Genomic DNA, 60,948 nt, shown 5'->3' on the forward strand with positions numbered 1-60,948 from the left:
GGATATCCGGTAACTATCCGGTATCCGGCCTATCCGGCCGCCATAATACTATCCGGCCGAATACCGGATAGACATCCGGCCGAATAAAAAAAAATGGATAAAAGAAACATATTTTTGAGTAATTCTTTACTTAGTCTTAGTATCACTTAACTTAAATTTATAGTTTTAGTTATAAATTTTTAATCACGCAATAGTATATTAATGTAATACAAAGAAAATGAATGAATTAGTACTCATACTGCGCTAAGGGCAAATTATGGTGAATAAATACTAATTTCTCTGCATTGAGAGGTAGCAGGTGGTTGCGTTTCTCTTCATAAATAAGGCCAGCTACAGAAAAGTCTTTCGCTATACACCTTCCTGCAAGGTGCAGAAATGTAGATTTTGGCAAACTTTGTTAAATTTGGATATTCATTGACATTAGCTGCCCACAAAGAATAAGGGTCCCATTGGCGATCGGCTACGTTTCGCCTGATATCCGGCGGCCGGATACCCGGCTATCCGGCCACATGGTCGGCCGAATATCCGGCCAAGCTACTATCCGTTTCATCTCTAGTTATTATTAACAGTGTTCATAGTATGATTAGGTACTTTCCAATGAAGTTGGAGACTTTTAGGCTTACTATACAGAAATAATAATTTGAGAAGCTTTTTATTTAAATTAACCGCACTATCAATACCATATTCGATAAGAAAACTTATTTTTCCTAAAACTATTGTTTTTATAAGAAAATTATAGATATAGAATATTCGTAACGATTGATAAAGACTTTTTAAAAAGACATCAACGATCGCTATGGCTCCTCCAACATAATTAGAATTGTGTCTATTGTACGCAGCTGAAATGGACAAATTTAATTACGGTAGAAATTATTATAATGCCGAGTTATGTCATATTTATGTTTATATTCCAAACAATTTAACTGCATAAGTTATACCAAATTTTATTGTGTAACGCTATATGCAAAGCCAAGCCGAGCCATGCCAAGCCAAGCCTTGGAATTGAATAGCCGACCCACTCTTTTCTGAACGTTCCTCATTAGTTATGCAAGAGAGACTGTCGCCCATGGCAATCGATATAACATAGGAAAAGACGGGGTCGCGATAGTTACAAGGCGATGGAATATAACGGAGTTAAAAAAAATATAAAAGATTAATAATAAAAAAATATATATAACATAGTGTTGTTATTGCCTTTCGTTTCAATTGTAAAAACAAATTTTCTCAATCAAAACTCGATTTCTCGATCAATTAAAACTCGAAATAGATTACATCACCGCAGTTCTAATGGTAGATACTGAGATTAGTCCGAACAGGTCATTATATCAGTGCAAGTACATTGACGTGTAGTGCCTTTGTCATCTTCTATAGGGGATCATGTGACTCAATATCAAACACGGTTGATAAAGTTAGACAACTTCAAACACATGGAGCTGTTCTAGTAACTGATAACGGTTATGAAACGTTCCTGATTCTATTCCAATCGAAGTTCGACAATTTCTCAAAAAAATAAACCTGTATAATCGTAGCTGAGGGCCAATTTCTCATTATTTATATCGGTTACTATACGACCCCAATTATATTTTGATCCGTCTTTGATCGAACCGTCTATGGACGGTTGTGTTAGTAGATAGTTAAGACTTGTTAGTAGATTTGGCGCCCTGGATAGCATTAATGGCTTGTGATCATATGGGGAATAAAAACATAAGATATTTTTCAAATCATTGTAATATAATTATAGGTGGAACAAATTACATTTTTTTTAAATATTTTCTTAGTATAAATGTTGTTTTGTTAATGTTTTTTCTTAAATAGTATCGTTCAATTCGTTAACACAGTTTCAATGGTTTGATACGAATATCTCGTCGGTCATAATTAATGTTTACTGAATTACTATCACTTGTAAAAATTTAAGGCATTTTGAATGTGCAAATATTTATATTTACACGCGGAACACTTTTCGGGATCAATTGACACAACATTTATAAACTTATCTGAATGCATTTAGAATCTATGGAGTGACGGACACACAAACATACAAAATCAAAAGAATAAACTCAATTATTATTATAAAATTTAGCGCTCGTTTTGATTGGTCTTTAATAGGATTTCGGCGGAGTCGTGGTAGTGACTACTAAAATTGTCGAAGTCTCTGTTACCGGTTGCGAGAACTCTCCGGTAGCATGCGACGTTCCAATAACGACAACAAATACATTAATATGTAAAATGCACGCTCCCCGAATGCGTTTCTAACGACTAAAGAAAAGAGACATTTAAGCGTAAAGTTACATACAGCTACATTGTCGACTATTTAAATTAAACTGAGCCTTAATATAACATTTCTGGTATATTAATCGATATAATATGATTTACTTTTAAGCTAACAGATGTTTTATAGACATCTGTTATTTATATATAATCTTTTATTTATAGATCATATTATTTAAATATATTACATACCAATAGATGTATCAACATTCAAAGATAATAAATAAATACAGATTGATACTTTTTAATATAAACTTTTCTTAATTAAATATTTTTACTTAAAAATTTATGACAAATATTTCTACTTAATAATTTATGACATCATGAGTATTCATTAGTCATTTGACGTCTTCAATATATAATGTTATATATGATACAAATCCATGTAGACTGCATATACATAAAAAATCGTGGCTGAGTCGTTGTACAAGGCACGAAATCTCCTCAACGGTATACCTTACATAATATGTACAATTTTATACAATAAACTTTGTCAATTTATATACAAAACATCCTTGTACAGAGCCCTCGGGTCGGGTCAGATATCACCAAATTTATTTGTATTGGGAGGAGTCGTGTATACGTCGACAGTTTCGCTGCTACGTTCGTCTTCGTCGCAGCCGTTCGTGCAAACCTTATGGCTACGAACTTCTTCGTTCACAAATTTATTATCTTTGGATACTAACAAATCCTTCGGTTCCTCACTACAAGATTTTTGCGACGTTGCTTCGTTTGACAATGATAGTTCGAATTGGGCGACAATTTGGCTAAGTACTTTCTTGAGATGGTCGAACGATTCCTTGTCGCTTGGTACAGCATCGGTAACTGGTTCACAGTTTCCATTGTCACAACCAACCTCGAACTGCTGTTTAAGAGACCTCAGCTCACCTACAGTAACGACAAGCTCAGGGTTCTGCTGCATGGAAGATGTTAAGTACAAGCCTTCTCGCGAAAAAAGGAAAATGGCGGGAATTTCGATGTCGTCTTTGCCGTCACCGGACATGGCGAAAAGAGCTGTCGTCTCATGAGAGGAACTTTTAACGTTGTCCAATATAATAGCAAGCGTAGCGCCAGCTTCTTGAATGTATCGAACTTTCTGGGCGAATGTGCAGTCACCTCGCGTTGCTATAACGAACTTTCCTACCACATCCTTACTATTCTCGATGGCGGTGCAAGCGTCTATCGGTATTGCGAAAGCTGGATTTCCTGAATACATAGTAGATCCCGTTAGATCTTTGCCAAAGTGTCCCGGTCCAGCTGGGAATATTTTATTGTTGATCTTAATACCGGCGGCTACTACGCCATTTTCGGTATCGCTTAGTGAATTAAACTTTGACATCTCTCGCATGAAATTCAGGCCCTCTGCTGCGTCTTTAGCTGATTTCGCCTAAAATATTAAACAAGTACACTTAAACTATTGCAAAAGTACGCTGATTACAAACATGTGCTACGTAGTAGCATTTAACAAATGTGGAAAGATGTTTAAAATACTACTAGGTTTGTAATGTGTATAGGTATGTATGGTTAAACACAACCTGTGTTTGATCATACATACCTCCTCACAACACCCATTCAATCATAATTGACATGATATACGCGACATCTTAATGTATATAAACAAATTTGTTGTGACGTCAATTATAGTTTGCATTAACAGCCTGTAAATTTCAAACTGCTGAGCTAAGGCATCCTCTCCTTTTTTTGAGGAGACTGTTTGAGCATATTCCACCACGCTACTCCAATGCGGGTTGGTGAATACACATGGGGTTAGAATTTCGTTGAAATTAGATACATGCAGATTTACTCGCGATGTTTTCCTTCACCGCCGAGCACGAGATGAATTATAAACACAAATTAAGCACATAAAAATTTAGTGGTGCTTGCCTGGGTTTGAACCCGCAATCATCGGTTAAGATGCACCCGATCTAACCACTGGGTCATCTCGGCTCATATATATCTGTATATCATCTCAATTATAGTTGAGTTATTGTTTATCGTCATTATTTAAAATTAACTGACCGTGTTAACTGTATAGAGCAACTGCACCCTGCCATCTGGCAATGTAAGTACGGATATGCCCATGTCGGATAGTGCGTGTATCTGCCGCGGGTCGTTTAGGGGTCGGAGTCTGGCGGGCGGTCTCGCAGCTTTAGACCCAAGCATCTGTCTCATAGGCTGACGAACCTTCTCAGCCACAAGAGATGCTGTGTTCGGACATGTTCTGAAATCAGTTCGTTTTATTGAATTACTATATTGCGATTTCCATTTCAAACGGATATGTTTTATTAGCGTTTCTATCCAACCTTACTCAGTTATGAAAAACAGAATGAGAGGTTAATTGTATATATTCATACGTATTTCTATGAATGCTTTAATTTTGATAAATAGTTTGGCTAATGTTATGCTCTATTAAACCGAATTTTTAAAATAGTAACTATGGAAATTTACTCATTTTCCATATAAATTTTGTGAATCTAATAAAGTTTTATCAGTTTTCAATTAGAAAGTTTATCGGACCTGAGTTCTACGACTTAATAAGCTAGCCAGGCGATAGTAATACTTTTTTGATACCAAAAACCTAGCACGAGCACTATTTAAAAGCGAAAAAAAAAAAATTCAGCAATGACTTTCGACACCAATCTGAAATAATGTATACCGTTTATATTTGTCATCGTCTTCGTCGTCAATCTTTATAGTCATATAGGATCCATTCTTCCCGTCTGTGGCTAGAGATAGCGGCAAGAAATGGGCCTCGGTGGTGAGAACGTAGTCTTCTAACTTCACTGGCAAGTCTTTGTCCTCTCCGAACAGCATGTATAAGTACTTGAACGTCTCGGCGATTACGAACGAATCCATTCTATCTTCGTGCACTCTAGTTCTTACGTCGTTGACCGCGGCGTAACCGCAGGGCACCTTCGTATGAACTTGAAGTGCTCTGAGGACCGTTTTACCGACTTGTAGGTAATGATCGTCTCCGGTTGCGCGGTGAAGAAAATAAGTTGATTCTAGGAACTCTGGACGGAGTGGGTGTTGACCCCAGTGGACCTAAATATAATATGATATTATAGAGGTATGTTTTAAAGTATTACTTTTCATTTATTAAGAATTTTACTAATGAACATATTTCCTCATAGTCTAACATTATATCAGCATAGATTACAATATTGCTGTCCATAGTCTTATTCTGTAAGAAGAAACTCGGAACAGAACACGAGCGCGCAATGAAAGTGATATTATGACATGGACAATAATAATTTAAAAAAATTATAAGATACAGGTATCAAAATGGAGTATCAGCGTATCAAATCGGGTTTACGAGTGCATGGACCGCAGGCTGTTATACTTGTAACACATGTATGTCGTCACAATATTTGTAATAAATTATGTTTTAAACGTGCGTAGCTGCTCAATTCTTATTTCTTATATATTTCTGTTGTATATGAGAACAGGTTAATTATTTTTTTAATTAAAAGCGTGTAACATAAATATATCTTTGTGCAATTATTTGTAATATAATCACTATGACAGTTCCGCAAAATACACGACGGTTTATAGTTTATATTTGCCCTGGAGAACATTAAAAACCATTTGTAAATATCATAAATATTGGCTGGTACATATAACATAGGAACACAAATTGATAAGAAGAATCAATTAACACTAAAGTTTCTTGGTGGTACCTAACCAGGTACCACCCACTCATCAGATATTCTACCGCCAAACAGGAGTACTCAGTATTGTTGTGTTCCGGTTTGAAGTGCGAGTGAGCCAGTGTAACTACAGGCACAAGGGACGTAACATCAACAAGGGTTCCCAATGTTGATGATGTAAAGAATGGTGAATATTTCTTACAACGCCATTGTCTATGGTGACCACTTCACGTGACCATCAGGTGATGTGTATAGGTTATATTTGCTCGTCCGCCTACCGACATGATAAAAAAAAACTCATAGTGATATCAAATATAAATTAGAAATCTTATAATCTTAGTACCTGGAAGTCAGAAGTAAATGCCTCTGGTATGAAGGTATGCCTTTGCATCACTTGATACAACATTTCATGTGTTTCAACAGCTGGACGTACGTCACCAAGTAAAACCTGCAGCCCCGGCCAGAAGGCGAGTAAGGCGTCCATGAAATTACGCGATTGAAGATGTGGCCTGGAAGCAGTAAGCACATTTTAAATAGTAACTTTGCTATAAGCAACTACATTTTAATTGAATTGGCTTTTCAGCGTTTTCTGCGTACAAGTGTTACGTACAGTTTTTGAAATGCTGCCCTTAGCCATATTTACTAATCAGATTAAAAGACACTCATTTCTCGTCTACAAATATTTTTACGAACTCTTAGTGGTTGGTCATTCATAGCAGATTGTAAATAGTTTTGAAAAAAGTTTTTGCAACTATATATTCAATCAACAATATTTATTAATATAGTTGCTTTAGAGAGTTCACAATAAAATGAAATATAATTGATTTTAAATTACTATTACAAATTCCAATTTCTAAAATACAACTCTCGTATTCAGGTGTATGTTATAATTTAATGTTATTCTATGTGCTATATTAATCTTACCTATGCATATGAACAGCCAACATAATGGGACCCCTACTTATGTATTTCATGACAGCATTGTAGTGTCTGATAAATCTGGCCAGGTATTTTTCGTCTCCGAGAAGGATGTAGGCTTTGAGGCAGTATTCATAGTAAGAATCGATGCCTGCTCCTACACCTGAATCCTTCCTTACCCAGTCTCCGTTGTGAATATTTATAACTGTGCCCATCAGATCCGAAGTCCTAAAAATTTGTATAGGAGTATAAAGTAAAAATATAAATTGTATAGAGTATGTATATAAATCAATTTTATTTTTAATTTTGAAATCATTTTTGATGCTGATTTGATGAATAATGTTTTTATACTTTAAAAGCTTTTATACTTTTTAAATAATATTCATATTCTCATATAGACTCACGAAGGCGCGCGCCAATATCTTAAATTATCAGCGTGCATTAGTGCTGCCAAGATGCCTTCATTGTGAGAGATGCTTTGAGTAAACAAATCTATTCTATATTAGGACTCAAGTGATACTACTTCATGAGTTTGTAAATACAATATTACTAATACCTATGCCGAATTTTCCATAGTCGATCCATAGCCTTGTGAGCCTTCTGTTCGAATACAGGATTACCACTTAGACGAGATAAGGCCGCCATTTCTAGGATCATCGTACCGGCGCAAGCGGTACATGTCTCTCGCGACTCCGACAAACCGCGAATATCGTGTCGTAGGTTTATCTACAAATAGTCAATATCTATGAAACATGTTCAAATAACACTTAGTACACAGATTTTGATACTGGATGCTCTTCCTTCTCCTTGTAGAACAGATTTTTGTATATTATAACCATGCAATTTCGTAAGATATACAAAAAGTTTGTATGTAGTGACAGTTTGTATTGCATAGGACGATGTTTGTAAAAGTGTTTATGTATTATGAGCGTGAGTGTTATGTTATGTATTTTTTTCACTTAAAACTTTACGTATATGTTGTTCATAAATATCAAATAAAATAAAACTAGCGACCCGCCCCAGCTTCGCTCAGTTGAAATTTACTAATACAGATAGTTATATGATATAAATCATTATAATTTAAATCGCTCAGGAATAATGTAGATTTGAATTGGATCATAGGTCCGAAGATTACGCCTTCATATTATTAGTTAATAAGGGCGACCCGTTTCACTTATAACTGTACTTTACATAGTCGAATAAGATATTACTAATATATAAATAAGAATAAGATTACTAATAATTAAATGGTATAAGTTATTATATTTAATAATATATTTAATATGAAATAATAATAAGGATAAAATGTAGATTAATTGAACAGCGCCATCCAACAACTGTTATTAATAATAATTATTTTTCAGTAGTATCGCGATGAAACATTATTTTATGAAATCAACAGAGAATGAAATTGTGTACCGAAATTAATTTATAAGATTAAATTGACTTATAAAACATTACTTTCACTTTGTATTTATATTTGGGTTCTGGTAAATAAAACAGTCATCCCAACTCAACGTACGGTTAAGAAATGTTATAAGAACTAGGCATGTGTATATCTATATATCGAAACTAATCTAAAATCGGATGTCGGAATATCAGAAGTTGATTTGATGTTGACGAGTAACCGTTTTCACCGCATCTAAAAAGCTATGAATATCGTTTTTGTATAGTCACGTTACAGTATTGAATTAAGTTTAAAGCTACCACCGGTTCCGAACGTTATGAGTTATAGGTAGATTCTCTGCCGAGAATAACCGGCAAGATACTCAGGAGCTACTCTTTTCCACCATTTTAATTTACGTCAAACAAATGGAGGTTCAATTTATCCTGCCCGGTAATCAACTTCACGCTTTTTATCGTTTATTAAGTGATATGCCTTATTTGTCAATGACTTTTTGACATGAGACTTAAATTTAGGGCTTGTTAAAAATTACTGGTAATCTGTTCCGACTTCGTATGGATGTTGTATCGTCGTATGCATTATATAAGGTAAAATATTTTAATTTAATAGGGATTAGTGAGCACATTACAATATAATTAAGGAAATCAAATGATAATTTTGTTCCATCGTTAACAATTGTTCCAATAATAAGTTTAAATGAAAATAAATTGTCCAATTACAGAAGAATTAAATTATTTTTCCTCAGAATGTACCAATCCATAGAGATTCAAAATTGCATTCGAATGTAATTCTTGTGTACTCACTCTTCCATGCGGAATTCCAGTGGAAGTATTGAACGCTGGTAGCAGTCTCCGACCTAGATCTTCGGCCATCGCTAACAATTCACCGCCGTACCATTCCAAAACGGGAACATCTCCTTTCAGTGCTTCAGCTAACACATGAGCTGACAATAACCCTCTGAAAATGAAACAAATTAAGAAAAGTAAATGCCCCATCTTTTGACAGGAAGATTTGATCTTTTTCCGCCACGTGATCCAATACGTGAATACAGATTTGGGGAAAGTTTCATACTACACATGCCGGTTTCACTCAGATATTTTCCTTCACGGCGGAGAACGAGATGAATTATACAGCTTCATATAAGTTAAAAATCAAATCAATACACATTTAAATCAGTTATGTAATACGCCAATTTGATAAAAACGATTTTAAAAGGACATCTAAAGAACGGGAACTGGTATAACTGGATGCTCAAAGTGTAACCGTTATGGGACCTACCCAAGCATCCGAATGTTTGTTTCAAATACGGACACGACAATGTCATGGTCGAATGTAACGTCGTTGATCACCAGCTTGATTGCTCGACTGAATTCGGCAAAGTCACCCATCACGACCAATGTGTCTAAGCTGTCGACGAGCGTCAATGAAAAGCTGGAAAAGATACATTCATTATATTAACGAATACAAAAACTTAGATCTAATGAATAATCACAATTTCGTCATAACAGAAACGTATTAATGTAATACTTATTTATCATTTATTACCTTTGAATAATATACATATAAATTCAATTTCGTTTCGACGAGGAAATGCCAATGCCAATGCCAGCAATTGGCCACCATTTGAGTAGTAGTTATTTTTTATTTTAATTCATTTTGTTTAATACTTTTCTCTATTATTGTTATATAAATACGTTCTACGATACATGGGGTTATCAAAAAAACAATTAATTTCATATCTACATTTTTCTTGAACCATGAACATAAATCGTTATCGCAACTTTCACATAACGAACATATTTTTTTAAAACATTTATAACATAATAAAAGTTGAATATAAACAATGTTTTGAAAAAACAATATAAATATAATAATAATGAATAAATGTATAAATAATAACCTATATGCAAGTTTTTTTTTTAAAATTGTTACGCGAAAATGCATTTTGTCTGTGAAAAAAGGCGAACTGGCAAATTTCCTCATCTCACCAATGTGCCACAAACATTGGTAACCAAGACGTTTGTCCCTTGTGCTTGCAGCTATACTGGCTCACTCGTCCTTCCTATCCAAACAGAGCAATACTAAGTATTGGTGCTTGGTGGTTGAAGATATGAATGGGTGGTACCTACCCAGACAGGCTTGCACAAACTCCTACCTGTGACTATAAGTAGTTGCGCGTTTGATTGAATTTTAATAATTAAATGAATAAGTCGGTTGGTCACAGAGAAAAATTAAAATTAAATAGGATAGGAGTCTCAGTATCCAGAAGCAATAATCAATTTACGATTAAGTCTTTAAAAAAGAGAAGTATTTAAAGTGGATAAAGAATTATGGTACCTTAAGCGTATTCAGTTTTTCCTGGTTGTCTAAACGGGAAAAGGTATCAAGGTGTTTATTAAGAGAATTCAAATCTAAATACTTATCTTACCTTCCAATATATTTTAAAATCTCCACACAAGTGAGACTAATATGCAATAGAGGAGTGAATATAGGTCCGCTGAGACTCCACAGGTTTCGTTACATCGATTTCGTAGATTTATTTAAGGAGACTTTTTTGCCGATGGATTGTTTGAATTTGGTTTTGACTCTATTTCGCTACAACTTTGCCACTCGAATTTATTGGGTCAATCAGGGAGGAGGAAGATATTTTAATTAGATACATCGAAGATGTTCATTACTATCAAACAAATTAGTGAGAAATAAATTGCATAGTGCTAATTTATCCTCGACAGTATTATGATGATGGAATCCCAGTCAATATCAATGAGCTCAATTAAAAAAAACGCTATTTAAAGTACGTCTTATAACAACATTAGGCATATATGGGCAAATTTTATATGATAAATATATCAGGTCGTGGAGGTTACCACTAAGAAATAAGCCCATAGAATAAATGGATAAAATTATAAGTATATATTTTAATATATACGTTGTATTATTATATGAGTCTTAATAGTCGGAAAAGCCTACACGGTTATACCGTATGTACATATATTTACGTCACCTGCATTTATTATTCCGACTAATTTATTGGAGTAAACATTTGAATAGTACTATTGACATTATAATTAATGGTATCCGATAAAAAATCTATCGGTCACGACATTATTATAGACCGGTAGTTCTGTAGGCAAATAAGGCGGCGATGCACCCAAGGTGCATAAAAAATGGGCGTTGTTAAATTTTGAACCAATAAAATCTGTTTTCTACATATAACGTAGTGTTTTGTAGGAACAAAGGACACTTTTTTTATATTGCCAGGGAGGCAATATCTGTCTGGTTGATTTTTCTTTCACCTGCTATCAATTAAGGTAGAAGCACGATATATAACGTCCTACAATATACCTGTCAGTCCGACCTAACGTAAAACAGCTCTAAATATAGAGACTGTAAGAAGTTTTATCTAATTTTGATTTACTCATCTATTGGTGGCAAGAACGATTCGTATGTCGAGACGGCAAAAGGCATTATCTGTCTTATACCGTCATGTTCCCCCCGCCAATGTTTATTCCCTTGTTTGTGCAAACCCACCATATACATACTTCATTGTTTAACATAATAATAAGAAAATGTATTTATTTTACTAAATAAACTTTGTTTTTATTATATTATTTATTGGTTTTCTGTAATTATAAACCGTTTCCTCAAATCCATCAATTATTATATTTCACCAGTGACGGGCACATTTTTTAGTTAATTCGGGTATTTTTTTGTTAATTCGATATAAATTCATGAAAACTTATCAACAGACAATACGCATTTACAATTTAAAATCTTTCAAATAATCTGATTCAAGGTCTTAACCGAGTAAAGTTTTTAATTTCATCATTCAATTGCAGTTCTGTTGACCTACATTGTGTTTTTATAGTTACCCGAACGTTGCATTTGCACAGTTATGTCTGTTGTTGCCTTTTTTATTTTATTATTGGTTTTAATTACATAATTATGAGAAAGTAAGCTAATTTCTTATTATATATTTTTGTGATAAAGTTATTTTAAAATAAAAATAATTATTTTTTAAAAATTCCTGGATGTTTCTCTTTATATTAATTGCAACTTTAACGACAAAATGTTTAATGACAAAAATACAGAACATTATTACTAAAATATTAAAACAATGTTTTGACATGCTTACAGCCAGTGTTATCATGTCAATATTACAAATAAATATAAATATTATATATATTGTCTATATTTATTTATGATGAAAAACATTAAAACAATATGATGTAATAAAGATAACATGAAAATGTAAGAAAAGCGTAAAACTGGGCCTCTTATTCATATGAGTCACACATGTCCAAGAAATGCTCGACAGGCGAACACCTAGAAATGATGATAATTATTTGGATCGGATATCGGCGTGAGATACGAAACAATATATTAAAAATAATTTGAATTCTGCACTCATAAGAGACATTTAGCTGTGGTCAAAGGGATTTAAAAAACAGTAATTCATACAAAAGAAGTACGTATGAAATTGGTCTTCAGCCGTTAGGTGCCTACAATATTAACCGAGCTATAGAGCAAGACATTTGTTGTGACATTTCAAGGGCAATATCGAAATCCAACAATCTGGCCAAAATTTACGTAGTTTCGATTTTTGTCGAAAAGTGGGTTTTTTGATAACTGTCTGTTTACCAAAAAGTTTTCAGCCAACCTCAGAACCGTAGAAATTCAATGTTGGTGCATACAAAGCTAAAATCTGTTTTCCAAAAATCAGACTGAACTGTTTGAGCACCTGCGTGTCTGATTTCTATCTCTTTCCTCGAGTTTGAAAACTAGACATAAGTGTAGCCATTGTGGTATTATTTTGAGGAACAAGATAACAATTTATTGAAAGGTTTTCAAAATGAAGAAGGAGATAGTCTATAAGCAAATATCTCAACATCGTTTCACTACATGTGCCTGATAGGTAATTATTATTTTTAAAACAAATCGTAATGTTTTACTTTTGTGGGAAATTACAAAATCCTTTTATTCATTTTATTCTAATAATATTTCGATCACACATATAATTGCTTTGTAATCGAGAATTTACAATTAGAATTATCTTATCTTTTATCTTTTTTAACTTTTCCATTTTTGGGGTCATGGATTGAATTGTTTTAGAAAATATTTTGTTTAATTAATTAAAAATAAATCATTTTGGCTAAATATAGATAAAATGGCATAGTAACATTATTCATTCAAAATTTAGTATAATTATAATAAGATTAAAAATGTATGTAAATGTATGTCGCATCATAGTGACATCTAAAGAGATGATTTTTTATTTATTAAGCACTAACTTTCATTTCAAATTAATAACAAGACAATATTTTCATTACAACTTTTCCCATTTAAAATTTGTTCCAATTTATAATTAATTGAATTGGTCACTCAAATCTTGGAGCCCGGTTTTCCATCAACTGTCTAATTATATACAAAATACATATTGCAAATTACATATAATGAGAATGAGTGCATAAAATACAGCAGAATTCCTTTTTGTTAAAATTATAAATTCAAACTTTTTTTAAACAACTCATAACCGCAATTTGCAACTTGGTCCCTTGATACCTATCTTTTCTATCAATTATGTTTCATTATATGTATATCACTTTTTTAATATAAAATTAGCCTAAAGAATCACCAACTTTGAGATACATTGTATAATGATCTAACATAACTGAATATCTTCCTGTCAACGTCCAGACAACCATTGTATAATCGGTCTGGGACCAGATTCTATTGATTTAAATTTTCTAAATCAATTACTACAATACTGAATACAGTTTTCCTTTAGCTATAGCATAGGAAAGCTATACCTTAATACCGTCAAAGAAGTAGAGATAAACAAACCTTAGATTTACATATTCCATATGATTTGCTTACAAAACATAGTTAACAAATTTGATGACCTTTAAAACACCATCTTTGGGTTTTCGAGCATCAACCAATGATAACATTTTGATGTCAGAGTTGTTTATGTGTGATTCTTGTGATGGCGATAGTAGAAAACTTGACCAAAAAAGCAAATCAGTATGTTTTGTAACTTACTTTCCAAGTACATCGTCCATATCCCCACGGCTCGGAGTAACACCTCTCCATCTTCCTTTGCAGCTTAGGGGCATTAATTCATCAGCTGGGTATGCATTATCCATATATGCATCATATGCATGATAGAACATCTGACGTGATTCCTCTCTATATAAAATTAAAAAAACAGTGAGAACATGAATAATAATATTAATTTAGTAAAATCATACAACATAATAAGTAGGGCACTTGAAACAAACATAAAAGCATAACTAAGTATGAAACAACATAAATAATATGTAGCATTTGTATGTGCGTGTGAATATTAAGAAAGATAAAGAATTAGATTAGATTAATAATGTACGATTTATTAAGTATTAGTACTTAGCATGTCAAAAATAGGTAACAAATTAATTTAATGAAACCAATTTTCATTTATATTTTAACTAAACAGCATAAGAGTATAGATAGCTCTACAATCCACCCACTGTTATAAAATTCATATATGTAACACATTTTTTCTTTCTTTTAAAAATAAGAAAAAGTATTTAAAAACAAAGGAATTATTGACTTATATAATTTTATTTCTTGAATAATCTATTTCAATTGGATATATGGTAAAGGATCATACTTTTTTAACTCTAATCCAACAATTTCAGAGGAAAATTAATACAACAAATGCTTAGACATAATTGTATGTCATTTAGGGCAAAAGTTTTCCTATATTACGTGTGCATCACGTCAGATTGCATTATTGTATAAAAAAAAAACAATCGAAAAGGCTATATATAAAATTATATTTAAGAAGTTATAGATTTTACCATGAGCACGAGATGAATTGTCCAGGAATAAGCAAGTAAACTTTGGCACAAAATGGCAAAGGAAATATCGTAATATTTATTAAAATAAAATGACATAAAAAATCTACCTCAAGCTTATTCTCTCTGTCTTCGACATATGCGACGAAGCCTCTTCATCAGTCTTAACGTATATAATCGCAAATATAAAAACTAATAAAATACTATAACATGGCATTTTCTCCATATCACTTTATTTTCAAATGACTAGTTTCCTAACTTAAATTCACACAATATAAAAAGATTTCAATATTGACGTGAAATAAACATAGGTATAACAAATTCGTCTTTAAAAAAAAATAAGTTTCACATCGCAAAACGATAAGAATAAAATATAAAACAAAACAGTATTATTCGTTTCAACACAATATTTTATACTATCTATACTCTCATATTTGTTGTACAGATAACAAAAATAAAACGTCATCAGGTCAATAATAATTTCGAATGAATGTTACCATGTCTTACTTTCACTTTACCCTATATTTATGTATTGTATAAAATATAACGATAATTTATACCATCATTATAATACGATAATGAAAAATCATAAATATAGGCTATCGAAAAAATATTTGTCTTTAATAATTTGTTAAAGTTATTGTCGTATTTATAATCATAATATACTTAAACATGTATTTTAAATCCTTTAAATAAAACATATGTTCAATTTTTAATATACAAAATAGAACAAAAAGATCAAAGTAGAATATTATTTTTTATTCTAATGTGAAGCATTAATTTTGGAATTACTGGATATTTTGCCTATGGATTAAATTGGATATAGTATCGCTCATTTACACGTGATGTCTATATTATGTCAAAATAACTTTTAATAATTATATTAATAAAACAATTATGATGTAATTTGAAGAACAAAAGTGCAAATACGGTTGTTATTCGATAATCAATATGTTGATAATATTGTAAAGGATGAATAAAGACTTAAAAGACAACCAAATTAGTGCTATTTGCTGTTTTTGGACTTTGGAATTGGAACGTTATTGGTCCTGTAACAGATTAAATACAATACGGACAGAATATGAATTATATGCATTTTAAGAGCTTTAAATACCTATTAATATGAAATGACGTGTTTCAAATTGATTTGCGAAGGAATTTTTCCTGTGATTATTTGCGACTAATTATTGTAGTAGTATTACTTAGAATATGGCTGAAACTCGATTCTATCCCTTGCCATAAAAAAAACATTATTCCACAAGTTATACAAATTTATTTTTAAATATAAATAAAAAATAAAATCATTAAAATCAAAATATACTTTGATTCAAAAAGGCTTTTAAAAGCTCTCTTTAATCGTCATTTTACAGAACTATATTAAGTAAAGCTACCACCGTGCACTGGTTCGAAATGTAGATTCTACCGAGAAGATCCGACAAGAAATTCAGTAGTTACTCTTTTCTAACTTTTGAGATACATTATGTTAGTTAATTATAACTAATTATGTGAAATCATATTTTTATAATAATATAATCAGTAAGTATTAGCACCACGCTTTTTATCATCTATATACTCTTGTGTTGAATAGTAGGTATGCTTAATTTAATAGTGATTTTTTTAACAAATGATATGAATGTATGCATCGGCAAAATTAAAAATATCTGAAGGTTTTTATTATAAAAACGAACACCTTGCTCTAAGAAGGCTTTATTGACTATGTGGAGTCGGAAACATGGCGTAATAAGTCTATCCTTACGTCTCGTATTCATACAATGATTATCACTGATTCTATCGAAGTGATCAATGTTACTGTGAACATACATAACGTTGTCAATATTCTTATTTTGTTTATAACATCTCGAAGGGAATTTATAGTCCGATATTATAAATAGACCGAACAACTCTTATTTGTCAAATAAAAACAGATTGAATATTAGTAGCGTTAACCCAAAGTGGTATGACATAATACTATGAAAATAATCAAAATACACTACATGAACGATACCATAATTGTTAGGCGTCTAACTTTTCTAAGCGGTTATGCTGCGGAGCTGTCTTGATGTTAGGGGCGATAAATGAGGATTCCACTGAAGTTAAGAATCTAATGTTATTAATAAAATCATCGTAATTTCGGTTATATCAAGATAGTTACTATTTACGATATATATTATAATTTTGTGATTTTTTCCTTTCATCGTAAAGTCTTTGAGAAGTGCTATTTCCGCATCAGTTTTCGTCATACTGTAATGGACAAGAAGTTGAATTAAAATATTGTTTTCCAATATTTTGCTTAAAGATGGAAGTATAGAAATAGGCCTGTAATTACTGGGATCGTCTTAAGAAGTGTTTAAACATTTTACATATTTTACAAGTTAGGAATTAAAACCGTATCCTAACTCTTTTTAAAAATTTCTGCTATATACGGAGCAATTATATATATGATTTTATTTATGAATTTTACTGAAATAACCCATATGTCGTTAGTTTTTTATTAATCATTATATTGTGTGTTTTGAATACTTTTAGGATATTTATTGCAGACACTAAGTATTTCAATAGAAAAATCAATAACGCATTTAAAACATTTTTATTAGATAAATAATCTAGCTGCGTCTAAAATATTTAGAATTATAAGTAAATTATTTTTACTCAATCTTTAAAAACCCCTTCTTTAGATTAAAATAACAATTAATTAAAATTCATCAAATTTTAAAAATATGATAGGTACATTCAATTCGCTTGTCCAATCCGCTTGCGCAACAAACACTGACAATATTAGGTAAACCAAACATTGACCATTAACAAAATTACGATTGTAAGTGTTTTAGATCTAATGTTTCTAGATCTCCTTCCTCAATAGCATGGTGATCAAAGATCATAGAAGTAACTACCGCAACAATTATCGTTGCGTTAACGTATCTTATTTCCGTTTCTGTCGTCCACAATGGTATTTTAAGGATGAAATTAAAAAAAATACAATTCATCTCACTTAAACTCTGACTAAAAATAATTATCTGACAATCAAATACTCATAAACAGCGCATTTGATCATTCATCCTTTGTAGACTTCCCTAAGTCTAGTCCAGTCGCTGTAATACAGAGTGAATCGCGGATGCATGTGCCAAGTTCGTTTATTTAGGCGGTGTCGCATGTATTCTTATTCCTGTTAAAAGATGATAGGAGTGACTATTTGCAATAATTTTAGCCTTTTTTCCACAAAAATGCCTTAAAAACTAAAAAAAAAAAAACGTTAAAAAATTTGTCTTGCAGATTATTTTAAAAACATTTCCGTTTTCTTAGCTCTCCAAAATTGTAATAGCTATGAACTTATACCGAAGCAACTGAAAACAACGCTGGTAGAAATTCGTATTCAAACAAAACTTAAATTCGCTCTTTGAATGTCTCGCAAATATGTGTTAAAATTATTGCAAATAGTCACCAATATCACCTCCTAGCGGGAATACTTCGAATTACCAATCACCTGTATATACATATACCTATACTTATAAAATAAGATGTCCTACCTGACTGATTCATCAACGCCATGCGTAAACTATTAAAATTATTGCCATGAAATTTGGTGAGTAGGGTCGTTTTGTTGAGTAAACACCCACCCAAAAGCATTTTTGGAAATTCTATTATTCTAATGGGGTGACACAGGGGTTGAAAGTTTGTATGGAAGTCCGTCATTTTTGAAGTTAGAAGGATTACATTTTATTCGTGCGCTACTGATTCAATATGTTTAGATACGTATTTTAGCGTTTCTGGATATTCTATCCTAAGGGGTGAAATACACGCCAATGTGGTATACAAAGAGGTCTGAAATTAACGTAATATTTTAAGTATTACGCTATTTAAATATATTCCACTTCCACGCGAGCAACGCCGCCGTCAACAGCTGGTATGTATTTAAAATAAGTAAAAGTGTCATTGGAAATTGAAAATCATTAATGAAATATCTTCATCTATTTCCTGTTCCAAACGTGTGACTTATTTTGTGTGCAAATTATGTATTGTGTGCGAAAGACGACGGTGCCCACTTTCATATCGCGCTATAAAATTATTTACAAAACAATTATAATTATAATAGCGTATTATTTTCTAACATCGTATTAGCTTTATATAAATTTTGATATACTTGCGAGTAATGTCTTTCGTAACTATAATTCTTTCGAAAAACAATAGTAATGATTATCCAATAAAAACATGGTCGTTACTGGGTTGTGTAAATCTTAAAAGGCGAATGATTTCTCCATAAACTTAATATGAAATATGCATCGATTGTTTTTTTTATAAGTAATAAGAATTATGATTACAAAACACGTTTAATTAAGTGTATTAAGATTTTTAGCGAGAAGCGCGGAGATGAGTGTCCACTACTTCGCTTACCGCGTACAGCTTCGCCGAACCAAGAGCGGAGCGAAGCACGCGGCCGTATTATATATATCGGATTTTTTAGTATGTAACGAAAAACTAATCCCTTAAAAATTTTAAATGAACTTAAATTATAGCGGTTCGGATAACTATCAGTTAGTTTTTTCTTTCTGAAAAAAAAAATAAGAATAAATCTTAAAGTTAATACATAAGATTATAACACGAATGCTTTACTTTGGTTTAATAAGAAGTAAGGTGCCGAGGCTAACTAAGGAAATAGTGTTCAGGGTATGAGTTGCCCAAATGGCCTTGAAGCCGGCTATGGCGATATCCGAACATTGGCTGTTTTTCGACATCTTGAACTTTCATTTGAAACGGTCAACCGGTTTTTAACGGTCTTTGGTTTTCTGTGATTTTAAAGTACTGTTCCGAAATTAAAATGGCGTAGCCTGGCCAGCAATGGGAGATTCATAGATATCCAACAGTGGATACTTTAGACTTGATTAATTGAAACAATTAACTATTGATAGGTTTTTGCAATATAAGGTGACATGTCGAAAATGCAGTATTAAATTATTAAACTTTTTAGGGTTCGGTACCTCAAAAGGAAAAAGCGGAAACCTTATAGGGTGACTTCGTTGACTAGTCTGTCCGTCTGTCTGTCAAAACCCTTTATCTCGGGAACGCGTTAAGGTATCCTGTTGAAATTAAAACGATATACTCAGGGCAAGAGTCTCTCGGAGCTGTAAAAAATTCAAACTCCTAAGATTACGTAACAAAGATAAACATAAAACATAAATTTCGTTACTCTCAAGGGAATCAAAACTTTTTTACCCCTTTTTTTTTTTTTTGTTTAACGAGGAGGAAATGCATTTACGCATGCCGCCCGATCGGGGGACCGGGACGGGTATGTGGGACTCAACCGGGGCCTAATTCCCCGTGCTAGGGCAGATGCCCTGTCCTACCCACTAAAACCATCCTCGGGTTTCCACCATGCCGCCGAGTGGTGAGGCCACGGGATCGCCAAGGGCATGCAACCGCGACCCCACCAGCGGCAGCCGCCGTAAGGCGGCTGAATATTCATGGAAAGCGCGCCTAGTGCGAACCTTCCCCCTCATCCTCCATGTGGGAATGTGACGAACTCCCCCGAGTCCGCCACTGGAGGCTGGGCGTCAACGAAGCTGACGCCCTGCGGCGGATAAGATGGTAGGCTCCGCCGCTGACCGCCGGTGTAAAATACCTGGAAGGCTCGAGTAGCGAGCCCTCCCACTCCCTCCTAGCCAATGAGGCCACTCACATGGTCCGCCCTGACGCCGATCAGGGACGTACCAGGAGCGGCCCCGCGGCATCCCTCCCGCCAGTCTTAGCCGTGGCCGACGAGCAAGCTCAAGCCGGCCCCGTTGCCCAGGGTACACCACGAGGAGGTGACTGACATGTACCTCAAAAGATTTGTCAGAAGTGGGATCCGAACCCACGCCCACAGAAGTGGACTGACAAATTTGTACGGAGCCCCCGGTGCGATACTGTAACTAGCCGTTATAATTTTATCATAATATGCTACTGTTTCTCCATCTTATGCTTTTTATGCTTAAGTCCAAATAGGTTTTCAAACAACTTTCAAATAAATGTTTCCATTGATTTTAATTGAAATTATGCTAATGTTTTTTTAATATTGTTTATGCGTTTATCATAATATGCGACTGCTTCTTCCTCTTATAGCTTTTTATATTTAAGTCCAAATAGGTTTTCAAATAACTATCAAATAAATGTTTCCATTGATCCTGTATTTAATATCTATTTTTGTTCGTATTCCGAGACCACGTAGTCTATTTTAGAAAGCGTTATTTAGGATTATATTAAAGGATTTTAACCGAAGATTATAGGTTTAAACATACGCAAGCATAACATGGTTTCATGTGCTCAATTTGTGTTTATAAGAATTCATTTCAAGTATGGCGGTGGAGTAAAATCTCACGCCATGAAAGCTGTACGTGTTGGATGAAATTCAGCCACATATGAGTCCACGAACTTGAGCTTCGTAGTCGATTTAGTTCCAATCCTACAGAGGTCCCGTCTCTTAGGTCTTAGTCCCAGCGTGAGTCATTTACAGGCACCGCATAATGCACATTTTACTTTGATCATATGCTACGTTCGATCGGCTTATCGTTTCTAAGATTGAGTTGACACATTATGTGGAGCTATTGTTGACGCATGTGTGTGTAAGTTTCTGACAAAGTATCAAAACAAACTGCAGAACTAATTCATTAAAAAGGAGCCGTTAGGGTTATTTGCAGTCTCTGAGATCGAGACTCCCTTTAGCCTGCTTTTAACAAAGGTAGTAATTTAGTAGTTTTTTAGTACTACGGTGTGCGACGGTAGTGCTTACGGTGGAATAATGAGTTGGTATACCTACAGCAATGTTTTGTATATTCATAATAATATTAATTATTTTGATAGAAACATTGTAAATACGCAAGTAACACAAGGTTTCCGTCACCTCACAGTCAATTTATTCCTTAGGCAAGGTTTGCTTCTGTAAAAAATATCCTCAAATAAATTTAGCTCATTAGCTTATTTTACCTAATTAATTTGCAGCAAATTAATAAATTTAAATCACATATTATGAATACTCTGATTAATAAGGCTTATTACTCTATACAGAGTGATAAAAAGTGTAAAGTAAGTACTTATTTGTTTTCTCCGTGCAAGATAAATAATATTTTAATTTTATTTAATTATCTATGTAACTCGATTGTCGGAATAGAGTAACAACTTATAATAGTAACTTTCTGGTTCTTCTCTTTATTCTAAGCCAGTGGTAGTTTGACAATGACAATTCAAAAGAAGAGAACAGAAAAAAAGTACTGGCCGATTATAGAGAACTAATGTATTTGACATTCAAAATGTAATTTAAAAATGGTTTCATCAGTTTACAATGAAATGAAATCAAAACAAAACCTGTCATAGGTTTTGAAATACCTAAAACATCTTCGGAACGTCATTAACGGAAACTGATAAACATACTTATATACATACGGGCTGAAATGATTTACCCTCTGTAGTCGGTTTCCGTTAGGCGTATTATCATATATTCGCTATGCCTATAAAACAAGTTATATGTTTTTTCTATAACATAATACTAATTTTTCTTTGCGTATATCTTAAATATTTTTAAGAATTTTTTTTTTAAATAAATAATCTAATTGAAAGATTATAAAATCGTATTGAGTTGCTAACAAATACTGTTAGATGCTACTAAGGAGGTTGACCGTTTACATAATACGCATATAATAAGGCGCGAATTACCTTCGTCATATTATAAAGAAAAGAAAATTAAGAACAAACTATTTTTAAAAGTTTAAGAATTTTTTAAGAATTTATTCGATAAAAGAATGACCAAATGTAAGTATAACTTTGTTATTAAAAATATGTTGACAAAGATATTAAAGACTACTTAACTATATTTATAATTACGTCACTATATAAAGGAAAAAACTCTCCCAAAATGTTTCATCTATGAATGAGTTTTGAAGCTTATTCTACCACTCTGGTCCAATTGGTAACTGGATACAGATAAGTCAGATTTTCAAACTGCCGAGCACGATATTAATAAAATTATAAACACAAATGCACTTGCAAACCCCCTCGGAATCCTGAGATCTTTAGTGATAAATCTTAAAGTGAACTTGATAATTATTTTCCTATCTAAAATCAACGATTTAAATCTTTGTCTAAAATTTATAAAAACCTATGCAAGAGAAGTAATTGAAAAATACCGAAAAGTAATCCAAGGAGGCTTGTTATATTATGCCAAATTTAAGCCAAATTAAATGTTCGCTTTTAACCTACTCTCAACTGCGTCAAACTCTCCTAAATAACAATCCTGGATCCGACACTGAAAGAGTCGTTAGTAATGCGATAGGTTCTTTCTAACTTCGATAAATGTTGCATAAACAAGTGCAAAAAAGATATCTTACTTATGTACTGAAACAAATTGGTTCTGCCTGGTTTTCGCTAACACCTCAAATAATAAAAGAATAGGTATTAAAGGTAGGTATATAAGTAAACGTATATAAAAATAGTTATATTAATAAATATGTGTAGGCGATTCCAAGCGATTTTAAGGATATTAAGAAACAATCTCCTTTTGAAAAATTGTTAGGAGTTGAGTTATTGTTTAGAGAAAAAATAGGCAACCCCTATTTTTTCGCAATTTTCTTCAATTTACATGGATACGCTCAAAGTAAAATCTATTCAACAAAATTGGATCACACACTCAATCAAGTGTGAACTAGGAAAATTCCTAGTCATATCTATGACCTATCCAATAAAAATAATTAAGTACTGCAATGGGATTACAATAGGCGAAGATATCGTGAGTTTATACACACAAGATGTAAAAGCAATTTTTTTTTTTCAATAATTCCAATAACTATTTCACTATGTACCAAACTATTTTATTTTTTTTAAATTTACATAGGACCTCTGCCAATGTAACTTATTAATAGAAATAAGAATTATCAAAATCGGCGTATAATCGGTGAAGATTGTGACGACATAATTATGCAAAAAATATAAATAAACCCTAATTGGTAACTGTTTTTTTTATCGGTCTAAACCAATGGTCTAAACACGAAAATCTCATATAATATTATGACAATGTTGTTATAATCGGGAAACCTGGCAACGGACGGGACGTGTCAATAGACCTGACAATAAGGACGTCTAGCGGACATTGGGACACCTGACAACATTAAAAACAGATACAATAAACATGTTAACAATTATACCTATCTTCGATCACCGTACATTCATATTAATTTGTAAAATTAAGAAAATCGTATTACGTAATTGGATTTCTTGCCATAGTCGTGTGGAATGCAAACAAAATCTTTCTCTATGTTGATACAAAAAAAAATGTTAGACATATTATTTCTGGAATTAAACTTGTTTCTACGTTTGCATTGTATTCATTTTTTTAAACGACATTTTTTATTTATTTTTTAGTTTTATAAGCTAAAGTAGTTGACTCCATTCAATTTAAGATGACTTTCATACTTACGTCGACTTGTAATCGAAGTTGAATAATTACAAATTAATTTAATACACAATTAAGTTATAGAAAATAATACTACATTAAGATTACATACATACTACATACAAAACAATTTTGCTAAAATATAATTTAATTAATATTTAATTAGCTAGATAGATGTTTTCAAAATAAGTCAATATTATTAATACGAGCACGTTTATTCGTGCTTTAATTATAATACGTTCTCCTTTTGAAAAATTCATACCACTTTAAAATCCAGTTTCAACAGTAACAGATTAAATGAGTTTTATACCTTACGCAATATTACGTCGAACAAATTTTTTTTTATTAAATCTAGTTTATGAAGACTCTGATTAGTGTATATACTATGTCTATATCGTCAAACATACAATTTTTATTTTGTGCTGTTTTTTTGTTTAAATTTGAAGGTAGAATGAATCTGATTAATTATAACGTTACAAGCTCGAGGGTCATACAAACTTAGATTAGATTATGTTTATTTCGTGGTCAGAAATCACTTATTTATTTTCCCTTTTGCCTTCCTTTTATATAATTTAAAAACAAAAAAAGTCATACCGAACGCCTTTCTATATTATAATTTTTTTTTCAAACAAGTTTTACTGGCTCCTTAACGTAAATGGTGAAATTAAAAAGCAAAATTTTATATAGGTATATTTATAAATTAGGTACCTAAAGTAAAATTTATAATTTTTTTTTTAATGTCTACTTTTTCTGTTGATATTAAAAGTGTACAGCCTACAAATGTTACTCCTTCTGTTTTAGGTTTGACAAAATGCCTAAAGCTAATATTACTAAAAAATATTTTCGAATTACAGCCTCCTACCTAGACCTCTATACAGTCTATACAAGTATAGAAACGGTAAGTTCTAACTATCACTACGAGAAAATCCTTTATCATTCAGATAAATCATTTTATGTAAACCAATTTATATTATTTAATTTTTGACAATAGGACCTAATGGATTGGTGCATGTCAGCACAGCTAGTGAAAGAAAGAAAAGTACCTATCAGAAAAAAAATCTAAATTCTTAGTTACAAAAAGAATAGTATTTAAGCCCTTTAAAATATAGAATCCCTGCCGAATTTAGTTACGCGATAGTAATAAAATTAATTGCGCTCTTTTATTTTACATTTAAGTATAATAATGTCAAGCATAGGAATTTAGAAAGAGTCTGAAATTATAAAAGTCTGATATTTAAGGAACTAATAAATTTAAATATATTTGAAAGTTTATAGAATGTAACTTAAATAGTATTGATGTTTTTAATATTGACTGTGTGTCTGTCTATACCTACCCACTTTAGGTATTCGTTATTTCATGTAACTGTTCGGGGATTAGATTACCAAGATATAATCGAAAATAATAATTTTCCTCCACTTTCCGCTTAAAACCCAGATAAGACCCAAATACAGCATTTGTGAAATACTCAACATTATAATGAATAAATAAAAAATGCTACTATAATTAGTTTTGCCTGGCTTGAAGTTAAAATTATTCAACGAACTTAATGAATTAAAACTATTACCTATATATTATAAAACATACTAATGTATGAAAACATAAGAAAATATGGACACATAAGGTAATAAGTACAAGCAAGAATAATTTATAAATGTTCGGAATTTAATTATAGTTGCTGAACACTGAACTTGAAAATTTAACAAAATATATTGAAGTATACGATTCGCTATATATTTATCTCACTTTCAGTTTTTCTGAAATTAAGATAGTAATTTTAAAAAATGACTACCTTTGTCATGCAATTCTCTTTACCAATATGTCGATATGTCGATAAAGTAACTAAGTAGTACCTATAGGTAAAAGGTAGGTACATTAAGATCTTAAAGGTGGTATAAAATGTACTATGTCCACTCATACATACATTTTCCCACAAGTGAAACAAATATACGTTATTTTTTTATATGATCTATAATAACCTTGGTCTTTTCTGTACAGAGGTCCAAATTTGAAAATTTAGGTCATTGAAATAGTAGCTCTTAAGTATATGTAAATAAGAACTATTTGCTTTGATGTATTTCAATTAGTATAGCTGTATTTACTATACATACATAATATATGTTTTTCTGTCAGGCTTGCCCTGCCAGATAAGCATACCTATTCATAGAGTCTGAGTATAGAATTTGTATCTTTCTCTTTTTAGCAAACTAAACTAAATGAAGGTAGAGTGAGAGGCACGGTTTTGAATATTTGGTATTCGATATTTTAATACGTAATAGCCTACGCCCTAATTTTGGCACCTAATTTTTGAAATATAATAATATCAATGTATAAGACTAAGTTGACAAACCTAGATATTTAATTCTCATTAATATGAATCTGGGTGTGTAATCACATTACAGCAAAGTAAAATTATAACTTATTAATAATAAACTAAATTGCGATTTATTTGCTTATAGTTATGATTTTATTCCATCTCTGAGAAAATACGTGTCATTGTCATATGTATTAATTTTTGTTGAGAACTGTTTCCATTCCCAATATGATATCATAATCCTTTCATATTGTAGCTTGAAATTATTTTAATAATTTATTTAGTCGTTGCCGCCTTTTCTTGTTTCAAAAAAGTATTTTTTATGTTTTTATTTTAAACATTGAATAAACGTAACAACTAATCTGTAAAGTTGTGAATCGGATATTAATTAAAACGTTTTTATGAAATAAATATATTACTCTAAAATAGAAAATTATTTTCGATTTTGGCTGGAAGTCACGTGACTGACTTGACTCATCGCCGCCATATTGCGTTTGTGCTGTGGCGAGGGATAATGTCGCACTGTCCCTGATTTTTTAAATATTTATAATATTATTAAGTAGATCGACCTGATTGTTTGCAAAGTGAAGTTATAAGATTCCTAAGTGTTGTGTGTATTTTAACATTTATATGACTTTTGGTGTTCGCTTATTTTGAAAAGTAAAATCGCCCTGGGTAATACCATTGAAATAACCAAGTTACTAGTGAACGTCGAACGACTACCAGAAAAGTGTCAGCCACAGAACGGAGACTGGATCAGGTAGTGAATATCCTCTTTGGTTACTTTTATTTTACAGAAAGATATTTTAGTCATTATTTTAAAATAACTTGTAAACTTCATCTAAATACCGGCGTTGATTGTTTACTTTTACAAAAGTATAAAAAACTTATTGTATCGAATTTTTCTGTATAAAATATTTTAATGATGAATTTAAATATGATATTATAAACAGATCTAGTAACAGCTTTAAAAATAATTACGTTAAATTAGTTTGACAAAATTTTGAGCGAAAGTTTTTTCGTAACCTTCTGTTTGTTTTGTTTATGTGACGAATGTAAATAGTGAGATAATAAGTATTAAGACATTCATTTGTGTGGAAACCGATCATGATGATGTGACCTTTGAAGTCATATGCAAAGACGTGTACACGTAGCTTTACATAGTTGTACCATGGAACCGCCATTTTGATTGCTAGCGCCTTGCCAGGGGAGAGGGGACGGCGGGAGGGGGCGGTCTTCACTATAAAAAAATGTGACGCTCAGTTATTTGGTATCACTTCATGACCATCATTTTATTAAAAACATAACCTTATTGAATGATTGTTTTGACAGGTGCTTGCCACATGGAATGTAGCTTGGTATCAACATGAATGGGGGAGTGAATGGAATGATGGAGGAGTCAAAGGAAGTCTCTAACAATGACTCTCAAGAAGACTCAAAAGAGGTCAAAATAGATACCTCTGAAGAGGCTGATCCAGATAATAGCCAATGCGAAACGGTTGATTCAGATAGAACTTATCATGTAGACAGTGGTAATGAGCCTGCAGATAATTCAATCGCTGGTATAACTGAAAATACTAACAGTCTCTGCAGCGTTGAAAATGAACTTGATGAATATTCTACCGAAACTGCATCGTTACCTACACTACAGGAAAATAGCAGTACTAAATCCTTAACAAACCACTGTAGCAACAGCAATGAATCATTTGTAGACACTTTAGACAGTCAGTCCAAATCAGAAATCATGCCTGAACAAGAGAATTGCTTAACAACTCAACAAAATTTTAGTAATGATTTTAAAAATGACTGCTCTAGGGTTTTTGATGAAAACATTAGTAAAATGGTTTCCAATAATGGGGTAAGTGAACAGTTCTATAATGTTTACTTAAGTTTTTTTTTATATAATATTAAAATTAAAACAATGCAGTTATGATGACACCAAATTTCTTGTACTCTTATGTATAAGAAATAGGTTTGAATGTGATGTTGTAAGTTGTTTACTTGGTAATGTATATTGAAATTGATATCATGAAGTACAAAACCATCATAAGGTCAGTGTTCAGGATTTTCTTGTATCTTGTATAATGAAAATTGTTACATCCAAATAACTTACCATTTCCAATATTATAAAAAATCCTATCATATAAACAGAAATCATCAATTTCACTATGAATAGTAATGTAATGCTAAAACCAACTGTATCATTCAAAAACTAATAAGTTTTAGGGACTCCATACAAAAAACTTGGTAATTTTACCTTAATATATTTTTAGTATACTGAATGATTTGTGTCAAATATCAAAAATAAATGTATTTTATCTTAATGACATAATAAACAATATACCTACCTGAAAACATGCTAAAACAACATATTACTGATGAATTCCTACCTATTTGTTGGACAATATATTTTATTTAAAGAACTTACTTTAATTTAAGGTTTCTAATTTAAACATTATTTTTCATAATAATGATCTAAGTATGCCGGAATAAAAATACATTGGTAATGATATGATTTAATTTTATTAATTTTTTTTTAACAAGCTATTCAATAATAAACCTAATTCTAATGTGTAATGGTCGTTGTTTTAGTATTCTCTACTATGTAATGTAGAGTAATTTTATTATTTAACTCTATAATCAATTTTTATGTATGCATACTACCTAGAAAGAGAGCCCAATTTGAAAACGAAATTGTAGTTTATGTGACGTAAATATGCCTTAAGTGTGAAGAAAAGAATATAAATAATTAAATAATTTATTTGCTTTTATTAGGAATTTAATTTATTTTTAAAGATTTTTGATATAATAAATTGTTTACATTTTACTGATTAAAAAAAATATTCGTGTCCATTTAAAACAGTACAACAATATATTTTTTTATGTTATTTTGATTCATTGCTTATAACCCGCCCCTTCGATTGGCGTAAATAATAAATGAAATAAAAAGCCCGTAGCCTATCACGATCTATATCCGATTTTATTGGATGCATGATTGAGTACAAACATACAAAAATAAACTTTCGCATTGTACGAAATTACTAAAATTTTACTTTTAAATTAGTTATAAAATATATGTTTTAACATAAATCATATATTTCACGTCCGGTCCTGATCCCATAAGTTGAAGTTATCAGGATTTTGTATGTTATACGGACTGCTTTACCTATGAGCTTATAAATTAATTTAAAGCAGATTTTCTGATTTCAGTTCGATTGTTCGAATATAAAAACAAATGAGTTAAAACTCTATTAATAATGATACCCATTATGTTGATTTCTTTATAAATTTTAATCAAAAGTTTGACTGATCGAGGCTCAAATTAACTTGTTTCTGAATATAGAATCCTAAAAATATAAACTTATGCAATTTATCTCACATACATATTGGCACAACGTAAGTGAATATTTTAAGCTCAATTCTAATTGACTATTGATTATGAATGAATTATTAATTATGTTTTGTTTTCGCGATATCGTAGCAGGGCAGAGCAGTTGTGAATAATTTATATAATAGATTTTACTTAATTACGACTTTCGTTCGGATGTAAAACATGTGCCCATTTTACGAATAAAATCATAGTAAGGATATCTAAAGTATATCAATTATTCCTTTGAAAACAGTTTTGTGTCTATAAAGCCTAATTGTCACTTTAAGATGCTTTTTTTATGTAATAGGTAGGCGGACCTGCATATGGGCCATCCGATGTTAAGTGGTCATCCGCGCCCATAGACACTGGTGCTGGCAGACATATTAATAATTCCTTAAATCACCAATGCGCCACCAACTTTGGGAACTAAGATGATATGTTCCTTGTGCCTGTAGTGATACTGGTTCACTCACGCTTCAGACTGGTATACAACAATACCAAGTATTGCTTTAAGGCGGCGGAATACCTGGTACCTAACCAGAAGGGCCCTCATAAAGCAAATACCACCAAGTATTTTTAACAATGGTAGGATGCACTGCTAATAAAAACTTCTTTGCGTATTAATTTAGTTTCATCAACATACATAATACATCAGTATTGTTAACTTTGAAATACAAAGTTATAATAGTGGGAGGACGGGAGGTATATAGGGGAGGCAGGCGCAACGCTGCCCATGTTAATATACTATTAATATACTTTGCATGTTGGTATTATTATACGGTGACATTCTGCAAACCATGGATTTTATTGATTGGTACGCTGCCTACTCTTCTCTAGTGTCTTACAGTTGTATTTACATCTAAATTATCTAGAAATTATATTTACGTTCAGAAAATTTGTTAATTAAAAATAATAATAAATGCAAAGTAATATTTATACATACGAAGTCGTGAAAATACTTAAACATTTTTTATGGTCAGTTTTTAATTAAAAAGGTACTTACGAAATGAAATAATGAATACATAATATTCATATGCAATGCTATGTTAATTATAAATAAATGATAAAGTTGTCATAAATACGAAAAGCTAACACTTTAGTCGTTTTTGTTATTATTATGGATAACGTAAGTTTAAGCAGTGGCAGGGCTTAGTGCAGGCCACCCACCAAATAGCAGTAATTATCTGGTTTGAAGGAGAAGTTAGCTAGTGTATTTACAAACACAGGGACAAAATTACTTATGCAATGCCCCGCCGCAAAAGTTGTAAATATGTATGCCCTAAGTCTAAGACTGAGCCTGCAGTGTCGGCTGACAATTTGGTATATTATAGATTGGAACATGAATACGATCGTGTGCTTTCCTAAATTTGTAGGATTTCGTTTTAACTTTTTATATCAGAATATTTCAATTTTCGTAAATTAATGTCATAAGTGAGTCCTAATCTACTCCCGCTAGGCAATCACACCATTGACTAAAGGAATGATAAATGATTATGTCAATTATCTTTAAAATAAACGATCGGTTCTTGTTGACCATGCTGACGATCCATTCTTAATTATGTAGTTGCAAAGTATCATTTTATTACATTATAATTAAAATTTTATTTTTAACAAAACAAACATTGTATTTCTAACAATGACAAAATGTTTTTACTATTGATATATACATATTTAGTTTTTTGTAAAGAGATAAAATAAATCTGGAAATGTATTATGTACTGAAAGCGTACTATATTTCAGGTCTCTGATGAAGCGGATTCAGAAGCTGATTCCGATGACGAAGAATTTTCTGAGGCGTCAGGCGAGCAAAGGGCAGAGGAAACAGTAAGCATTAATTCAGAATCCGAGGTGGACGCCCAAGATGAATCCTCGCAAGAAAGTCAAAATAAAAACAAAAATAAACATTTATTGATATTAGAACATGACATAACTGGTAGTCAAAATGGAAACGCAGATGATTGTTCCAGCCCTGAGGTACATGAAATTGTCAGTGATAATGAAGATTGTGTCGTAGAAGAAAAACAAAAGCCTACGGAAATTCAAGTACAGTTACGTCGAAGTAGTAGAGCTATCAAAAGAAAGAGGTACGACGATGATATTGAAAACGGAGATTATGAATCAGATATTGAAGAAATTGCTATGGGGGACGCTTTAAGACGTAGATCTAAAGCAATTGTCATCAATGATACAAAAACTTTAGTCGAAATGGCAGCAAAACAAATAAAATCGGGAATTCAAAAAAAAGAACCAACTGTAGTTATTATAGATACTAATTCTATGTCTTCTGTTAAAGGGAATACAATTAGGAAAAATTACATTCCGCCAAGTAATTCGGCATTAAGCGCACAGAATTTATATCAGAGTATAGTTGCTCGAGGTACTACTGTGACTCCAATAAGCAATAAGAATAGCATGGCTTCTCAAAGTTCCTGCAACACTCAAACCTCAATATTGCCTTCTCTCACTGATGATATGTATGTTGTTGAGGCACCTTCTTTCATTGTACCATATGTATATGAAAAACCTTCTGTTAAGCCGTTTAGAAAATTTGTAGATAATTTAGGTAATGAATTAAAAGAGCAAAGAGCCAAAGAAGAGGAGGAAGAGAGGGAGAGAGAAAAAGAAGAACAAGAAAAAAATGAACAAGACAAAAGTGAACAAGAAAAAAATGAAAACAAGGAAAAAGAAGACGAAGAAGAAGCATCAGATGCAGAAACCGAAATTTCCACCAAAACAAAAGAAGATTTAGAAGAAGAAAATAAACAAAAAAAGAGAGAAGAAAAGAGGGGTAAGTATTAATTTATTTCCTTTAAAGTAATGAAACGTGAATGTGTATAGCCTATTCCACACGCAACAGGATTAAAAACAAATTTACCTTACATGTACATATTTCATGCGATTTGTTAATGACTCTATTATATTATATAGTAATACTAAAAACAATTACGGATTAGTATATCTTTTTTTATAGTACAACACCTCTTTAATTTTACTTTCAAGATCCGGTTTGCCAACATCTTTAAAGAATACAGATGGCTGATGATGATGATAAATCATCTTAACCAATGATATCGTGTAAATTCAATGATAAAGTTGTATATTGGCCCTTCTTCATTTTTTATTTCTAATAGTTAGGCGTATTAGCAAATGGGCCTGCAAATGTTGGTAAGTGGTCTCCACCTTTCATAGACGATTGGAGCTAAGATATATACACCATTCCTCGCATCACCAATATGCCACCAACCTTGGGAACTAAGAAGTGATTGGAATAGAAGAGTGTCAATTAGTAGTTCAATATATAACTTTATAATAGCTTTCTACTATAGAAATAATATTATAAACTTATAAATTTTTTATTATAAATTATAAGGAATATAAACATTAATGTAACATAATTTTAGAACGTCGAAGACGTAGAAACGATGACGACGATGCTTCTTGGGATGGTCAATCTTCGACAGATTCTGATGACGAAATAGGTAGTGATGAAGAAGATAAGACTGTTGTCATAAAGGACAAAGCAGATGTCATCGATGACATTAAGGGTGTGACTGACTTAACTGTTGATAAAGTAGTTACCGGAAAGTCTGATAATTACTTTGACCTTTCCCTCGGTAAGTTTTTTATGAATATTGGCCTAAACCTTGTTCAAGAATATGTACAAAATGATCTACTGAAGCAACAAAACAGGAAACTTTATAGAGAAAAAAAAGGAGGTCATAGTACAAAAATTACAGAATCTTCTATTGCATCACTTAAGAAGAACTTAGAGTTCAGTAAAGAAAATAATGCTCCATATGTCTTTAAGCAACATAAATGTGAATTTTGTAGTTTTAAAACTGAGTCTTCACTGGTGATGGCACATCATCTTGAGACTCCACACATGAAGAATAGTGTTTATAAATGTAACTTTTGTGTCTACGAAAGTCGAAGCCCACACGATATACTGTATCATATGGAAGCCGAACATAGTACTCGTGGAAAATTAGAAAGGGCACCGGCGTACCACCAGTGTGCGAACTGTCCCTTTGAAGACAATGGGAAAGGCAAACTGGCGCGCCATCTTATTCCGTGCGGTAAGAAATTCAAGCCCGAACTGAATCTCGCGCCACCTATTGAATGGGAACCGCCAGCAAAAATACCGAAGGTGAATAGCCAATGATTTATTCATTAGTTTATTTGATACAATTACGTCATTCATCTTAATATATTGATGTTTCTATTAATTTTTGGTTAAAAATATTCTAAAACTGTACTATATATCTTAAAAAGAGCTGGACCCTGTATATTACAATAAAATGTAATTTTCAGATTGCTCGGGCTCGTAATGCTATGATGGGTTCATACCACAATACTTTCCATCGGGGTCAAGTAGGAAATAATATAGGAAGACCTCCAATGAGCGGCGTCATGGCGAGTACCAGCTTTCGTCCGCGAGGCCGATCTCCTATGGGTATTGCACCTAGATCTACACCTGTTCAAGGCATACCAATTCTTCGGAGTGGGGTAATGGTGAGGCACAACACACCCTCCCCTGTTTTGGTGTCACCGAATTATGCTTCGGTAGGTGTAAATATATTTTCTTAATAAAGATAATAATATAACATAATAGTTTAAGAAATGTGTTTAGTAATATGAATATATAAAGAGAGAAATTAATATCAAGTCATGAAAGTCAATGTATATAAAAATATTCATTTTAAATATTACTATTTACTTTATTGTACCTCTGTTTTGTTTTTTTTTCAGCAGAATAATGGAAAAAACGCATCTATACCTAAATCTTTGCACCAGCCATCCATTTCGATAACACCATTACCAAGGCAACCAGTTCCAACGCAACCTCCGCCTCCTCAGCAGAACAAGAGTTCATGTGTTATTTGTGAGATTTGTGATGGTTATATTAAGGATCTGGAGCAACTAAGAAATCATATGCAATGGATACATAAAGTGAAAATTCATCCAAAAATGATATACAACAGGCCTCCACTTAACTGCCAAAAGTGCCAGTTCAGGTAAATTAATTTTTCAGATCAACATTATTAAGATTTAAATGACAAAATCAATTTTATAAAATATTAAAATGTTATAAAATTTATTTTAAATAATATGCAAAAAATTATAGTTCTAAACAATTATATATTTTAACAGGATACCTGTAGTTGGAAAATAGTTTTCTCTTTGAAATCTTAAACATATTATTTACATATTCATTTATTTATTACATATTTATTTATTAGTATTTCTATGAGTTGTAAATTTCGGACAATGGAGGACCATTTTCTATTTTCTTAAAACAATTTTTAAACATTGTTTAATTAATTATTTTAAACAATTTCAGGTTCTTTACAGACCAAGGATTAGAAAGGCATTTACTAGGCTCACATGGCCTGGTTACTAGTTCTATGCAAGAAGCAGCGAACAAGGGTAAAGATGCTGGTCGATGTCCGGTGTGTGGCAGGGTAAGCAACAATTAATCATTACTAGCATACATTTTAATGAACAAACATACTCATTAAGGTATTTTATAAAATAGCATAATTAATACTGAATATTTATTTAAATTGCAGGTATATCAGTGGAAACTTCTTAATCATGTCGCACGGGACCACAATCTTACATTAAAACCAGCCCATCTCTCATATAAGTGCACAGTTTGTACAGCAACATTTGGCATGTACAAGCAGTTTGAAAATCACGTATATTCCGCACACAGTGTTGTCGCCAAGCGTGTGATGGACAAAGGCAAGACGGCTGCACCCGTCAAAGCTGGTCAGTCGTTACTAAAACCGCTCAAAATTAACGACGAAATCACGATTATACCTCAACCAGTGAAATCAACTACGCCACCGATAAAAGAAAAATAGGTAAGAATGTCCATTTTCATCCTAGATAGAATAGAATATTAACAATCTGTAAATATTGGATCTCTGTCTTGAATAATGAAATGTATTAATACTACTAATATTATATTCAGAGTATAAATGATTAGCCGCATTTATATTTTAATTCATATCAATGATCTCTGCATTATATTTTGAAATACATTCAAATTAAACAAACATCAGGCAGAAATAAATCTTTTTTTTTTAAATATTAAATTAATAAGATCCTCTTCATACATACAAACTAATAAAGAAAATGAGCATAAAGATATATTATACTAAAAAAAGCTTAAATTGTTAATATATTGGTAAATAGTTACATAATAAAAATTTAAATTTAAATTATTATGTTTGACATGACAAATGTGTTCCATAAAATTATGCAGTATATTTTACAATATAATTACGTTAACATTTCTATTCTTTTCTTCTGAAAATAAAATTGCACATTGCGACATTTTCTTGCGAATGTTCAATATACTTATATAGATTAGATCAACATTTTTGTTATTTGAAACTACATTTTAAAATATATTATATGATTAAGCACCGACAATAAGAAATTGTACAATAGTATCTTTTGAACTTAGCTTCTATAATTAGGACCATCGTGTACATTAATATTACTTTCTTAATACTAATTAATATAAACTAGGGCCGATATGATAAACTATCGGAAAAAATTGCTTTGCGCTGGGCTATATTATGTTTGTATTGGAATATGTATTATATTGTATTTAGCAAAAAAATTATGAAATCCTTCATTGTAACTGTGCGAAGTATAGCAAGCTGCTTGTTTTATTTAAATAAGTGTCGACTTTGCATTGCGATTGTTTCTTGGTTTGTAATGATTACACTCTTAAATAGAATAAAGCATAAATTTTACATTATACTGAATATGTCTCTTAATCTAAACATTAACTCTATGTGGTATTAAGCAATATACAATAGCTGTTCAGTTATATCAAATATATAGTACTAATTTATTGAAGAAAATGTTTTCTTTAAATATTTTAGATATTAATTTAGATCCTGCTAAAGCAATAAATATTGTGTAAGAACTGCTGAGACTTGTAATAGCGTATATAATGTATATGAGCTAAAGTCGATCTTTGTCAAGTTACGTTCTTATCACAGAAATAATTATTACTTATCAGATGTTCGTTGCTGCTGCAATTATAATTATAATAAATTTACAATTGCATTAATTATTTTCACAACGCGAAGGCTCCGCGAACTATGTGACTTGCGCAGATTTCATGCAACAAATTAATATTATCTAACTTTTGATTTTATTTGGCTTTAGATAAATATAGATAATATTGTTAGTTTATTATAATTGAAGCAAGCGCGAATTTTATAATTATTGATGTTAAATGAAGAAAAAGTAAATTTGAATGAAATCGAATTTGTTTAAATGAATAATGGCTCATCACACAAAGTACATATGCTATTATGTTATTTTAATATCAAAATCATTAAAATGAATCCAACCTCGCAAACCTACATGTAATTGTAATAAAAGTTTATTTTCTAATTTTTTAATCATAAGTGAATTTTGTTTCAGATGTATGCAGTGCCGTTAGTGGCACAAAGCTTGCCGATGTCTTCGCCGATTCTTAAGAATGGTTCGGGTCTTCAGGCCTTGTCATTACTAGTGTACATTCCAATGTTTCCTAGTGTACACCCACCAACAATGCGCTATGTCGCTGTGTGCAAGGACTAGTTTAAATTGAATTACATTTCCATAAACATAGGTCAAAAATGTGAATTAACAACGACCATTAGACTGACTGTTGTTATAGAGGTGTCTCATGTAAAATACTTTCAGTTTTCGCCAGCGATATCATTATTTCACACACATAACAATTTCAAAAGTTTCATGATCAGCTCGTTACGAGTCGTATTACTAACACCGATTCTATATCTTTTTGGAGACTGATGTTCGAGTGCACGAACGGCACACTATCGTAAAATAATGCCCCGTAGATTAAGGCATATGTAAATTTCTCATAAAACTATGGTAGATTATACAAAGCGTTTAAAGCACTATTATGTCACTGCCACGGCTTAAAGCCAGTGATATATTGAGCAAAATAAAATTTATACAATCAATGTGTTAAAATAATGAGTCATAACGAGCTCACAGGAGAGTTTAAATGTATGAATATTTATATATTCTAAATCTTTTTTCGATATTGCATTATGATAACTAATTATTCTGCATGGATATTTGAAGTTGAGTTTACACAACCAATGTGATATTTGAAGGTAATGAAAAAAATCATTAAAAGACACTTCTGGATAAAAATGTACATAAAATTGATGTACATAGAAGAAAGTAAAGCGTATATCTATTCTCAAAGCGGAATACAAAAAGTATTAATTATTTAATTAATTTGATAAACGAGATTACAGACTATTGTAATATCAAGTGAACAAATGTTTTTGTTAAAAGACTTAAAATAGATCGTTATCATGGCTATTTCTATATGACAACAACACATAGAAATAAATTTTAATCTATTGTCGATTACACTGTACCTTAGAAGGAAGGTTTACAATATTAAATTAACCCATGTATGCCTAGAACTATTTGGCGCCGATTTTAATGAAGAGTAATTTGTTGTAATCCGGCGGTACGAAAACGACCCCAATGGGCAGAGAAAGTTTAAGGTTGATTAGCGGGCTAATTTGATCAAGGAATGTGTTACACTTACAGAAAACGTATTTTAGGGCCCAGTTCATCCGTGGGGTTATATTATTGCCAGATATATAAAGAAATGGAAACAAAGAATATAAAGAATGAAACTTGTAGCAAAAACTTTAGTTAATTTTAGATAAATACTCGTAAATTTTTTAATATAATTCTAAATTATGTAACAATTTTGGAACACAACTCCCATTCAAAATGGGGCTAATTGCTTACTATACCGTATTGTCAATATATAATGGAATCCTCATTCCTTTGCCTTTAACATAATGAATTACTGACGACTACCTACTTGAAACATCCATCCAAAACGCTATATTTCCACATCGCCTTAAGAGACTAGATATATATAAATAATATATGTACTTTTGGAATGTATATCAACGTATAGTCGCAGCCCAGAAACGTACCTCAAGAATTTGTAATTGTTCTGAGAATCCCCCTCGAGTAAGATAACATATTCGAAAAGTTATATGTAGTTTAATATAAAAAAAGAATATATATATAGATAGTATTAACATATGTGAATGTTACCGTAAATACCTGAAATCCGGCGTAACTAGAACGTACCTTCTCATCGTTAAATATATTGAAGAGTATATGCTTATTAAAAAATAACGACTTGCGATTTCTGTTTTCGGGATTTCGGTTATTACAGTAGCATAGATAAGTATATGTCGGATCCAAGTACCAAATTTAATATATATTAAGATCCGATAGTTTTCTAATTTATATAATGTCAAATAATATTTAAGTATAGTCCGATATGATAAAATGCTTCTTGATACAGCACATTTTTCTTTTTTCAACATTGTTATGATATACATATTTTAGTATTGTTTTATGAATCGCTTATTTTATATAAAAGCATAGAATATGGAGGCTTAGTAGCATTAGCACCAGATTCGTGCACGTTTACCATAAATATAATAGATTATAAAAAATAATTTTGATTTCTGAGCGATGTTGCATCCATCTTAATTGTCGTTACAATAATTAATCGTCTGGTCCACTGAGGAAAGGATACAACTTTTGTTGCCAATTTATGAATGGCTAATAATTGATTAGCTTATATAAAATAATAAATATATGAATTTAGTAGTTCTGAGCTACTAAATTTCAGTTTATATAGTAAGTTAAAGGGCCAGTTGATTAATTGCATTGTTTATTCAATAAGATTGATCGACTTATAAGAATATTGAATAGCCTTGATCCCGGAAAATTGTATTTTCAGATTTTAAGCTAATGTATCCTTTGTTACATGCGTTAACTTCAATACCAAGGTTCATCAATGCTGAATCTTATTTATATTTCTTCAATTGTTATATAGATTTAAAGGGATTGCTTTAAAAAAAGGTGTATTATCGGGACATTAACTGTGCCTTTTTTGTGTGTATATATTTATCATATAATATATGAAAATTGAAATGTACCAAACAGATACTGCTTAAGCGGTTTGGTGTTTTTAATTTCCTAAGGATTTTCTCTCATTTGCGAAAAAGCGCAGTTAGGCTACTACGTCAAGGAACTATAATATTTTATTTCTTATATAAGCACCGATTATTGGTACGATTTGCGTTCAGGATATGCTTATATTATAATTGCCATACGTTTTATGCAAACTTGAGTTTGAAAATACATATACTGGGTTGTATAGATTACACCATCGAGTTGTAATCCTACCTAAGGTACAAACTTATATAAGACCGTGTTCCTGCGGCTGAATTCTATAGGCTGTGTACTGAAATAGAAAATAATTATATATTTTTCTCTTATTAAATAAATACAAATTTCGTTGTATTTATTAAACAGTTTTATATTGTTTTTGAACAAGCACCATGCTAGTTAAACTCACAGGTATAAATATAATTCATTGCTATAGACCAATCATATTTTACTTAGTTCACCCATTCGTTACAACTTTTACATATACTAAAATAAACGGTGGGTATGAATGAATATCAGCCATGATGTCTTAAGATTTATTTTCATTACCCGCAGACATTAATTAAATTAATAAGGCCGAATTGATAACCTCCTTAAAGTCGGCTAAAAATAACAAAAATATATAAACTATTTTCTTGAACTTTAAATAGTTTTTTTTTAGTCGTAATTAATTAGTTGAGATATTTTTTGATCCATGGAGTATTTATTTGGCCTTACCGTCACTTATTTATTTTAAAATGTAATTTGTTACTAATAAGATATTCTACAAATGGGTAATGACTGAGATACCGCTTTATTTAAACTAATATGAGCATTGATTTGTTTCGACTGTTCACTATTTCATTTATATTACGATCTAGAATATCTAAACATGGCGAGAGACGGAGAAAGTAATGTCAAGGCATTCCTTAATAAAATTCTCTGTAGAATATCAAAGGTGCATGGTTTATATTTATTATTATTTAATTTAGATTGTTTAATATTAGTCTAAAGTCTAAAGATGTTTTTTCTTTTTCGATGTGTAGATACGGCGTATTCTGTTTGCGAACGTACGCCGTTTATGAAGATTTGTAACATTTTTGTTATCATGTAAATATTTGGTATCATTTAAGTATTTGTAATAAAGATACCTTACCATGATAAGTGTTTTATTAATAAAAAGGGTTGATTTAAATAGGTTATATAGATTTTTTTTCTAAATTCTGAGGAAAGTAATACTAAATACAAGTAAATACAAAGTATTTTAGTGGTAGAAAATCGAATGAGTGGCACCGACTACATACATCGCTCTACCGCCAGTTTATGACTGTCCTGAGTGTGACGTAACTGACATTACTGGCTATCACGACAAGACAGTTCGAGAAATCAATGTTTAGGGAAAAAAGAGTAGGTATTAGAAGTGGTAGTGGTGTGGGGAAAGCACTGGTTAGTTAGTCTGTGTAAACATGTGGCGGTGGTTGGTGGTGTGGCAGGCGTCGTTGTTGTTAGTGAGTGGTACCTTGGACATGCGGTATTTGAACTCGCGCTATGCCAGTTCGCAGGTAAGATAAATTAACTTTTTTACCACTCTGTTTTATTACGAAATATTTCGTTCTGATTAAAACGAAACTAGATATATGAGTATTTTACAATTATACCTTTAATTAAAGGAAATATATTTTTTTGTAGCTCTATGGATGTATTCGTACAAATAAGTACATATTAAGTTTTTATGTAGTAAAAATGGTGTAGATAGATCCATCAGTCCTCAAAGGACAGATTGATCAATCACTTCGAAGTTAGTTCGGCCTATCTTCAATTAGGACATCCGTGGTGCTGGGTGCAGACTACAACTAGCATCAATAACGATAATGAAATTAAGGACATCAGAATCAGGACGCAATAATATATTTATAGTATGAAATATGTTATTGCGTTCTGATTCTGATTTTCTTTGAACTACGGTATCCCATCGAAGATAGCTTTTTGTATTTTTGTTCGCCAGTTCGTTTGTTATACCTTTAATTTCGCATTAATGCTGAATGTTTACAAGAGTATCCAACCCTCATCTAAATGGAAAAACTGAAATACTTAATAACTACACTAAGGACCGATTTGTAGTAAGTAGGCGCCAGATATCTAAATATCTCCAAGTGAAAAATTCGCATCTGTTACGTCAATAGAAGTAAATTAGTAGTTCAAACCAGCTTTGTATATAGAGCTACTAAGAGCACTAATTAATTATCCTATCCCTATTGTTCGTATAGTTGATAATACATACTTTAAAAACTTAACATTTTTTTCCATTTTTAACGTTTAAAACAACAGTTACATTCAAACACAGTTATAACTATTAGATTGGGACTTACTTAATTTAAAATAATATACAAAATTGTATAAAGGTGATATGTATGTATATTATGCTGTTTAACATGTTAAATGGCAGGCAGTGTCCATTAACAATAGGAATGTAATATTCTTAAATATAGTATAATTGCTGAGTAATTGATAACGCTTGTTAAGTCTGCGTGCGGTTAATATAACGCACAAGAATGCGGAACATATTTAGAATACTTATATATATACAATGTTTTATAAATATCTAATGTTTTATAAATATCTAAATGTAAACGTTCAATTAATTTAAAAATAAAGACAATATTTGCTGTTATTGATTCAATAAACGTGTTATCGTTGCTAATAAATTACCAACATTGACACGTAAACAAAACTGTAAATTTCTCACAGCTGATCAAGAAACCTCACAAGATGAGCGTCATTGTATTGTATTGTGAAAATGCATCTTTGAAAACTTGTCATTAAGAATTATTGATAGTTACAACTTTGATTGACATACACACAATAACCGGTAGATTCAAATAAACGAATATTATTATTATTGCACAAGATTTGCTTTCTTCGTAAGATAAAAGATGGTACAGATTTTTAAAAAAAAATTCTCTAGTTACCTACAAAATAGACCATTAAAATTTGTACTAGAGTACGTCGTCTTCCGTCGAACTTCGAATATCGAAATCTTGTGTATGTTTTTTGTTTATAATTAAAATTAAATTATATGTATACCTAAGGGTTTTTGGACTTATTTTTGGTATAAATAAAACCCAGTTGTAAATAAAACCTTTTTAGAAATTCCTATACTACGGGAGTAAAATAAGGAGACGAATGTTTGTATAGAGAGAGCGTCTTATTTTTTGTTACAAGCAAATAGGTGACCCCAACACTACGTTTCATAAAATTCCAATGGTTCCTGCGATTTTTGAAAACTAGAATAAAAACACAGCCATTATATATTGAATATAAAAATTGCCAATTTAACCAACTTGACCATCAGTTATTTTATTATCTCATTTTATACATAATCTATATAGAATTCCGTTTGTATTATTATCTTTTAGACTTTTTATTGTTCATTAGAATTCATCTCAGAGACTGTCAGAAAGATTTGAATAATTATTTTTGCATCGGACATTCTCTTTATTTATTTATGTATAATATTACAAGCTTGCTTTTACCTGGCCAAATTATACACAGTATTTTAGGTTTTAGCGATATTTACTAAAAACTGTTATACTGAAACTGTAGTTCTTATTTATTAATACAGTTTCATGGATATTAGTTACAGTTACACATTGAAACGGAAACATTGACATGATATGATATTTTCATTATATGTTCATTTTACTTTTTTGTTTTTTTCAAGACGAATGCATTCATATGATATGAATCTTTGAATATCCTTTACACAATTTGGCAATACTATTAATACAATTTTTGTAACGTTCGTACCGATGTGAGGCCTGAGAGGCCGCGTATATAATATCAGTTTTTTTAAAGAAAAGTAGGAATTGAATATTTGTCCTTTCATTATGATGAAAAATGAAGAGTTTTAAGAAAAATTAAGTATAGAAAGAAAATCAACTTAATTAAATATTTGAGTATAACACTATAATAATATTTGGCTTAAATTTTGGGAAAAAATCAGACCATTCGATATAAAAAATCAAAACACAAAAAATACTCCTTGCAAAATAACAAAAAATAGTATTTCTCACTTACGACTAATATAACTTTTAGATAAAAAATAATGTAGGAAAATAAACCTTCTGAAAACAAAAATATCCACAGTTCAACTACTCGCTAAATTCTAAGCACAGTCAGGGAACACTTGTTTCGCGCACTACAAACAAACGTGTTTATTCCACGAATAGCATGTATCAGTCGATTTTTTTTTGATTTCAGGTTGCCATGGAAGATAAGTCTTTTGTGTCTTGACTTCCTCACCTTCATCTTCACACTTTCTGGCTTATCAGAAACAAGTACTCTTGTCCAGTTGGGCGTAGCGTGAACTTAGATTGTCTCTAATACCAACTCGAACAGTCGAGATATTTTTTTATAAATGATCCTCTATCAGGGTGTCGTCCCACGTGTATATCGTGTAAAAGATGAGAATTGACGTAATTAATAGCTAAAATCCAGTAAAATATTGTCATAGGCGCCGTCTTGATTGGCGACTGCAAGTATACTCAGAGCATTTCTTATCTATTTCGTCTACACCGCCTTTCGTAGAATTATGAAAATATATAATTTCTGGCTCCCCTGAGTGTGTTTGTTCTTTCATTATGATACATTGATGAAGCTAAAATGACAGCTATTCCTTTCTTGGCAACATGAGACAATATCGTTGTATCCTTCGTAAAAGCAAATAAAGTTAAAAAATTCTGGGGATTTAAAATTCTGGGGATATTTCTCTTTTATTTCTTTTTAATCTGTCGCACAACTGTTTCGTTTACTGCCGGAAGTCCATGATGTATTCATAGTTCATAATATCTCTCAAAATAACAGTTTACTCAAACAATAAATAAAACAAAAAACTTACGTAAGTAACGACGTGAGGCCTGTGAGGCCGCATCGGAATTTCAAAGGGTAATTCCTCACCAAATACGTCCGCGGCGACAACATTGCAATTTCCGACATCAATGTGGGCATTAACCATGCAGCTACTGAAAAGCTGGGAACAGTATTGTGAAGAGAAAGGACTAAACTAGCAAGTCGAGTACCTATCGGGGCCTCTGAGACCGCACGTCGGTACTTAAAGGTTAATTATACGAGTTGGTGTGCCTTCGTGGGCTAACAACGGTTATGCGAAATTAAAAGTTCAAAGCACCCCATTTGGGTATTGGCAATGTTATAACATATGTCCTCTGATGGCAAGTCTTCGGTATTGGAAAATTTAAACGAAATTTGATCGTACATGGCATACACTATAATTATTAATTTATATATGTTTTCAGAATGACATGTTTCGAGCTAGCGTTTTATTATTTCAGCTACTATAATACTGCTAATTAAGCGAAAAAATATTATATATAGTAAAAGCTTGAGCGAGTTAATTGAAATGTAATGTTTGATGCTATTTATTAATTACTGCCGGAATATTATCCTTGCATGCGGTGCGTGAGTTTAAACAAATTAATTAGTTATGTTTGTAAGTTTAAAAACATGTATAATTTGAAATTTAACTCTACCGGCAGTATACATGTTATTGCTGATATGTATGTTATTAAATGAGTAAATTGTGATTTATTCATAATTATGACAGGACTTTGCTTTGCTTGTAAATATATCATGTTCGTTGTAAAGGCGGAATTTGCGAATGTTTGCGTTTTGTAACGCATTGATGTACGTTATAAACATTATAACCGTTCTGACAAAGAAGTTTAATTACATTTTTTTTTAATTTCAGTTCGACTGCTTCGACTACCCAGTTGCAATGCCAATGAGGTCATTTGAATCAGGTAATTAAGTAAACAGATCACTGTAATTTATTAAATTAGAGAAATTATTTTAAATATTCTTAATAAATAATTGATTCTTTTATTAATAATATTAACTATTTCTTACACAGGCTGGGGTCTAGCGAGAAAACCTGCCACAGAAAAGTACCGATCAATTCCAACACCGTATGTTCATGAATTATCAAGAAGAATCGACTTCCTCTTACCCAACCGCGAGGACATTGTGAAAGAACACGCTAAATTAGTCCAAGATATAAATGGTCTTCGGCAAGTCATGTTTGTTGCTCCGTTAGCTAACGAGCCAAAAGACTACGAGGACTCCATATTCCCTGAAATCATTGAGACATCTTCTACTACCACAAGCAGGCCGTCGACTACAAAACCCCCTAGACCGACGAAGGGTATTCCAATTGTCTTATTGGGTGGTGCAACTCGTAAACATACAATAAAAAGTCAGCCTCCAAAGAATCATAGGCAGACCTTAAATTTGGTAGGAAACTCTGTGACTCCATTAGTGAGACATCCTTATCCATTTATCACGGCGGCATCTTCACGTCAACCAGTAAGAATTTGTATGTCATCACCCTTCTCGTATACCTCGACTACGCATCGTCCGAGCCTTTGGGAGCGTCTTTTTAAATCAATAATACCAAGATAGAGTATATAAGATGAATACCAGTTCTTTAACCAACGAGCGCTACGTAATCTAGTGCTAATAGCTCCACGTAACACTTAGTGATTTTATATTGTAAACTGATTTCTCATTGTTTTGTCGTTGCACGGAAAGCGAGAGTAATCTTGTTATTGCTGCACTTATAAAGGTTCTTGCACAGCTACCGTCTGTATATTAAGAGCGATTTGTAACAATATTTCAATAGAAATAGTATTTATTTATACTTCTTATTATCATTCAATATCCGTATATAAATGCAGCGTCTACCTAGATGCGATTATACCAAACTATAATATAACTGTATTTTGATGTTTTTGTGGCAAATACAGCTTTTTCGCTCGATTTCATCCGAGTTAGACGTTATTGCTCCGTCACCGTATGTTGTAGCGTTTATAATTTATATTTTTTAATATTAGCCAGTCCTATATCAAAAATATAATCTATGACTAAATCCATAACAATCCGTTCGTACTATATTATTGAAAACATTATTTTAAGATATTTATAACAAGAAACTTATTTAAATCTTTATATCTTCGTGTAAATCATATTTTGAACATTTAATAAGGTTTCGTTACTGATAAAAATAATTACATACATGCCTTTGATGATCTATGTTCATAAAATATATTTTATATAAATTTACGCTCTTTATGAGTACGCCTTTGCGATTTAAAAATTGCGATGCGTGTCACGAACACAATATACAACGCCATATAATCGCATGTTCAGTTTGTAATTAGAGATACCAACTTTTTATTTTTATTGTTTATTTTTTTAGTATTTAGTTTAGAATGGAAAAGTTAAATGTTATATGATTTTTTTCATTTTTATTATTTGAGTAATTATAGTAAATGTGTACATCTATTTATATTAAATTAAAAAAATATATAAATACATAATACGTATGTAATTATTCAATGATATTATTAAATACTTTTTTGTTGCTATTTAAAATATTTAGTTTAAGTATATTCATGTGCATACATTATATTTTTAGTAGGATTTTTAATATTCAAAAAAATTTGATAATTGGATAAGTTTAGAAGGATTCTTTTTGTAATATTTTACATATTTTTTTTTTCAATCATGTCATGTCAATTAACTCAGTCTCTAGATCGAAATGTGAATAAAAGCGCATGTTCAATGCGCAAAAATGCGCAAAAAAAAGTAACGTACAATCCACACGATCTAAATTTGCCGGCCAGAATCTAGAAGTTACAAGAGGCAAAAGTTTTAAAATTTTATTTAAGTTGTCGGGATCAAAGAGAAGAGTTATTTAGAGTGATGTGATTTTTTACTGTTTGTTACTTTTACGGAGTTGAATGAATATTTCTGTGTGAATAATTTCAGGGTGATCACTTTAGACTGCTCACATTGTACGTGCCTTATACACGACAATGTTTTTCTCGTATTGACTTAATACTACAGTATTATTATTAAGTAATATAAAATATTTTACGTCAGAGTTTATTAGATATTGAATATAATTATTAAAAATGAAACGAAGCATACAAGTGATTATTACTTGAGTAAACAAATAAAACACTAGACAATTCTAATTTGTTTCTTTTACTGTATGTTCCTGAAAATATTACTAACTTATTTTTAAGATTACCATGTATTCATAGAGATTATAGTGAAATAAAAAACAGTGTTGAATTAAATGTTAAGCAACCACCGGTTCGGAAAGAAAATTTTATCGAGAAGAACCAATTATTTATTAGCGAGTAGAAATATAACATTTATTATTGACTAGAAATCAACAAATACTAAATCCATGCTTTTTTATCATTAATTCATTCTTTTAATGAATAATATGCCTTCTTTTTGAATGTTTTTTACATGGGATTATTTTTTTTAAATACCGTGCTCCGGGAAGGATGTATTAACTTTTCGAAATCGGAAAGTAGGTAGGTGTTTTTAGTTTACCTTTACTCCTCGTGCCTATACAATGATTGTCATCGTCTTTTTTAAAAAGATCCATATTACTGTGAATATACATAATATTGTTGGAACATATTGTGAAGCAACTGTAAGTATACCCACTTTATTAGAAACATCCCGAAGGGAGTCTCGATCTCCAAGATTATAAATAGACCGGAGAGCTCATTTTTGCAGGATGAAAATTGTTTTAATATCTGTAGCATAACTCAAAGCAAAATGCCATAAGACTTAATACTATGAAAATTACCAAATTATAGTATACTTTCGGGCAGTATCACATCATCAGTTAGTTGTCTAACTGTATTCTACGAAGCTGAGTCTCTGAACGGACGGAGTTATTCAAAGTGTAGGTGTACAATAAATTAAGATTTCGTGTAAATTGGCTAAAATATAATGATGATTGTTGAAGTTGTCGGACAAAGTTATCCCGACCAATAGATGCATATTATGATATAAACGTTTTAAGTTCTAGACCGTTATTTAACCCGTGAGAAGTCAGTACTAGTACCTAGCTAGTTAATAAATATAGTACAACTTTATGTATGCTACGTCACGTCGCTGTTTTTTTGTAACTTTCATTAAAATGAATCTTATTCTTAAAATCGAGTCATTGGTGCTTTCACGATATCAACTACGATGAGCTTAGGATGAAGATTGATGAGTTTTTTCCAGTAAGCCACTTTAAAAATATAATATCTCGGATAAAACCTTCATTGTACTAATGTAAAATCGAGACTGGTAGTTATACCCTGTTCAAGTTAGCTTGATCTTTTTGACAGACGGGCTAGTGATGAGAAACAGAAAATATAACATATATGTATAACAGTCAATGGAACGATGGAATGCGTAATTCAAATTAGAATTATTTTTTTTACTTATTTTTCTAAAAAGATTTTTACTAGCTAAAGAGACCCCAACCACTAGCCAAAGAGACTCCAACCAAAAGGACCCCCGTTCGTAACAATAACTAAACAATGATCTTTAATAAGGATTTTTGTAATCGATATTTGAAGCTGTTATTCGCGTCCCTACCGTCCAACCGATGTAACATTGTACAAGCGTCTGTTATTTTCAGTGTTTCTATTTAAATTTTACTTTGAAGCAGTAATATATAATAGAAAAAGTCTTAAAATTTTCGGATAACGTTTGAATCTTTAGGAACTTTTGTATTATATGTATTTTTATTTTTGAAATAATTATCGTCTATAAATAAAAACAAGGGTATTTTTGTAAATGTTATTTTTAACTCTTATTAAAAAATATACACTCCAATACTATCCATGCTTAAGGCTTATGCCTAGGAATAGTTCCTACTGAACAATTTATGCACATTTATTAATTATTAAGTACGTACAAAAAATAATACTAAAAATAGCTCAAAGAAAATACAACTAATACTAAGTATCAAAAAAATATTCGTTATATAACATAATCATGATTTATAACAAAAAATAATTGTATTCTCTATTTTTATAAACACTAAAATCAATACCGTACAATGTGTTTTCTGTGTAATTTGTGTTTTTTTTTTTAATTTGTCATCGGAATAATTCGATGGTCGATAACTTGTTGTAACTTGCCTTAATATAAAATATTTCGTTTAAATTCCACGGCAATAGTATTATTTTACCTTTAACCTTAGTACTAAAAACAAGTTGCTTAATATTTTATTCGATATTTATAAATGAGGACAGGTTGGTAAATTCACAACAAATAGTATATTAAGCTCAATAAGCGCAGCCATTGAAAGAAATCCTGCGTAAACTAACGCACATGTCAGCCCAACTTTCCAATCCAGCTGAAATTTATTTAAAGCTAGAGACCCGTATAGCGCAATTAACGTGGAGAGAAGGGAGACAGCACTGTAGGACAAGCCACTCGAGTTGATTTTAACCTGGAATAAAAAAAAACATCTAAGATTTTGAATTTACAGATAATAAATTTAATGGGAACTTTATACAGACTAAAAATAAATATTAGTCAACACATTTGTGTTAACAACAACACAACAAAAATCTGCAACTTATACTTTTAAAATCTTGATAGGTCTTGAGCTTGATGGGTCTTAAAATTATAGGATAAAAATTAATTGACTTGTTGTCTCGCATAAAAAACAACAAAGCTTTAACTTACCCAATGGTTATCAGGATACGAAGGATAGAATAAGGACTTGATAAGCCACGGCAATCCTAAGCATAGTAGAATGTCGAATGTATTAGATCCTATTGAATTACTAATACCCATTGTACCATGACCTAGAAGATAATAATTTTATTACTTTATAGTATTTAAAAGATTGTATAACAATAACATTTGATAGATAATATGTTAAGTATCTTGGTCAAACATCTAGAAAGTGTCATGTCAGACATTAAAATTACGATAACCAATGAAAAATTTTGTAATGAATAATTTCTTTATACAAAAATCTGGCAAAATGAAACGCTTCTCCGATTAAGACATTCTGGGTTGTGTGTTGTGCCAATATTTTAAATCGAATTTGCCACTAAGTTCTTCAAAAAACAATATTGTTTCACATTTTACCTTGATTTGTTACAAGAACGCTGGAAACGGCTTCGGGTAAACTGGTTCCAGCTGCTAATATAGTCAAGCCTGTAATGCTGTCAGGTACGTTGAGGGTATCACCTGCAAATACACAAATTTACTGTACCGAAAAACGTTTGTAATTACATAATACATAGTAAATAATTTGTAAAATGAGCTTTGTCAAAAGTAATAAGAAAATAAAAACGATAACTGTCATGGAAAACTCGTTTGGAACGAAGTTGCTTTCGAAATATATTATACATTAAATAACAGTCACAATAAAATAAATTAACAATGTTGGAGAATAACGAAATTATTGTGACAAAATGATTAAGAAAAAACAGCGTGAATTAAAAAAAATACAAAAATTAAGTAAAATTAATATTATTTAAAATGAGAATGAGAAGGAAAGGTCGCTAGGTACGGGGACGGGACGTCATCACGTTTTTTCTTTACGTGACGATTTCTGCCAGTACTCACTACCGCAAGCGGCGAAAAATAACTTAGTTCCAAAAAATTACATGGTTAATAAATATCACTATATAACATCTAGTTTATTATACTAATATTGATGATAGATGTTGCTTTCGAATTTTTCAAAGAGGATTATTAACAATGATATGTTAAGGTATATATATTAATCGAATAAAAAGGTCAAAATGTTTTCGGATGCGGGACGTGTCGTTTCAGTTAATTTAAAGGATAACGTATCAACGTCACTGTTGAATGGCGATGATCACAACAACAGGGAAAATATAGGTCATACTAATAAAACCTGGAATAGTGTTAGCACTTTAAAAGTAGGTATGCCTTTATTAAGATATTAGCATATAGTGCAAGTGAGCCTAAGAAATATTTTACGATACTGTTTCTTAATTCCATAATATATAAAATTATATATGAGGATGGTATTTGTTACTGTAAATTGATGACACAAATTATAATCAGAAAAGATAGAAAGTTATGACCAAAATATGCATTCAAATGAGTCTTATTTTCAACGTGATCGATTAAACAAGAATAATGTATTACCAACTATAGTTATGATCCAAGCTACAAGGTAGGAGACACCAGCTATCCACGTGACGCACATCACGAATGTAAGGGGGTACAGCCGTTGGTGCTTCCTACAGTCTGGTATCGTGGCCCATAACAGCAAGCCCATAGGCCAAGTGATGATCCAGAAGAACTTTTGCATTATTGATGACTTCTCATCCGGCCATGACCATACGGAACTTGTACTGCACTCTAAAGTAATTGAAAAGAAAATAAAATTATTATTATTAAACAAAGCCATAATAGTGTTATAGGAGTAAATAAACAAAATGTAACTGCGGCTTAGCCCTTCTCTATTGTATTTAGCATGTCCACTTATCCTATCCATCAATCCCTTCATAAAGCATTTCTAAACATCATTATCCTTCTGCCCTTATCCCAATTTCATTTGGGGTCGGCGCAGCATGTCTTCTTCTTCCATACTTCTCTGTCTGACGTTATCTCACAAGTAACATTCTTTCCAGCTATATCGTCTTTCACACAATCCATCCATCGTTTCTTTGGTGGTCACCTTCCTCTACATCCATCCACGTCCATGCTTAAGAGCTTCCTCACAACATGGTCCTCATTCATCCGCATAACATGCCCATACCATGACAGCCAGCTTGCACATAACTTTTCAGTTATTGGTGCCACTTTCAAACTTATTCTTATGTGCTCATTCCTTACACTATCCATTATTATTATCCTAGTAAACATAAAGTAATAGCTGTCTTTCCGAAATATAAACCACATTAAAACAATAAAATCTCTAAAACCGTAGATATATATTTTTTGTGTATTTTTGTTTATACTTATAAAATAGCAACATAAATACTACGTATGTAAAAATGTAATTTAGAATCTGTCAAATACTTGCAACTAAATTTTATTTGAATATCTCCGACCTTAAACACCAATTTTGCAAAATGTACCTTGTATTATGGCTTTACTCAGAAATTACCAACAAAATAATATCTTACATGAATATTAATCATAACCCAATAATTTATCAACTAGTAAAGCCTATAAAAACAATGTACGATTTATGTGAGCATGGTTTTTATGTCAGTGTCATATCGTATGGTTATCAGAAAAAATTTCAACACATAACACCGTTAAATATGTCATTATCATTAATTATGTCAAAAAGACCTGGAGGTCTATCTTAATTAAATAACGATGAGCGTTCGTACCAGAATCAGTTGAATTGTGCCTCTTCGTAATCACTATCCCCTGTTCAATGTCATTGACGTTTTGGTTTGAGTGGAGTATTTGATGCGACGCTTCTAAAGGATTTTTTTTATCTACAAATTGAATACAAATAATAATATATTTAAAGAAAATAATTATCAACATACCTAATTAATGTTAAGTTTTTAATGACGAATGCGATTATTTACAATAAATAAAAATAATGGTAGCCATACCCTTGATAAGTAGAGGAGATATTTCGGTATATGTTTTCTTCTTCTTATTGATATAACAACAACCACTTTTAGCAAAATCTCCAAGACGGCCATTATACACCATAGCTAGAAAACATTACAAATGTACACAAGAGTCAATGTATAAAAACCGATAAGTTCAGTTAAAACCTTACCTAGGATATAAAATGTGTACATAAGCACCAGCAGGAGAGCCTCGTGCCAATATACTTTATCATCTAGAAGCGTTAAGATCAGGGCCACCACAGCAACTGCGTACATCATACAGTCCCGAGATACCGACCACCAGTCCAACTCTATTACCTGTTTCAGAAAGTACGGTTTTTTCTATGGAAATTTAAGGCATAACATATTTAAATATCAACTATTATCGTAATATATTTATGTATTTTTATAATATTTAAGTTTTTTCCAATTATTTTCTACGTCACTAAAAAGAATTTCCGTTATAATATTTCCCCATTATTATTTATATTTCCATCAAGATATTCAGTACGATTTACATTTAACGTGTAAAATAAGTAATAATTCCTGATGTCAAACATAATTATAATACTATCAAAATCACTTCGGAAATATCATACAGACACGTACTAATGAGGAAGTATAATATTTACCCTTCCCGCAACAAGAGCGCAACACGCAGGTACTGCTAGGACATTAAACACAGCAGAACCGACAATGGCGCCAACACCCAGATCCCCTTCGGTGACAAAAGTTCCAATGCAATTGATAAATAATTCTGGACTAGAACTGGCAGCAGCCATGAACGTCGCACCAGCAATATCGGCTTCCATATTCAAGCCTAGTGGAAAGATATTGGATACAATAAAAAATGGTTATAGTATCGCACTATTTTGGTGAATATTTAAATTAAATAAAAAAAAAAAAAGAATTATTCAACTTTTATTTTTTTAGTTAAAAGTAACAGTTTTGCTTAATTGTATTAAAGTTAAATATCGTGTAGTACAAAGTATCGTGTTTTCAAGAACGATTTATTGTCGTTTAGTATGAAATAAATATTTCAAATGAAATAGAAGCATCACCTATGTCGTTGTAACGTAATTAATTATTATCATTAACGACTACGATGTTTTAAAAAAGCAAGGAAGCTAGATACGAAAAATTGTTACCAAAATTAGGAAACACTATTTTAAGGTAATCTTATACACGGACATATATTTCTTTCAACAACTTTCATATCTGAAAAAGATGAGTACCTAGAGTAATTGAATTTGATTGGAAAAGTGGTAACGAGAGGGATTTCAAGATTCAATGGACGGGACGGTCAGTGTCCTGAGTTGCACTATGCCTACTTTGTGGACCGTTTGCGCTTTCATTCTACTGATAACTTGACCGATTGTTACTCATTTGAGCTGTTTATGAGAACCAGACGGCAATTCACTCACAATTATTATGCCTTTATTTTTATTTCCTACGAACTTTCGATGTTTTGTGATAAGTTTAAGCAATCCAATTCAAAGTTGCTATGATATATAAATGTCTACAGTGTTTTGAAGACTTTTATATCATTTAAATAACATAAAAAATGTTCTACATGAAAAACGCATACTAAAAAGGAAGTTATTTTTGATTTAGAATTGGTTTGACTAGAAGAATGCATATCATATTTTGTTAACTATGCAACTATAGAAAAATTTAAAGAATAATCAAACTATATGGTGCATTTTTATTTCATCGCAATTATTTACCCTTAATGAGCTCTATTAATATTTATATTGTATTTGAATCAACGATATTATCATACAACAAAAGTATTTTTTAAATGTTTTATTTATTGCGTGTTAGTTGATATCTATTTACTTTATATGTGCAACCTGTCGCGACTAACGACAATATTACTATATATACAATAAATAATTTAAAACGATAGAAATCACTTACATATGATATCTAACTTTATTTGTAAGATTAACTATATTTATTAAAATATCTATTTATATATAGATATCTGATCTATTTACATCTATCGTTTGTGTAGAGTGTTTTATAAATGTTTGAAATGAAAGATAAATTTATAAGTACCATATTATCAGGTACATATATTTATGTAAGAAAGTAAATTATGCAATGTGACACCTACGTTCACAGATAATCTCGATCGCCGGCACGAAATATTGTTCACAGACAGTGCCGAGCAGGAGGAAGCAGTACACCGCCAGCAAGCAATGAATTAAAATAAAACCCTGAGAAAACAATGTCAATTATGCTAATGTTACATATTTTGTAATTACATCGCATCGGCTTAGAACATTCAATATTGTGAAATCATTCGCAAATTAATACTAAGCTATACATAATTGTATTCATATGTGATATGATTTCGAATTTAGTATCATTTATACATTAATTACACGAATGAATTAATTGGTCTTAATGAATGAATTACCTTATAAAGATTATTTCATGCTTTATAAAATTCTAGCCAACCAATAACATAATTAAATAAAAAGAAACATTCATCGACTACATATTTAATAATTTACAATTTGATATAAAAAGATCTCATATCTTAAAATATATATTTTTTATTCGAACTTATCTTCTAGGCATTATTTATGTTATAAAAAATGTACAAATACAATGAAAAATTAAAATCGCCTGCTGTTATAAAAACAATTAAAACTACTGCATTAAATACAGGAACACCTTTTATTGATTATATGGATTTATAAAATAATCTTACATGCTGTCTCTGAAATCTTGTGAGACCATCCGAAGGAAATTCAAGAATGGCAGGTGGAGTGCAGTTCTTATTCGGATTATCAATGATGGCTAGCAGATGTCGAACAGGAAGCGCCATGTAATCATCTGCTGAAAATAAAGCTTTTAATTTCATATAATTAAAAAAACACCTTTATTGTTTCTTAAAAATATATATATTTATTAAAACAATTTATACGTGTAATATTTTCCATACGAAACATAATAATATTTAAAACAATTTATAATTTTTTTTTGTGTTCTTTTGTATGTAATTATTTCAAAATGATTTAATTTAAAATTTACCTGAATCTATATCGTTTACGTACACTTGTTTATTATCGTTCGCAATGAAATACAGTAATGGTATACTGAAGAAGAAGAGCACTCTAACAAGCGCAGCCACCCTGTATTTACACACACTACTAGTCCTTAACAGCATGGTAGCCATTAAAAAAAAAAAACAGAATGTGACTAGAATATGAAATATAAAAAAATTAAATAACTGATTTTAATTCTAATTTGATCGTTTGTCAAATAAAAAATTCGTATATTTCCCCGTATTCACAGCTCAATTTCATTGGCAAATATATTATTGTATTAGAGCAGAAATTCATAGACGAGTAATTTGTAAGCCGATGAAAATACTACAGTTCTCATCAAGCAGGCCAAGAAACTGTTTATCGATATAAATTATCGATTAGGTCTCCTTTATCTAGCTTATCACTTGTAAGGTAAACAAAAAAAAAATCTCATGTAATCGATATCTTATTGGTAGGTTTATTCCGTTGACTAACAGTGGACTTTCAAAATGTTTTCGTCACTCGAATTGCAGGGATTAAAGCTATCACACACTGCTCTGTTGACACATTTATTTCAAAATATTTTGTGTAAGTTAGTTCTTGCGGCTTCGCGTATATACAAATGTACGAGTTCCCAAAGGTAGGAGGAATGGAATGAAAAAACCTATCCTACAAACATCAACTTCTAAAACTCGTCAATAACAAAACATGTGTATAACGCATTAATACGTTTTTAAATAAAAAATACATAGCTACTACTTTGATTATTTATATACCTAGGTCCTAGATATAATGTCAAAGCAGAGTAGGTACACGTAGAGAAAAATAGTGACCAATAGTTAGGTACAGGGTACACACACTTTATTAAAGTAGTATGACGTTGGGCAAGGGCAAGCGTAGCTTTCACGCACACTAAGAGAAGAAAGTCGACCCGTTTGTTTTAGTTCTTTTGTAGTGCGACACTATCGATATATTAGATAGTGTCGTAAATATAGGGTTAACGAGAGTTCGTATTTTGTTAAACCAGTAAATCGAGATTGAAATTGCAAATGTTATATTGAAATTTATTTATTTTTGGTTATATTAACCAAAATAATCTTATCACAGTAGTAAAAATAGAAACTTTGGATTCCCTGCAACTGCTAAATATATATTTTAATTATTTATAAGGATATAATATGTATTTAATGAAGACTTTTATTTAACATATTGATTAATTTGGTATACAGTTCAAAATAAAATTTGTACTCTATGTTATTATTTTATTCATCAGTAACGTATGTATTGTTTAATCTAATTACAATCACTATTATATTAATAGAAAAATTATTTTCGCGTCAGATTTATTGAGAGCCCTTACAGGCTATATAACTACGGAGGCACATATAAAATGAATATACATTATACATATATTTCCAATCACTCAGAAAATAAACAAAGATTTATACAAAACTAAACAAATAACATTTGTAAAAGTAAGTATTTCAAAAATCGAAAATATCCTCGATACAAAGTTGTCCGAAATTTAATTACAAACAAACTTACAAATGTTTTACTGTCACTTGTAACGTTCGTATAGTAGGTACTTTTAAAATAAAGTGTGTTTTGCGTATCTATATATTTATGATCGGTAAATAAGTTAATCAAAACAGTAACCACACGAATTAATATTAGAGGATAAAATGAGTACTGAGAAAAAAAATACATGAACAGTCCACTCTCCTCAATATTTACGGCCCCACTTAAAAACGTTTTTAGCAGGTGATTACTTAAACAACTGCCTGTCTTCTACGTTTGAATGTCAAATTAATAATGACAGAACGGAAGAAATAAGAGTTTACTTAACAGCTTTATAAGCAAAACCATTAATTTTATTTATGTAGTAGTTAGCGTAGCCGTTAAACTTTAAGCGCTCTTAAAAAGGATTTTTTTATTAAAAATACAGCGATGGATTAAACAGTTAAACTATATGCATTGTTAAAATTTTAACAGACCAATTCCTATCAATATTTTTCAAGGTTTTAATGTCGTTATCTTTTAAAAAATTCCATTAAAAACAGTAGTTAATCAGCAGATTATGAGAATCTTAAGTGGGTAACATTCCGCCACTTAAGCGCGTATCCGTCAGCTTGTACACAACGGATGTTACCGTATTAAACTAGCTCCTACCACTAACTTTGGCTAATATTTTAAAACATTTCATTACTCTCTTAAATATAGTCTATACAAAGAAACTACTTTCAGACTAAATTTTCCAAAATCTAAATTATTTCTTTCATATTTAATGTCCTAAAAATTTCAGGATCTAAGCTATGTGTATAAATATGTCATTCATATACTATACATACGAGACTTATCACATAATAATTATATATTGTATCATTTTATATATATATTAATAAAATAGCATAGAATGACCTTTGATTACTGTATTATTATTTGTAGTGATCATGTTTAGTATTTTATAATTTAAAAATTCTTGGAAAATAAAAAAAAATACATTCAAGTTAAAGTCGAGTCAATCATTTGCATATTTATCAATAATCCATATCCATAACGTTATTAATATATTTACCGTAATCGTGACGTCAACAAGTGATTATTTATTTTGGTAATTATTTAATAAATTAAATTTTGCTTCTTTATTTTACTTTAATAAAGCCCTCCTTGATCGTGCAACACTGTCGTGTAAGTATGATTACAATGAACGCAAAAAAAAAATGACTTGCGAATGTAAACTGAATACATCTTAGAAAAGGGAGAGCTTTGGATCATTGGGCAATTTTATCATATATTTAAATGGATAATATTAACCACGTTGATTGATTGTACAGAAGATTGTCGCCTCGTATTGTTGAGCCGATTGCGTTGTCAGTTTGTATCTGGGTCAAACATACAACGCCACAAATAGTACGAGCGACGCACCGCAACAGATTTCACTTGCTAAGATATTTAATGCAGTTACTTCTTCTCTACTCATGACTTATTTTCAATATAAATAGTATATAAAAACTCTTTTGAGCTCGAATGACATTAAATGTGAAATAATTTATGACCTATGTTTGATTACTGAATACTAATCGACTTGTTGCTCTAATGACTAGTTGGAAATCAATAGATTTCCTCTACGAATAAATTGCAGCTAGCTTACAAGACCGCAGATCTAAAAGTCCAGGGTTAAAACTCCGGGTCAGGTCAATAGAAAGTTATTTAGTTTTTCCGTTGAGTTTACACTTTCGTATCTCTGTGAGGAGATGAGTGAGGAAATAGAGTGCACTTGTGTTTTTGCACACACTTGTGCTGCAGTTGGCTTGTCTCCCTTGCGAATGGCCGGCGTATTCGTATTCGAAAGGAATACAGAACTATTAAACATTATAAGAAATTAGACTAGGTTTGTTTAAAAAAAATACACCTTATTTGTGCAGTCAAAGGCCGAGCTAATGTTGTTAAATAAAAACTGCATATCACGCTGAATAATTCCTTAAATTAAATCTTTGTAAAATATTATTCGTTAATGGTTAAAAAATTATTAGAATATTTTTAAGATTGGAAGTGCGTTGGTCATGAACAATAGAGACACGTAAGAAGAAACTCACCATAGCAGTGTGATTCTAAAAGAATTCAATTCGTATCTCACTCGTGTAATTTTGACAACCGCCATACGACGATACGCCATTTTGGTACTTGTATCGTATACATTTTATAATTATTGTAGTCTATGTTGCGTATCATATTTTGACATTTGACGTTTGTTTTCTGCGGTGAGTTTCGACTTCTTACAGAATGCCTCTACAGATCTGAAATGTTAGAATGTGATATGCGACATTGACAACATTAATTATATAATTTATAAGATACACGTATCAAAATTGCGTATCACCATAAGTCAGTTGTCAACATATCATAGTGTATTTCAAGTGAGATACAAAGATTTTTACAGGATTATATTGCAGATTATAAACTGATTTTCTAGTGTTTTTAAAATTCTCTAAATATATATCATGTCAATATTACTAAAAACGCTGAGTCTTCAAATTGCCTTATTGACTAACGTTTTCTAGGCTCGGCATTTTTAAAATTGTTGAAATAATTACATTCTCCTCCAAAATAATTCTGTGGTTCGAACGTGCTCTGCCTTACCTTAATTACCTACGCCTTACTTGTGTGCTTGCCCTGCTTGTGGTGTAGATTTCTCAGATGCCACCATGCTCGTTTTGAGCATAGTAAAAATAAACTTATAGCACGAGTAGGTATCATTT

General features: G+C 31.3%; 4 protein-coding genes across 5 annotated transcripts; 2 read left to right on the forward strand and 2 right to left on the reverse strand.

Moving 5' to 3' along the window:
- Positions 1-1,917: 1,917 nt before the first annotated feature.
- On the reverse strand, positions 1,918-15,522 carry LOC113401866 (ER degradation-enhancing alpha-mannosidase-like protein 3). Its single transcript, XM_026641941.2, has 10 exons — positions 15,191-15,522; positions 14,284-14,430; positions 9,520-9,672; positions 9,045-9,198; positions 7,393-7,562; positions 6,843-7,064; positions 6,262-6,427; positions 4,925-5,313; positions 4,288-4,489; positions 1,918-3,655 (listed from the first exon to the last, which is right to left on the reverse strand). The coding sequence occupies exons 1-10, from the start codon at positions 15,304-15,306 to the stop codon at positions 2,807-2,809; spliced, it is 2,568 nt and encodes an 855-aa protein (XP_026497726.2). The 5' UTR covers positions 15,307-15,522; the 3' UTR covers positions 1,918-2,806.
- Positions 15,523-27,277: 11,755 nt separating this feature from the next.
- Positions 27,278-41,361, forward strand: LOC113402209 (FK506-binding protein 5-like). Of its 2 annotated transcripts, none has more exons than XM_026642400.2 (9): positions 27,278-27,564; positions 28,137-28,662; positions 31,915-32,962; positions 33,576-34,321; positions 34,486-34,743; positions 34,927-35,189; positions 35,516-35,636; positions 35,745-36,041; positions 37,627-41,361. In XM_026642400.2, exons 2-8 carry the CDS (start codon positions 28,171-28,173, stop codon positions 36,039-36,041), a joined length of 3,225 nt encoding a protein of 1,074 aa, XP_026498185.1. In that variant the 5' UTR covers positions 27,278-27,564; positions 28,137-28,170; the 3' UTR covers positions 37,627-41,361. The 2 variants fall into 2 exon arrangements, with proteins under 2 accessions (XP_026498185.1, XP_064076546.1); XM_064220476.1 differs by having other exon boundaries at positions 34,486-34,737.
- Positions 41,362-41,564: 203 nt separating this feature from the next.
- On the forward strand, positions 41,565-46,932 carry LOC113402249 (uncharacterized). Its single transcript, XM_026642443.2, has 3 exons — positions 41,565-41,759; positions 45,962-46,013; positions 46,124-46,932. Exons 1-3 carry the CDS (start codon positions 41,664-41,666, stop codon positions 46,669-46,671), a joined length of 696 nt encoding a protein of 231 aa, XP_026498228.1. The 5' UTR covers positions 41,565-41,663; the 3' UTR covers positions 46,672-46,932.
- Positions 46,933-50,285: 3,353 nt separating this feature from the next.
- On the reverse strand, positions 50,286-56,497 carry LOC113402218 (sodium/potassium/calcium exchanger 4-like). The gene is made up of 10 exons (XM_064220397.1): positions 56,371-56,497; positions 55,768-55,870; positions 54,281-54,468; positions 53,819-53,966; positions 53,646-53,750; positions 53,412-53,522; positions 52,213-52,428; positions 51,178-51,279; positions 50,767-50,888; positions 50,286-50,527 (listed from the first exon to the last, which is right to left on the reverse strand). The coding sequence occupies exons 1-10, from the start codon at positions 56,485-56,487 to the stop codon at positions 50,312-50,314; spliced, it is 1,428 nt and encodes a 475-aa protein (XP_064076467.1). The 5' UTR covers positions 56,488-56,497; the 3' UTR covers positions 50,286-50,311.
- Positions 56,498-60,948: the final 4,451 nt, after the last annotated feature.

This window comes from Vanessa tameamea, chromosome Z (assembly GCF_037043105.1).
Source record: "Vanessa tameamea isolate UH-Manoa-2023 chromosome Z, ilVanTame1 primary haplotype, whole genome shotgun sequence".
Classification (NCBI taxonomy): domain Eukaryota; kingdom Metazoa; phylum Arthropoda; class Insecta; order Lepidoptera; family Nymphalidae; genus Vanessa; species Vanessa tameamea.

Bases quoted from the DNA above. Each gene is read 5' to 3' on its own strand.
- LOC113401866 (XM_026641941.2), bottom strand. From the start codon at position 15,306: ATGGAGAAAATGCCATGTTATAGTATTTTATTAGTTTTTATATTTGCG. The intron at 7,065-7,392 runs GTATTAGTAATA...ACAAATTTTTAG, and splicing joins CTATGGAAAATTCGGCATAG to GACTTCGGATCTGATGGGCA. The intron at 5,314-6,261 runs GTACTAAGATTA...TATTATATTTAG, and splicing joins CATTTACTTCTGACTTCCAG to GTCCACTGGGGTCAACACCC.
- LOC113402209 (XM_026642400.2), top strand. From the start codon at position 28,171: ATGAATGGGGGAGTGAATGGAATGATGGAGGAGTCAAAGGAAGTCTCT. The intron at 34,744-34,926 runs GTAAATATATTT...TTTTTTCAGCAG, and splicing joins CGAATTATGCTTCGGTAGGT to AATAATGGAAAAAACGCATC. The intron at 35,190-35,515 runs GTAAATTAATTT...AAACAATTTCAG, and splicing joins TGCCAAAAGTGCCAGTTCAG to GTTCTTTACAGACCAAGGAT.
- LOC113402249 (XM_026642443.2), top strand. From the start codon at position 41,664: ATGTGGCGGTGGTTGGTGGTGTGGCAGGCGTCGTTGTTGTTAGTGAGT. The intron at 41,760-45,961 runs GTAAGATAAATT...TTTTAATTTCAG, and splicing joins CGCGCTATGCCAGTTCGCAG to TTCGACTGCTTCGACTACCC. The intron at 46,014-46,123 runs GTAATTAAGTAA...TTTCTTACACAG, and splicing joins AATGAGGTCATTTGAATCAG to GCTGGGGTCTAGCGAGAAAA.
- LOC113402218 (XM_064220397.1), bottom strand. From the start codon at position 56,487: ATGGCGCTTCCTGTTCGACATCTGCTAGCCATCATTGATAATCCGAAT. The intron at 53,523-53,645 runs GTATGGCTACCA...TTCAATTTGTAG, and splicing joins ATCTCCTCTACTTATCAAGG to ATAAAAAAAATCCTTTAGAA. The intron at 50,528-50,766 runs GTAAGTTAAAGC...TTTTTATTCCAG, and splicing joins CGTATCCTGATAACCATTGG to GTTAAAATCAACTCGAGTGG.